Here is a 67,394-nt window from a genome sequence, read left to right on the forward strand (position 1 = left end):
AGTGCAGACAGCACAGACATGCAGCACCTGAGTCAGGGGCTGGGCAGGAGCCACACTAATTGGCACCTGCTGAGAATCAGGGGCCAGGGGCTCTGCAGATGAAAGGGCCCAAGAGCCCAGCTGGGCATGGGTGGGGCTGGCCTATGAAGGGAGACAAGATGGGACCACGCTAGGGGTCAATGTAGAGATCGGTCCTGCCTCTCTGGTCTCCGCACCTCTGAGTCATAGGACTGTAAACCCCCAGCATCAGGATCTGTCTGGCCAGGGCCCAGAGAGGGAGTAGCACTGGCTTGAGGACACAGCATATCAGGGACCCAGTCTGGCCTCTAGGTGCTGGACCCTGAGGCCCAGCTTCAGGCTGGGGAGCAGGACCCATGTGGAGATGGCTTCAGCTGTCCACGAGGTGAGGCACCAGGATAGTGCTGATCTAGAAGGCATGCCCCCGTCCCCTCCAGTGTGGCTCCAGGGTGCAGAGGCAGAACCGACCAGAAAAGGGCCAGGATGGGGCACCCAGGCCTTGGGGCCACAGGACAGGCCCTGAGGGCCTGGAGAAGTGCCTGTGTGAGTAAAGGACAGGAAACCCTCAACTGTCTGCTGGCCTGGAGAAAGCCCCACCCCTCTTGGGTCTCAGTTTCCCTCCAGTGCAAGAAGAAAAGGGATGAGGGGGTGTCTCCCCAAGGGCCTCTCTTCTCCTGCCTTTTGTTGATGTTGGATGTTCATGTGGAGCCACCAGTGGAGCCCAGCTGGCTACCCTCTCACATGCCAAGATCTACCTACAAGTCCCCATGAACCCCCGCCCAGCCCCCAGCCTGCTCCTTAACCCCCACACAAAGGGTGGGAGCCAGCAGCCTGGTGGCCTCTGTAACTGCTTCTCCAGGGAGTTTATAGCGGGTGCTGCCCGCCCTGGGAGGGAGGAAATGGACCTGTTCACAGGTAGTTGAGACAGGGAAGGAATAACCATATTAAAGGCCCCGGAGGTGGTTGGCCCCTACCCAGCTCCAGGCCCCCTCTGGCCCCACCCCTGCAAATCTCACACTCCCCAAGCAGCAGCTTTGAAGTCCCACAGGGGTGTGGTGAGGCCCTCCTCTGGCCTCCACTGTCTTGGTCCTGGAACCTTGGTTTCTTCCCTTCAGGGACTCTCTGAGCAACCCCCTCCTCCTCCCCAGGGCTGGGAACCAGGGGCAGCAGGCAGAGGACTAAGGACCCTACCTCAGTCCCCACCCAAATGTTGAAGGCCCCTGCCCCCCATTATCCAAGGAGAGCCTGGTTGGATGGGTGGATGTCAAGACCCCACTGGACTAAACTTTGCCCCTGCTCTGGGGTCTGTCTGGTCTGGGGGACATGGCCCTGCCCTGAGGTCTGGGGGACACAGCCTGGCCCTGGGCTCTAGTCTGGGGGCACAGCCTCTCCTGAGGTCTGGCCTAATGGCCTGAGGTGGCTGCACTCCCTCAGCTCTCCCCTACAGTGGACTTCCTGGCCCAGGCCCCACATCCCTGCTCTCTGCCACCCATTTCCTGGTGGGAACCCCACCCTCTCCATGAAGCCAGGAGTCCAGCCTCAGTCTGGATAGCACACCACCTCCCAGGGAGACACCCAAATCTCTCAGGGGAACAGGATGGCACCCCTCCCCTTCCCTGGTTGGGGGCGCTGCCTGCCAGCCCTCCTGTTCATAGGTATGGAAGACAGGTAAACTGAAGCCTACTGGATGAGGCTGTTCTCCAGGGTATGAGTTCATGCATGTGAGGCCATCCCCATTTACTACCTCCCTGTCACCCCAAAAACTGGGGCAACGGGGAGCAGCTCACAAATGACACTCCCACCCTTCACTCCGCTCAGTGACCTTGGTCCTGGAAAGTTGGGCAATGGCCCCTTTGCCACCTACTGGGTCACCTGGAAGGGCTTCCAGAAGGAGATGAGCATGGAGCGCTATGTCTCTGGCTCCAACGCCCTCTGTCCGGCCCCCTTAGGCCTCCTATACTTTTGAGGCCCAGGCAGGGTGCCCAGGGCACCAGGGAAGCCCTGGGGAGGGCCCCAGCCTGGGAGTCGCCACCTCCCAGCCTGGCAGTTGAGACAGTAGCCAGTCAGAAGGTGCTAATTGATATTTAGCTCTAGGCTGGCTCCTTGCTCATGTCTCTCCCTCTCTCTCTTTTTTTAATTTGAGTCCTTGGAGCCTACAGTAAACAGTCATTTGGCACTTGGGCCCTGCAAATTGGTGTTTATGGTGTGAGGACCAGGACTCGTCCACCCAAACATGGCTGGCTGGGAGGGACAGCACCCTCTCCCACCCACGGAGGCCCAATTCTGAGGGGACCATCACTCCCTCTGAAGTAGGAGGCTGATCTCCTTCCTGCAGCCCAGTCTGAGGCCAGCGGCTGGCAGGCTCACTGGACTGGCATCAGCCAGAATCCTGCTGGCCAGGTGCTGGTGTGGGTTGGAGGTGGTACTGCAGTCAATCCAGAGGGCTTCTAGGGAGAGGTGAGGCTTCTGTGGCAGAGGGCCCTCCAAAGGGAGCTCAGAAAGCTCACCAGAGCCCTTGCCTGCTTCCTGGGGGTGCTCTGCATCCAACCACAGCTCCTGTCACCTCCCTCAATGAGCTCCAAGTTCTGGCAGAAGTCAGGACTCTCTGCACACGCCCCTCTGCACCCCAGCGGCCACCTGAAGAACTGAAAACAGGAATGCAAGAGGGTGAACGATGGAATTCCAGGCACAGGCACACAGCAATGGGGAGAAAGGGACTTCCCCCCCTGTATGCCTCTTGCTTGGCAAGGGCCGTGGTGGAGAGGCAGGCAGGCCTGTGCAGAACCCCAGCAGCCCCTCAAGTCCCCCTGTTGCCCACTGTGCACCAGGTTCATCTCCCTACCTCACCTGGCACAGCCCAGCCCACCAGCTCCCAGATCCCCGAGAGGCAAGGCCGGGAGCCCAGGGCAAGGCTATTTGGAAGGAGTCCTGCAGAGTACATGTGCTTCTTCCCACGTGTGCTTTCAGTATCCAGATCTGAGCCAGAACCTCAGGAACTAATGTAGGGAAGCCAGTGGGGCTCAAGCCCACCATTTACCTGCTCAGACAAGGAGGGCAATGTGGCCCCTACCTGGAAACAGCTCAACCTACCTGGGGACAACCTCCTCTCCAAGCAGCAAGGGCACAGCCTAGCCCCCAAAGAGCTATGACAGTAACAAATATGGTAGGGACTCAGGTGAGAAAACTGCAGGTGGTAACTCTGCAGGTGGAGACCACACAGGTGGGAACAACAGAGGTGGGAGCACTGTAGGTGGGGATAATGCAGATGAGAACGATGCAGGTGAATACATTGCAGGTGAGGACAATGCAGGCAGAGAAGACATAATGGGGATGGACAATGCAGGTGGGGACACACCATGCAGGAACCATATAGGCTGGAACAATACAGGGTGAGATGACACAGATGGGGAGCCTACAGGAAAGGTGGGGATGCAGCAGATGGAGACAATACAAGGGGGCATGCTACAGGTGGGGTCACACACCGTGCAGGTGGGAGGCCTCAGGCTGAGACACACTTACAGGTGGCTCAGACAAGCCCTCTGCCTCTCTGTCACAGGACCTGTCGTGCCATAGGCAGGGAGAAGAGATATGCTCCTGACCCTGGGTCTAACCCTTTCCCTGAGCTTATACTCAACAGTAAGCTAAGCCAGCCTAGTCCCACAGGATCCAGGGTCTGCATCCCAGCTAGGCTGACATGTGGTATGTGACAGGCCACCATCACTCTGATATGCTTCCTCGGCTAGAGAGGGGCACATCAACTTCCTGTGTTCCCTCCTGTGACGGCCTGGGGTCCCCAAGCAGGCCCCTGGGTTGAGGGGCATGAGGACACTCCTAGGCCCTGGAACAGAACCAGAGGACTCCTTGGGCTCCCCCCACAGCTCGTACCTAGCACACTGGGCAGGCAGTAACATAGCCAACACTCCACCCAACAAGCCCCCAGCACACGGTGGTATCCAGCTTGTCTATTTCACCGTTGGGTGTGTTCTTTTTAGATTTTTCATTAGCCTAGTTAAGGAGGGATACTTTCCAGAACAGAAGCAACTCAAGTGCTGGCTGCCCCAGCCTCCTCAGCAACCTGGCCACCTGCTTGGGCTCTGGCCCTGAGTCCAGCTCCCTCTCCCCTTGTCCCCTTGAGCCTCAGAACAGGTTCCTTTTTGTCATGCACTCGGCCCCTCTGGCTGAGTGTCCCTCTCTGTGGCCAGGCCCTGAACAGGAGGCCTTTGAAGGTTTGGCTGAAAGACCACAATGCCCTGGCTTCTCAGATGGTAGGCTGCATACCGCCTACCCTCTCCCTGCCGCCTGCCTTGAATGCACCTGGGTTACCAGGCACCCTGCCCACCCCTCACAAACAGTCCTAACAGGGGTGCTGGAGGTGACAACCTGCAAGGGGGAGGGAGAGGCTGGAGACTCCCCCTAAAAAAGGGCTCCCCAAGTTTGGGTACCCAGATGGGCAGGCAGGTGGAGGTGTGGGGTCTGGAGTTGAGATGGTACCTGCCCTGCCTGCCTCTGGTGGAGACAGTGAGCTCTGAATGACTTACCCTAGTAAAGAGTCCAGAGCTGGAGGTGGCCTACAGCACCTGGCACAGAGGACCCCTTGCCCAGGAGGAGGGACAGGCAAGAGGCCTCTTCTGGGACTTGGGTCAGGGTGCGTGCAGGCAAGCACTGGCGGCAGATACCAGGACACCACGATCCTTCACCAGGCTTTTTAATCAACCTCGAAGCTCTGAAGAGCTCCAGTTAGGTGGAGGGTGTGATGGCAGAGTGGGGTTGGGCAGGAGGTGGGTTTCTGTTAAAGTACAATGGCTCCCAGCCTGGTGGCTGTGGCCTGGACAGGAGCGCCCCCACCTGACCACCTCCACCCCAGTCTCCTTCGGACGGGCAGTGGTGCCTCATATGGCAACAGCAAGCCTGCCTGGCTTTACTGGCTATGTCACAGCCCAGAGGCCCCCAAGGGCCTGAGGCTGCCCATCCAGTCTGCGTGACCCGTGACTGGGCCTGCTGGCTGCCCCCTGAGACTCACCCAGCTCTCCATCCAGTCATCTGCCCTGGAATCACCCACAGGGCATAGTGAGTGATTGTGGTCCACTGCCAAGGCCCTGCTGGGCGGCAGGAGATAGACAGACACAATGAAACAAAGGACTTCATCGTGTGTCCTGTGGAATAGAGGAAGCAGGCGAAGGGCAGAGAGGGCCAGGAGGGCTGTTTTAGATGGGGGGCACCGGGGGTTGACAGGCCTGACAAGGGAGGGAGCTCACCTGGAGGGGCAGAGCTTAGAAGCTAGGGGCTGGTGTGCTTGTATCTGCCAACTGGAAAGAGAGGGACCTGTCAGCAGAGGTCTGTGGGCACACTGGAGAGGGGGCTTCTCACTGGGGAGAACAGGGGTGGTACCCAAGGGGCTTCTAACAGGACTACTTGCTAGGTTCCAGGAACAGCAGGGTGCCTGACTCCATGGCCTGGACTCCGATCTGCATGTTGTCCAGGTGACTGGGCCTGGTGCCACAGACAGTAAGCAAGACTCACATGGATCCTTGAGAGTCCATGTCCTAACTCCTGCTTCTGAGGACAGTTGCATCTGGCTTGGGCCACTGGGGAATGGTGGCAGCCCAGGAGCCCTGCCCCACAGCTGCCGTCTTTTCCCAGGTCAGCTTTGTAGCAACTGCCACTGCAGGGTCAACCTTCTCCACACCTGGCTTCCTCCAGACACAGGGCTTTGGGGACCCACAGAGGCAATGAGTGAAGGAAGTGGCATGATGAGTATCCTCCAGTATTAGCACCAGCTGCCTCAGGCCTTCCCCTAGTCCTGCTGGGGCTGTAGGGGTGTATGGCTGTGAAGGGTGATGGTCAGAGCCAGGGACATGCCCAGGGCCCACTTACAAGCCATCGACTTCCCTGAGGCCACTGAGTGCAGACAACACCCAGGCAGGCACAGAGGAGAGAGAAGGTTATGGTGGGTTGGGGGTCAACCTTTCAGCCCAGGCACCAGCCAAGTGAGTGCAGAAGCCTATGTGAGATCCCAGGGCAGCCATAGCAAAGGGCTACCGACATGAGGGCTTGAAACAACAGGTGTGTACTCTCTCCCAGGTCTGGGGGCCACATGTTGGAAAGGTGTTTCAGGGCTGCCCTCCCTCTGAAGGCTCCAAGGGAGGGTCCTTCCTGCCCCTTCCAGCTGCTGGTACCCCAAATATCTCTAAGCTTGTGGCCGCATCACCCCATCTCTACCACAGTCATCACATGGCCATCTCTCCATATCTGTGTCTCTAATCTCCCCTTCTTTTCTCTCTACAGACATGTCATTAGCCTTGGCAGGGTAGCTCAGTTGGTTAAAGCATCATCCCAGTACACCAAGGTTGTGGGTTTGATGCCTGGTCAGGGCACATACAAGAATCAATGAATGAGCCCTGGATGGTGTGGCTCAGTGAATTGAGTGCTGGCCTGCAAACCAAAGGGTCACCAGTTCGATTTCCAGTCAGGGCACATGCCTAGGTTGTGGGCCAGGTCCCCAGTAGGAGTTGTGCGAGAAGCAACCACACATTGATTTTTCTCTCCCTCTCTTTCTCCTTCCCTTCCCCTCTCTCTAAAAATAAATATGAAAAACTTTTAAAAAAGATTTTCTCTCTCAAATCAATAAATTAAAAAATTAAAAAAAAAGATATGTCATTGGGTTGAGGGCTGACCTAATCCAGGGTCATTTCATCTCCATCCTTACCTTGATTACATCAGCAAGGACCCCATTTCCACATAACATCACAGTCCGGGCAGACAGGACTTTTGGGAGACACAGCTTTACCCACTGCAAGGCCTGTGGTAGAGAGCCAGGCACTGCTGTGCTGCTGTTTAGATGCACCTCATGCGAGACCTCAGGCCAGCACACATTGCTCTGAAGCCTCAGGCCCTAACCCTGCAGAATCCATGAGGTAGCATACATAAGGTCTGTTGTTTTAAGCCACTGAGGTTTGCAGAACTTGTCACCAGGTCACAGAATCCAGAACGGGGACCAACTGTTCCCTCTCCTGGTGTTTTCATAACCCCATGTGTGTTCAATACCTCCCAGCCCAGGGAGAGTCCTGCTCTGTCTGTCTTCTGTCTGGGCTTGAAAGAGGAAGAGGCCCAAAGAAAGGGACAGACTCCAGCCCCCTCCTACCTGGGGGTGGGTCCCAAGAAGACAGCTCTGCCCAGGTGGAGCCTATGGCCATACCCCTCACATTCTGAGTCACCCCCTCACCCATGGGGGCCCAGCCCCTTCCTCTCTCCCCACCCCCATCTTGCTGTGTGCCACAGCTCCACACCCTGGTCAACTTTCTCTAGCAAGCCACATGTCTTCCAGGCCCTCCCTGGCCACACTTCAGGAACCACCAGGGCAAGCCCGCAGGTCACTGGGGCTCCTCCCGCCTATCAAGTTCCCAACTTCACTGGAATTGCTGCCCCCAGCATGCCCTCACCACATCCCTGTGTGGGCCCTCATCCAGAGAACCCTGCCCCTTTGCCTACACAACCCTTTCACCAAACAGGGCACACCCAGGCATTCTCCAAAGACAAAAGGAAGCCACCCCAGCAGTCCTCATCAATACATCTCTCCCATGTGACTTTTTCCCACACAAGAAATGGTGGAATCTGAGTTCTGGTTCACCTTGAACAAGCCTCACCTGATGCCAGGCCTAGTGTTGAAAGTCCAGCAATGGTAGCTCACCCACACTGTCTTCCCCACATGTGGAGCTGCTCCCTGCTCTGTGCTGGCCCCCACCGACCTAGCTGCACCCCCAGCCCCATTCCTGGAGAGCTCCTACTACAGTAGGCCTTGGGATGGAGCAGCTCCACTCCCTCAACCCTGTCCTCTTTTGCGGCAGCACACAGCAAAATTCCCGGGGAGCTCTGGGCTCAGACACAGGCCCTTCAGGTGGCCAGACAAACTGCAGCTGAGGGTCCACTTGGTTGTTTTGCAGTATTTGAGAGAGGGATTTCTCGATCTTCCTAAGAACATATCTGGCCTGCGAAGAGATGGAACAGGCTACTCTTCCCTTCCCCAGGGCCCCAAAAGAGGGCAGGCTCCAGGGCTAATGGCTTTACTGCAGGTGAAGAGAGCAGAGGGCAGAGGACAGACGGGGCCCAGGGGAGGGTTGAAACCATCCACCCCTGACAAGGTAATTAAGGGACATGAAGGGGTATTGCCCTGTGCTCCCCCGCTCCCTGAACCCCAGCCACCTTCCATGTTGAGCAGCAGAAGCAGAGCCCTGTGCAGGAGTTGCCAACATGGAAGCTGGGAAAATTGTTGTCTCTGGCCCAGGAAGAAGAGACCCACAGCCTGGCCCCACGTGCCAGCCACTGCACTCAAGGTGTCCCAGCTGTGAAATCGTGTCGCATGGAGCCAGCCTGGATGCCCTGCAGCTTGTTTATGCCTGCCCAAGTGTCCAGCCATGTCGTATAGCGACAGCATGGCACCACGAAGGTCTACGGGTGGAGGTGTTTTGTCTTTGCTGGGGCATGGGTTTTACTGGGGCTTACACAGATGTACTATTTCCAAAGCTCACTGAAGATGTGTGCAATTATGCCTCAGAGTGAAAAAGGAAAACCCGAAGAGGCCAGGCCGGCCCCAGCTGCCCCCTCACCATGGCGATCCCAGGGCCCTCACTGGATACCAGGGCAGCCTGTCCTGTCCTCAGGCCTCGATTTCCTCTTCTGTGGGAGGTGGAAGGGGTGGGTCCTAAGACTCTAGGACAGGCCTTCTATCCCTAGTAGAACAGGATCAAGGACTGGTCTCTCTTGGGATCTGGGCTTGTAGAGAGTAAGGCTGGAGGTATGGACCCCAAGCAATGGATGCCCACAGACCTGGGAAGGAGGGAAGTGACAAGGGCCCAGAACATGACCTCTCTCCACAGTGCAGTATGCCCTCCATCTCAGGGCTGGGTGAGACAGAGCCAGGCTTAGGTGCAGAAGGGAGTAGGGGTGCTCAGGGTCTCCTCCTAGAGCTCACTCTGCCCTTCTCTCCCAAGTGCAGACTCCTCAAAGCGCACCAGGGCTTGCATCCCAACCCACAAAGACACCATATGCATGGGCAGACATTTGCCAGCAGAGCCCCCCCACCCCCAATCCTAGGGCCTTGGGGCCAGAAGAGGCTAGCTGGCTGTCCATCCCCACCCCATGTCACCAAGGGTTCCCTGGGCTAGCAGCATCCGAATCAAAGGGAACCTGTTATAAATGCAGATTCACAGGCCTCGCCCAGCACTGCTGACATGGTTAGCTTATGTGTTACCTTGGCTGGGCTGATGGACGGCCAGGTGGGTAAAGCATCATTTCCAGATGTCTATGCGGGTGCCCCAGATGAGATTAACATTTGACTAGGTGGCCTGAGGGAAGAAGGTGGCCTTCACCAAAGCAGGTGGGCCTCATCCAACCAGCTGAAGGTCCACACAGAACAAAATGGTAGAGGACAGGCAAATTCGCTCTCCAGACATTCGTCTCAGGGACGTCTGTCTTGCCTGCCCTCAGACTTCAGAGCCCACCTCCTGACTGGGACTGCCTTACCTGTCCCCTCTCGTGTCTCCCGCATGCAAATGTCTGGTCGTGGGACTTCTCAGCCCTGTAACCACAGGAGCCAATTCCCATGATCAACATTGTCTCATGTCTCCATACACCCTATTGGTCTGTTTTCCTGGAGAACCCTAATACGAGGGGGGACACAAAAAACCCAGAATTTATTAGTTAAAAGTTGTATATTTATCCTTACATGTTTAAGCCTCTGTCACCTTCAAAGTACTCTCCATTTGATGCAATACACCTATTGAGACATTTTTTTCAAAATACTCAAAACACTTTTTGAACTCATCGATTTTGATGCCTTTTAGTGCTTCTGCCGTTTTTTGTTTCACCTCTTCCACATCAGCAAAAACGTTTCCCTTTGAGGACTTTTTTCAACTCAGGAAACAACAAGAGTCACTCGGGGCAAGATTGGATGAAAAGAGAGGGTGAGGCATGGGGGTTGTGCCATTTTTGGTCAAACACTGCTTAACACTCAGGACCATGTGGGCAGGTATGCTCATAAATCACCCGCGCCAGCTGGTTCACTGATACAGATGGGTTCCTTAGAACACTCACCTAGCAGGGGGAGCCTGTTCTACAAGGGGATCACCCTCCACAAGATAATTCTGGTTTTGTGGGGTTATTCTGGGTCCCCCCCCCGTTGTACATCCATGGACTAGGAAACAGGCAAAGGGACCAAAGGCTCAGAACCCTCCAGCTGAGATGAGCTGAGGGTTAGGATACACACAGCCTTAATGACAAAACCAGCTCCTCCTTCCCCATTGACATTCTCTCCCCAGAGACCAAACCCTAATCACTGTGAAGAGTGGGGCCAGCAGCAGGGGCCTCACTGGGCGCAGGCAGACTACTTGCCAAGGCCCCAGTGCTGCGGGGGCATCTGGATTCCGCTCCTGCCCCTGTGCTCCGGCTGTCCTTTCATCCATGCAGCCATCTTCCTTGGGAGACTACTATTCAGCATCCCTATATGTTGACCTTAACCTATCCCTATCCCTTAACCTTGGCCTAAGGACCCCCAGAGTGGAGGAGCTCAACCCAGCCCCCTTCCCCAACACGGTCAGACTAGAGTGAGGATCTGGGCGCTGGGGGCTTCCGCCTGACTGTGGAGGAACCCATGCTGGTGGCCCTTTAGCCAGCTCACCTTGCCCCTTCCTGGCCAAAGCTGGGCAGGTACCCCACTCACTGAATCCCCAGGGTGTCTATCCTACCAGCCTGGGAGGTCCTGGCTCCCAAGGTAACCAGGGCCTCAGTTTCCCCAGGTAACAGCTTAGCACTTCTTGGCTCCCTGACAGATCTTCTGCTACGGTCACAGCTGAGGTCCCCATACCTGCATGGCCTGAAGAAGGTAAATTCCTTAACCTGCCAGAAGGTACACAGGAAGCCATCTTGTTCTCTTTTTAAGCTGTGTATCTTTCACATGCTCTTTCCTGTCTATACTCTTCACAATTAAAAAAAAAAATTAAAGGATGCTTCTAAAGACACATGAGCCCCTGCAGACTGGTCATGGGCCAGTTCTCCAGGACTGGGAGCCAGCACCACCTGGAGCTCCTGTGCCCATCCCTGGAGGGACAGACCCCTGAGACTCTGCATGAGCAACCTTGGAGTGTTTACGGCGTTGGTATTGGGGGTCAGAGCTGAGATCCAGATCACACATAGGTGGCTAGGTGTGGTAGAGTCTGGGGCTGGTGAACAGAGCCAAAGGGTCTGGCTCCCAGGGCAGAGGGTCCTCATCGTCTCTGGAGAGGAGCTAGTGTTTGTGACAGGAGGGCTGACTGGGAGGATGGGCAGCCCCTAGAAGCTGGTGAGTTCTGGAGCCCCAGCCCAATGAGCAGGCCCTGCCCAAGGGAGGCAGGTGAGCAAGGTGGGCAGAGAGGGGGCAGGAAAGACATCTCCACCACCCCCATCCCCACCAGGCCAGGAACACACCTCAGGCCTTCCTCTGCCAGGCAGGCCACTGGGCCAGGGTCCAAGTGACAGTTCTGCTTTGCACCCTCCACAACATGCAGGGTATGGAGGCTGAAGAGTTCCCCAGCAATCTCCCTAAAGCCTCTTGTTTGGGGGGACCCCTCGCAGCGGCACGAGGATGGAGAGAAGGAGGTGCCCAGGTAGCAGAAGGGGGATACTAAGGCCGGCGGGATGCCAGAGTAAAGTCCCAAGTAGGGGCCCACAGCCAGGCCCAGAGCCTGGAGAACGCAGAGAGGGCCGCGATGGTCCTCACCTCCCTTCTGAGCAGCTCAAAGAGGATTCCCGGAGCAGGGGGGCTCCCTCTTCTTGTCACCTGGACCTCCTTGGGGGCACCACTGTTCCCCACTAGGCTCCTACTACTGACACCTTTTTATTTGATCTGTGGCCAGCTCCCCCGCAACAGCTCCTCCAGCAAGCTCTGTGCTACGTGGGTCGCAGCAGGTGTCTCCAGGGAGCTAGCGCCCCAGAAACTCCCTTCCCTCGGTGGCGGCCTGCACGTGGCAACGGTTTCCACAATACCGGAGAGATGGTATCCTCTCCGCGGGGAGCTGGTGGCCGGGGAGGGGGTCCGGCACCCTGGCGCTGCAGCTCCGGAACCCCAGTATCTGCTCGAGCCTCAGTTCCAGTATCCGCAAAAATACTGGAATGTTCGTAGGTTCCACAAACCGCCTTCCCGCTAGACCCGCAACGCAGGCGTAAATGGACTTCATCCCAGAGTGGTGCGCAGGCGCAGCAGTGGGGGGGGAGGGGGGGCGTTGCTTACACACCTTGCTCCGGTTCTCCAAATCTGCGCGTGCGTGCAGCGGTGGGGCCCCGGAGACACGCCCCATTACCCAGCGTTCCCCGCGGCAACAGGCACTGACGTGGCTGCCGTCAGAGCCGCCATCTTGTGGGAGCGAAACCAACGCCTGGCTCGGAGGAGCAGTAGTGCCGCGGACGCTGAGGGTGAGGCAGAGGCTGGGGCCGGCGGGACTGGGGTCGGGGGCCCGCCTGGGCCGCGCGAGACCCTGCCTACTGAGGCTGGAACAGCGGGGCGGGGAGGGTCGATGCCTGGCCTGGGGCCGCGGTGAGAGGCGAGGCGAGGCTGGGCCGGGAGCTGTGGTCAGGGCCGAGGCGAGGGCTAAATCTAAAGCGAAGCGAGATCGGAGTGAGGACCTAGGTGAAGCCGGGCTGGTGAGGGTTGAGGCCAGGCTGGGACCAAGGAGCGGTGGGGGGAGCGCGTAGGGCTGGACTGCATGTCTAGTTGAGGTTGGGTGGGGGTTGGGGCCGGGTCTTTCGCCCGCCGGGGGTGAAGTCGAGGTGGAGATTGGAACCGAGTTGAGATCAGTCCGGGTTGCGGGGTAAGTCTTTCGCTTCGACCCTCGCCACGGCCCGAGCGTCCCACAGCCGTAGGGGCGGGCGCCCGGAAGTCCGGCGAGGCCACGGGCTCCCCAGGAAGCCCCGTTTCCTGCTTCGTCTCCCGCTCCGGGGTTTCGAGGACTAAGAAACTGAGGCCTTTGGCCCGGGACGTGGCCAAGGTCACGCGACGACCCGGGTTTGAGCCCAGTTCCTGTCTCGGAGGACGGGATGGGCGGGGCGGGGTGGGGCCTTGCTTTGGGGTGAGGTCTTAGGGTCTGAATGGGAACGCCGGTGCAGGGTCTTTCTATCAGAGTGGACCGCGAAGCCAGGGTTGCTTCGTGGGCCCCGTTGGCAGAGATGAGAACACTCTTCCGAGCTGGTGAATCTTTAACCTACTTAACGACTGGTCCAGGTCAAGGCGTCCTCCCTAGCAGAATACCCTAACACTTTTTTGTTGCATAATCCAGTTAGTTATGGCGTGTAAAACTGTAGTTTTGTTAATAAGGCTTGCTAATTAATTACAGAGTACTTAAAATATTAGCTAATCAACTCAGACGACACTTTTGAGCTAGGTGGTACTCCTGTTTCCTAAAAACATGAAGTTTCTGTTTTAAATGAATTGAGCGGAATTGCGTAAGAAGTTACCGGCAGAGGAGGAGGGAATTCAGACGCTTTGGCGTGGTTTGAGAAGTAACTGTTGAGGGCTGTGTGGTTGATGTTCCAGTGGTCAGTTGTAGTTCTCGTTTCAGAACTAGTGGTCAGCACTTTTTTCTGCTAGCTGTTCGCAGGGTGGGTCTTGCATTTACTGTTGGGTGTGTCTGAAGCAGTGTGAGATGCTGGGGTGCGATGTGGCCCTCTGCTGGGTCAGTTCTTAGTATCTAACACAAGGGGGCTGCAAGTGTGTTGTCCTCAGAGTTTTGAGCGACGTCAGTGAGTAGCTAAAACTGTAAGAACTTGAATGCATGATGTTACTAACTGGCTGGGTCCAAAATTAAGAGCAGTTGATTGTGTATGTGTTAATCACAAACTTGACCACTTTGTTAGAGTGTACTATTTTCTTCTAAAAGTTTTCTCTATGTAGTGGTCAGAAAGAAGCTGTGCCTCCTCACAGATGTCATTGTCTTCAGAAATGTCCTGTTGAAAGAATCTGTAAGATTAGAAACATGCTACATCCTATGAGGGCTTTCTTCAGATACAGGTATTCAGAATTGCTACTTCAAAAAGACCTAAAATAGTTCGTTTGGCTAATAGCTCACTCACATGCTCTCTGTTCACTACTAAGATAAAGTTAGTAGAAGACGAAGATTGGTCTGTGTTTCTCGCAGTTCTGGTTTATGTGACACTGATAGTTCTGGTTATTAAATTGTGTGGCCTAGCTATTTGCTTTGCATCTTATACAATATGAAGAGAGGACATTCAAACCTGTTAAGCCGACTCTAACAAAGACCAGATGGGTCTGAAGGTATAGGAATGTACATTTTGATTTATCTGTAGATGGCCCTGAAATTTGGTGTGGACCATCAGCCACAGGGGTGATACACAGAGTCAAATGGGCACAGGAATAAACCTAACCAAGGGAAAAACCTTGTGCAAGTTCATCATTAGTATGGTAACTTGGTTTGAGAGAGCTAAGTCAGTTTTCTTCAGATTTTCCAAATTGAATGTTGCTTTGACATCTGCATTTAAATGCTGCCTTGATCATGTAAGGTCAGCCTTCCTAGGGGTGGTTATCCTTTACTAAGCAGGTGTTAGACTTCAGATATCCTGGGCTTACCCTTCGATTCATGATTGTCTCTGTGCACATTGTCCCATTGAAATTCATCCCATTGACCTTCCAATCTTTGTAGAGTTAGGAGAACCAAAGGAAATAAAATGCACATCTGTTAGAGGTGGGTAGGAGAGAAACATGAATGAAAATTTCCTTTCATTTGGGATCTTAAAATTAGTAAGAACTTACCTCTTGCGCTTTGTCTGTACCTCACTGGGGTGGATGCTGTTAGAGCTGTCCTTCCAGCACCATCTGAAGTGGTCTTTTTGGAAAAGATTTTGACCTATTAGTGTACAGGTGGCAAACACAAGGCCTGCAGGCTGAATCTGGCCCTCCATCTTGTTTTATCTGGCCTGGCACCTTGTTTCTACCCGGCAGCAGCGCGAGCTCTCGCTTAGTAACGTTTATACAGTCCTAAAATTACATTCAGCCCTTTGAAGGCAACCGTGAGGCTGATGTGCGGCCCCCCCCCCGTGAAAATGAGTTTGACACCCCTGTATTAGTGGGTTGGGTGTAGCCCTTCCTACTGGCAAGTGAAGGACAACTTGGGAATGTGTGAGTATGTTGAGGGGGGTGGTGGAGGCTTGATCTCAGGTAACATCTCAGCTCATTTCCTTCATCCTTAGGTTCTATCCTCTGTGTTTGTTGGAAACCATTTAAAATATAGTTGCACTGCACTGGTTATGATTACAGCTGTATCACTGTTCTGGAAGATAATTCAAAATTCTTAGATGGATCACATGACCTAATTCACTGTGGGAAAATGTGCAAAATTTAACACAAAAACATCACAGCTTCTTATTCCTAGGCAAGTCTCTTAGGTGCTCACCCAGAGTACTATCACCCTAGCTTCCTTATATGAGTTGGAAGGAGTGGTCAGTCTGAGGCAGAAACCTAACCTCCTTGTCCCTAACATACCCTTGTTTCCTGGGGATTTTTTGTTTTTTGGTTTTTTTGGGGGGGGGGGGTTGCACACAGTAGCAATAAGAGCTTGGCAACCTGTCATGCGCAAATAGAGAAAGAAGAGACCAGGGGAAAAGCAGACTTTACACACATAGCAATTGGAAGTGATTTGTTTAGGAGGCAAGCATTTTTACACACTCTGATGCCACTGGTGACTTAGTATAGGGCATAAATTAATGGGAGGCCAGGTATGATCCATGCGCATTTTCAGAAGTTGTGTGGTGTGTTTTAGAAACATTAATTAGTGTTTAATTAGAGTTTAATAAGTAATCTTCCTTAAAGAGATGCCAGCAAGTCATAATGTAAAATAGCTAGCATCTTTCAGTTTGTATTTTCCCCTGTCATTTTGACTTAGGTACAAATGGCCAAGAAAACAATTTTAAAGACTTTCTAGACCCGTTCACAAAGACTAGGAATGACGGCAAAGTTAGACGTGCCAACATTTTCAATTAAGGTCTCAGAACAAAGGATGTCTTTTTGTTGTTAATGGTGTGTTTTTCCTGTGAAGTTTCCTTTCCTCTGTAGGAGAGCAGGCAGTTCCTAATCAACTGATTGGATCAATTAATCTATGTTTAAAATACTACATCTTTTGTCAATTTGGCTGGTGAGTCTTTGCTTAAAATAATTATAGCTTTTAGTATTTCTCTCCTGTCAAAGTGTCATAGGATATTGCCAATTCCTGGGGAGATCAGTGAAGATGTATTCTGAGTCACCAGTTGCAGGGATCCGAGGGCGGGTGTAGGAAGCAGATTGTGTACACATCCCTCCTGTGTACTGGACGTTGCTGATATGCTCCCTTTTGCCCTGAGTAGTCACAGGGTCTCCACAGCCCTGGTCTCCTCACTGGAACATCAAAGGAATGTTCAGACTGCACCAATCATGTATAATTTTAGACCAGCATGAAATTCATTGTTGACTTGATAGGTTTTTCCTGACAAACTAATTTTTAGGGAAAGCATATTTGTAGGCATGTATGATTAGTATTTTTGCTCTTTAACCCCTAAGTGCCTGATAAGTGCTCTCTGCAGTTCTTTTTTCTTTCTGATTGTGAGTCGTTTGGGTGCCCAGGGAAGCACCCAATGGGGGAAGGTGGTAGAGGTGTGGGAAGGATGGTGAGCTCTGGGCAGAGGAGGCCCCACTGGCAGAGTGAGGTCGGGTAGACATGTATGGGTCCTGCCCTTGAACAGAAGGGGAAGACAGCCAGCATGGCACAGGAAAGGGGCGGGTGCTGAGTTTGGCTTATCAAGAGGATAGGGAATGGTGAGCTTGGATGACAACATGTGTGAAGGAGCAGGGTCCTGTGGATCAGAGGGAGAGATAGGAAGCTTATCCTAGGCAGGGAAATGGGGAGTGCAGAGGCCCTCAGGTGGTGTTGGAGACCTGCCAGGAGCCAAGTGCGTGAGCAGTAGAGGGAAGTATGCTGGTGTGCACCAGTGGGCCTTGAAGAGGCTAGCTTCCCAGAAGGGGATTTTGGAGAATTTGTGAAAGCAGTAAGAATGCATCTTCTGTAACTTTCATATCTTAGCCCTAATTCTGTTTTATGTACAGAGACACCACCTTGGTTCTTGTTTTGTTGGTCTTATTGCATGGATTTTTAATAGATGTTACGAATTTTTCAGGAAAGCAACTATCTTGTAAATCGGGTTGTGGGGGCTATATTTTGTTCTTTGCAGAACCTTACCACAAGTTGCTCTCTTTCTGCTTCATGTGCACAACAGTCTCGCTAGTGCCTGAGCTGCTGGTGCAGGCTCTGTCGGCGTGCCTGCAGCAGGCTCCTGAGGGGCCTCTTCAGTAGCCTCTCTGAGCTGGTAGTGTGGTCGTGCCCGGTACTGAACTGTGTGTTTTATTCTGAGTCACTGCCCTTCATTTCCTCGTTGCATTACAGTTGGGCTATGTAATGGGTGTTTTACAGTCATTGTGGATGTTGTGTTTTTTGCTAGCTCTCATTGGGGATGGTAAGGGAGCACTGTGAAGCGCACATTCTGACCCGTGTAAGGCCCCTGAATTAGCATGTGGGGTTCAATTGTCTGACTTATCCTACAGGTCTTTCTAGCTGGCATTGAGAACACCTCGTGGAGTGGAAGCTGCATGCTGTTAGGGTGTTAGAGGGGAGATGAAGTGGCTACAGTATAGGGGCCACACTGTCCTGGGAGTAAATGGCCCAGTGGGGCAGTGTTGAGGTGTGGTCACGCCAGACACAAAGTGTGGTGGGCGGCAGTGGGGGTCTGAGAAGTGTTAAGGAGAGGATGGCATGAGCAGGTGTGTGAGTGAGGTTTCCCTGATGACCAGGGCTTCCACGTGAAGTGACCAGAGATTGGAAGAGGCCTGTTGAGAAGTTGCTGTGGCCTCTTGGGTAAGAGCATCTTCTTGGAGGATGGGGCAAAGGGCATCCTGAGCCCCTGTGCCTCTTGAGTGCCACTGAGCCAGCCCTGGCTGTCACCCTGACAAGAGTCACAAGGAGAGGTAGCAGGTCTGGTAGGGGACTTGTCCCAAAGGTGGGGGTTATCCAACAGAGGCTCTCAACCCCTGCTACACTTTCCTTTTCTGTATCCTCTGGAAGCCCGTACCTTAGAAAAAGAGGTGAGGCTGCAAATTTTTTAGTTCTGTTTTGAAAATGAAAGTTCCCTGAAGGCCAAAACCAAGTTTTGGGAATTAGCTTAACCCATCACCAAAGCCACTGTGCTGAGAAGGCCTCAGGGTCCACCTGCTATTTTGAGGTTGGGGAGTGGTCTTGGAGGGCTCCTTGTTCACTTTTTCTTCATGCACATAGAAAGGGTCTTGGAGCCCCAACCTAGTGCTGGTAGAGGGCCTGTGTCCACACATTGGGTCTGGGCGTCCGCTTCGAGAAGGCACCAGAACAGAGACTGCAAAGGCCTCTGCGTGTTTGCGATGACCCCATGATAAGAGGTATAGAGTGACAAAAACAAAGGAATGTGATTTATTCCACAGGAGAAATCAGAATCCTGGATTGTTTTCATGGTCTCCCTACTAGAACTGAAACCCGGTGCACCCACCTTTCTCTCTTGCTGAGGGTGGGGGGTATGCATGTCTGGTGCGGAAGCTGCTAGCTGCATTGAAAGGGCACCAGTGTCCCTCACAAGCAGCCTTTGACATTGCTTGACACAGACAGAGCCTCTAAGAATTAGTTTACCTGTCATTGCTGCACCCTCCTTTGCCACCTGTCAGTTGGATTTACTCAGTACTGTTGGCCTCTGTGCCCAGTGGTGTGTCGGGGGTACCCTGAGAAGAACAGAGGGAAGGACCTTCCTGTGGAAAGTGGTGGCATCTGAGCTTGGCTACAGAGGTTGAGCAAAGAGCTTGGTGGGCACAGCATGGAGAAATGGGTATGGCAAGGGCAGTGGGACCATGACTTGGCACATAACACACCCAAGCAACTTGCTGAGGCACTTCAAACCAATCCCAAACTGCTGGTCCTCTGGTCCCCACTAGGTTGGATTTAAAGAATTTAATTGATTTCCAAAGGGCCATTAATAACTTGTAAAATTAGTAAGGGATTGATGGTAGGACACTGACACTCTTCGGGGTGTCTGGGTGCTTTAAAGTTATTCATGGTTTCTTAAATCCTGCTTTGCATTTTTTAATTAATTGAGGTGATTTATTTATTCATTTATTTAATCCTCATTTTTCATTGCTCAGAGAGAGGGGTGCATTAGTTTCTTGCCTTCTTATATGGACGCCGACCAGGGATTGAGCCCGTATCTTGGCTATGTATCCTAACCAGGAATTGAACCCATGACCTTTTTGGTCCATGGCATGATGCTCCAACCAACTGAGCCAGCCGGCCAGGGCTCTGCTTTGCATTTTAGTCATAAATTACTTTGGTTTCCTCCATTTTCAGTTTAATTTGTTGTGGGCTAACATGAAATTGTATTTTTGGTCTTTGATTTTTTTTTTTTTTTTTCCTAGTAACAAGTCCTTCAGACTAAACTGTAATTGGGGTCAGACAGAGGGCACCTGTGCCCTTATTGCCAGAGTAGAAGTGCTTGTTATGGTCCAGGGTGCTGGTGGCTTCTCAGTAGGCGGCCAGGTGCCCACCCCCCAAGCCTGTGGGACCTGGAAGCTGCTCCATTCCACAGGCCAGAATACTCAGACAGGCCTGAATGGCTGCAGGGGGCCAGGAGTGTGGGCTATTCTGGAAGACCTTCTGCCCAGGGACAAATCAGGAAGAGAAAATACAGAGAAGCAGGTGTCTGCCATCAGGACAAGTGCACAGAGTCATTTCCATCACAGCTGCAAGGCATGACATGTGGGTCTCCTCCATCCTGGTTTTGCTACAGTGGAGGTCCTGTGGCATTTGGAGTCAGCGGTCCATGTGGATATTGTTTTCATTTGGGCCAGTCCATCTGATTATCCCCCCCATCTATAGATTTCAGAAGGACATTAAATGTATTTGGTAAATTGCTTCGAGTTATGGTTTTGTTAAATAATAGGTAAAACTTTAAGACTTAAATAAAGGGGAACAACAAAAGATAAATGGTTTGGTTTAAATGGTTTGGTTTTTGTACTTAGTGGTGAATAGGATTAATTGCAGTTAAGCTGTTCCTGTATGTGCCTTGTGGTTGCTGGGTGCCTGTTGAGTTAGACAGTGGGTGTTCATGTTACTGTGGACCAAGAGTCACTTACGTGAATGAAACTCATTTCTGACTGTCATTTTAAGGATTCGGCCTTCCATCTTAAGCTGGCAAAGAGTGATCTAAACTGAATTTCACTGGTTGCACCTCTCAAGAATCAGACCTAACAGGTAATACCCTCTTTCAGGTGTGGGGGCTCTGTGCAAAGGATGTGTTACCCTCAAGGGCCCTCCAGTCAACTCCATTGTAAGAATGCTGGCCTTCCTCAGGTGTGGGGCCATGTGCAGAATCCTACATAAAGGCCAACCCTTGTTCCTGCAAGACATCCTGAAGATCTCCTTCCGAAAAACAATGTCTCATTGAAACTCACCTTTAGATTCAGACCAGAGTGCTACAGTTCTAAAATACTGTTGCATGTTGTTTGGTTTATTGAAAGTTCAAGGTGCGAAAATGGATGGGGGAGGGGTCAAAAAGTACAACCTTCCAGTCTTAAATATTGTGTGGGTCAGTGGCTATAGTTAACAGTACTGTATCATTACATCTGAAGGTAGTTCAGAGAGTAGATCCTAAAAGTTCTCATCAGAAGAAAAATATTTTAACTGTGTGAAGTGCTGGATGTTAACTAGATTTTTTTGTGGTGATCATTTCACAATATATACACATATCAAATCATGTTGTAGACCTGAAACCAAGACTGTGTGTGTGTCAATTGTATCTGAAGGAGAAAAAGAGAAAATTCTGTCAACTTAATTAGATCCATCGAATGTCTGGCTGAATGTTCTGAGCCTGTTGCTGATGTGTATCTTTGTTGTGGTTGTGTTAGGCCTGTGAGGTATACCTGCTTATCACTGCTAGTAATGGCACATTAAATTTTCCTCCTACACTAATTTTTATAAAACAGTGACAAAATGTAATACGCTACTCAATGGCAGGGAAACATCAGCGCTACAGGAATTGAGTGTTGGACTGACAGACAGAGTTTAATGGTTTGAGGCTTTATTTTGCTGGTGTGCTGGAGTCCCAAGGTGATACACAAAAGCAGTTTGCAGCAGTAATAAATAACTAGTGACCATACTGCCTATGAACGTAGAGGGTCCGCCTTTCTTTTTTTTTTTTTTTTTCTTTTTTTTTTAAATATATTTATTGATTATGCTATTACAGTTGTCCCATTCCCCCCCCACTCCACTACATCCTGCCCACCCCCCTCCCTCCCACATTCCCCCCCATAGTTCATGTCCATGGGTCATACTTATAAGTTCTTTGGCTTCTACATTTCCTACACTATTTTTACCCTCCCCCTGTCTATTTTCCACCTATCATCTATGCTAATTATTCTCTGTACCTTTCCCCCTCTCTCCCCCTCCCACTCCTTTAATGACAACCCTCATGTTCTAGTTGTTTGCCTAGTTTGCTCTCGTTTTTGTTTTAGGTGTGGTTGTTAATAACTGTGAGTTTGCTGTCATTTTTACTGTTCCAATTTTTGATCTTCTTTTTCTTAGGTAACTCCCTTTAACATTTCATATAATAAGGGCTTGGTGATGATGAGCTTCTTTAACTTGACCTTATCTGAGAAGCACTTTATCTTCCCTTCCATTCTAAGTGATAGCTTTGCTGGATACAGTAATCTTGGATGTAGGTCCTTGCGTTTAATCTTGGGTAATGTAATTATGATGTGCCTTGGTGTGTTCCTCCTTGGGTCCAGCTTCTTTGGGACTCTCTGAGCTTCCTGGACTTCCCGGAAGTCTATTTCCTTTGCCAGATTAGGGAAGTTCTCCTTCATTATTTGTTCAAATAAGTTTTCAATTTTTTGTTCTTCCTCTTCTCCTTCTGGCACCCCTATAATTCGGATGTGGGAACGTTTCAAGGCGTCTGGGAGGTTCCTAAGCCTCTCCTCATTTTTCCGAGTTCTTGTTTCTTCATTCTTTTCTGTTTGGATGTTTGTTTCTTTCTTCTGGTCCACACCATTGATTTGAGTCCCAGTTTCCTTCTCATCACTATTGGTTCCCTGTACATTTTCCTTTGTTTCTCTTAGCATAGGCTTCATTTTTTCATCTGTTTTTCGAATAGATTCAACCAAGTCTGTGAGCATATTGATAACCAGTGCTTTGAACTGTGCATCCGATAGGTTGGCTATCTCTTCGTCGCTTACTTGTATTTTTTCTGGAGCTTTGAAGTGTTCTGTCATTTGGGCCTTTTTTTTTTTTTTTTTTTTTGTCTTGGCGCGTCTGTTACTTTAAGGGGCGGAGCCTTAGGTGTTCACCAGGGCGGGGTAACGCTGGTTGCTGCGCTGTGACCCTGTACGAGGGGGAGGGGCCGAGTGGGAGCAATGGCGCCTGCCTCACTCTCCTCCGGATTTCAGCCACTCCCTCCACTACCCACAATCAAACTGGGCCACTCTGGTGCTGGTTCCCGAGTAAGTGGGCCTGTACACACTCTAGGCCCCTGTGGGTCTCTCCAACAACCTCTTCTGTGAGGCTGGGAGTCTCTCCTGCTGCCGCCCCAGGGGTGCTTTCAATCAGAGGTTTGAGGCTTTATTTCCCGGAGCTGGAGCCCTGGGTTGCACGGTCTGCTTCGTTGCCTGCCGTTCGTCAGGTTTATCTGTGGGTGAATTTGGTGCTGCAGGGTGCTACCCGCTGCTCTGCCTGCCCCACTCTCCGCCACTCTGAGTCCGGCCCTCTCGGTTTATCTGCGCATATGTGGGGCTGCAGGGTCTGCTAGTGCTCGGACTGCCTGCGCCATTTGTCCCACACTCCGCCAGTCTCAGTCCCGCCACAGCCACGCGAGTCCTCTCCACCCCGGTGCCCGTCTCTGCCCCTCCTACCAGTCTGGATGAATGGTTATTTTCTATTTTCTTGGTGTTGGTCCCCCTTGCTGTTCGATTCTCTGTCAGTTCTGGTTGTGCGAGGAGGCGCAGTGTGTCTACCTACGCCGCCATCTTGGTTCTCTTCGAGGGTCCGCCTTTAAATTTAAATCCTGTGTGTCAGGGATGAATTGAGCTTTCAAATGACGAATAATCTAAGTACATATATGACTGCCAAAGGTGGTTGCCCATTCATGAAACTCTTAGAGAAAATAAGAGTTTCTGACTTCTAACAAGGCAGAAAGGAAAATAAATCTGCCACCCAGCTTTTCATTCGAGTAGGGAATTTATCTCTCTGAACGCCCATTTACAGAGGAGAACCAGTGCGGCCCATCTTGCCTTCCTGGGTCACACTTTTCTTCCCCAAGCTACTCTCCACGTTGGTAATGTGTTCTTCCTAGTGATGCTAGATGTTCAGGTCATCTAGGTGGTCCCTGTTACAGAGATTCTATTACACAGACCAGCTCTGATGGTTGTAGAACACCTGGCAGACTTTCCTTCTGCAGAGACAAGTTGCACAACTCTGTCCCTGCTTCTCCTGCAACCTCTGGGGCTTGGTGAAGGTGCAGAGGGTACAGGTAGAGGTCACGGATGCCCTTTTTTCTCTTTAGCAGTTAAAGCAGTCACTTATTGAAGTGGGATGGGTGTTCTCCTCAGGGACACCCCATCATTGGCCTTCTTGGCCTGTGTAGATCTCTGCATGTGGGAGTTATATTCTCTTCTTGGCTTTAAAGTGGGTATGCCACCCTAGAGGCTGTGTCTGGTCTCACAAGCACCCTTGTTAATCTTGCATCTTCTAGATAGCTTAGGTGCAGACTCACAGGTGGGAAAGGAGGGGTTCTACTGAAAAAGTCCTTGTCTTCTCTGCTCACTGAAATTGTTAACCTGAAAAACAGGTTTTGACTTGAATGTGCAGGATTCTGGTGAAGGCAAAGGTGAAAGAGCACCTGGGCTGGGCATCCTACAAGTTGGAACCTGTGCCAAGAGACCATTGCAGAACTCTGGTGGCCAGTGTTGAACTTTTATGTTATGATCTATTGTGTTAGGTCTGGACCTCTCACAAAGCAGTAAACAGTGCTGAGGGGACAGGCCAGGAAGCCACCAGGTGCAGGGTAGGTACAGATGCTTGTAGTGGGGAGACACCAAATGTTGGATATTCATAGTTTTTTGTTTTATGTTTTTTTAGATTTTATTTATTTATTTATTTATTTTTAGGCAGGGGAAAAGAGGGAGAAAGGGAAACATCAATGTGTGGTTGCCTCTCGTATACCCCTCATTGGGGACCTGGCTGCAACCCAGGCGTGTGCCCTAATTGGGAATTGAACTGGCAACCCTTTGGTTCACAGGCTGGCGCTAAATCCACTGAGCAACACCAGCCAGGGCTGGATAGTCGTAGTTTCTTAAATCTGAGACTTGGTTCTGATCCCCATTCTAGTTCTGCCACCACGTGTGACTCCTTCCCCTTATGGGGCTCCATGACTTTGATCTATTTAAAAACCAAGTGGGGAGGGCAGGAACCAGGTTGGTAATCAGGGCTCACTGACACAGGCCAGTGGGGAGAGGTAGAGACTTTGCATGCAGAAGCCACACCCAGGCATGGGGTTCTACCTGGAGGTGTTCCCTCCGCCCTCAGTACAAACAACATTTTTTGAGAGAGAGAAACATTGATGTGACAGAGAAACATGGTCACTTGCCTCTGGCAGGGGCCCTGGAAACCTAGGCATGTGCCCTGACCAGGAATCGAACAGCTGATCAGGGCAGTGCAGATAACCTTTTAACCCCTTGGTGCCTTGGTTTTTGTGAAGGGAATGCTTAAACAGTAAAACAGGCATAAAGAGCAACTCGCTGTCCTGCTTCCCAGGGACAGCCTTTGGTACAGCCAGGGATGTCCCTTCCCAGGGACATCATTTGGCTGTACCTGTGTACTTCTGAGCGAGTGCATCCATTCTGGATGGTAACAGTTTCATGACGGAGTAAATGTTCACGGAAGACCCAAGCAGTGACTGTCTCATGTTTTTCCACAGGAAATCCTAAAATGGCCTCCTTTAATCCTTGGGTTTTTTCCCCATTTACCTGTCTTCATTAGCTTTTTCCAATTCCCCTGGAATTGCCAAGCCGCATGTTTAAACCATGTAAGTAGTAATGTGTGGGCTGGCTGCTGCTCGGGCCTGCCTGTGTGTCTCCCCAGTCCCCTGAGGGCTCCCCTTGCCTGGGGCTGCCTGGCATTTTTCACCTAATATTTACTCAGCCCTTATACTTAATCCATACATTGGCCGGTGTAGGGTTTACAGGTTAACAGTACTGCTTCTGTCTGATCTTTTTGAACACTAAGTTTAAAGTTCTTTGACCCTTGGTATTCTGGAATTTAGTCTGCTTTGAGTGAATCTGATTCCATCTTAGATATTGATTTTTTAAAAAATATTTTTTAATAGTTTTTTGTGGGGAGCAGTTTTAGGTTCACAGCAAAATTGAGGGGAAGGTACAGAGATTCCCCATAACATACATCGTAATGGGAAATCCCTACTATCAGCACCCCCCACCAGAGTGGTGCATTAGTTATAACCGATGAACCTCCATGGACACATCATCATCCAGAGTCCATAGTTTACACTGGGTTCACTCTTGGTGGTTTGGACAAACGGATGACACTAGCCACCATTGCAGTATCCTACAGAGTAGCTTCACTGCCCTGAAAATTGTCTGTGCTCTGCCAGTTCATCCCTCCCCTCCCCGCAACCCTGGCAGCCACTGATCTTTTTACTGCCTCCTTAGTTTTTGCCTTTTCCAGAATGTCAGATGATTGGATTGTGCAGTTGGTGGCCACCTCCAGTTGGTTCCTTCCACTTTTCAGTGCACATTTCAGTTCCTCCATGTCTTTTCATGGCTTGATAGCTGACTTCTTTTAGTGCTGGGTAATATTTTGTCATATGGTTGTAGCACAGTTACTTATCCATTCACCTACTGAGGTTTTGGCAATTATGAATAAAGCTGCTGTAAACATGCATGTGCAGGTTTTTTTATGGACATAGGTTTTCACCTCCTTTGAGTTAATATCAAGGAGTGCAGCTGCTTGTAAGAGTATGTTTAGTTTTGTAAGAAACCGCCAACTGTCTTCCAAAGTGGCTGCACCATTCTGCATTCCCACCAGCTCCTGTTGCCTCTGCATCCTCACCCATATTTGATGATGTCGGTGTTCCTGGTGTAGGCCATTCTCGTGTGTAGTGGTAGCTTGTTACTTTTGATTTGCATTTCCCAGAGGACATGTGATGTGGAGCATCTTTTCATGGCTCATTTATGTTCCGTGTACATCTTCTTTGCTGAGGTGTCTGTTAAGGTCTTTGTGTCTTTGGCCCATTATTTTAATGAGGTTTTTGTTTCTTTATTGTTGGGTTTTAACTGATCTTTGTGTGGTTTTGGATCAAAGTCCTTTATTAGATGTGTCTTTGGCAAATACTTTCTCCTTGACAGCGTCTTTTCCTAGAGTAGAAGCTTGCAATTTTATTTTATTTTGTTTATTTTTAGAGAGATGGGAGCAGAGGGAGAGAAACATCAATGTGTGGTAGATATATCAACTGGTTGCTTCTCATATGCCCCCAACAGGGGACCTGCCCCACAACCCAGACATTTGCCCTGACTGGGAATTGAACCTGCAACCCTTAGGTTCACAGGCCAGAGCTCAATCCAGTGAGCCACACCAGCCAGGGCAGAAGCTTGCAATTTTAACAAAGTCCAGCTTATCACTTCTTTCTTTCCTGGATTGTATCTTTGGTTTTGTATCAAAGAAGTCATCTCCATGCCCAAGGTAGATGTTGATTTTTCAAATTCTCCTTGTTTTCCCTTAATTATCCGTACTTTTGTGGATTTTTCACTGTGTCAGCTCTGTGCTGTCACTTTCTGTGTTCCAGCACCCTGTTGTTATTTTTCAGGCCCCACATCCCCACCTTATTGACACTGGGGCTGTGTGTGAGGGAAGGTTTTTGTTTTCTTTTTAAATAGTCTTGGTCTTCTGTCTTGCTCCGTAAAAATTCCTTGCTTGTTTTGGTCTCTTCCATGGCAGCTTCTTAAAGGGAGATAGGGCATGGGTTTTTGGGGTCCTCTATAGGTCCACGCTTTGAGTCCTCTGGGTGTCCTGTGTCTCCCCATAGAGTGCACCACATCCCTCTCTTTCCAGTAGAGCATAAGCCCTCACTCCCCTCTGCCTGGAGAGCCGAGTCAGATCCCTGTGCTCTCTGCTGTGAGACTGAAAACAAGGGTGAGCATGCAGTCAGACCCTGCCGCACTGCACTGTCTACATCCCTTTTCTTTTTGTCCCAGGTGGGTCAGGCATTGTTTTGTGTATCAGTGGTGATTTCAGGAATGAAATGTGTGTTTAGTCTGTCTTCCATAATTTTTCACCCTCTGTATTTAGGAAAACTTGGCTGTTTGCAGAAAAGGAAATGTTATAGTAAAGATCCGCTTAAATTTTAAAATTCAATTTTTTGAATAGGTGATACTGTCCAAAACAAAAAACAAGAAGTGTCAAGCACGTTGAAGCTAGTTTGGAAGGGGTACTATTAAAGCATCATACTCACAATGGGGCAGCTGGTTCTGACCCGTTGAGTGAAAGAAGAATGTGTAAGTTCACACCCATGTGGATACCTGGAGCTGGAAAGGTGGTTTCTTACAGCAGAGTGCTAACAGAAAGGAATGGCTAGGTAGAAAAGCACCAGGTAGGTTTGACAGGCAATGTCAGGGCTCTACAACCAGAGAGGGTGTGTGTTTAATGAGCTGGATGTGCACATTGTCATTCAGTGCTCAGGTGGAGAGAACTGGAGTGGAGAGACCTACTGACTCCACCTGAGCCTGTCATAGGGTGTCAGGGGTCATCAGGGTGTCAGGGGTGGGTGGGGATGTAGACACACCCCCTAGTGGGTGTAGTGGGGTTGTGCCTGCACTAGGCCCATAGAATATCCTTCACTGGCCTCTGACACAGTAGTATCTGTTCATAGTCTAAAGACTGAAGCTCTTGGTTACTTCTGGGGGCAGGTTCATCAGCATTTGAGAAAGTGACCGTTTTTTCTTCTTTGGAATAAAAGCTGAAGAGTAAAAGTGCTACAGCTTGGAGAGGCAAGGCCTGAGCAGGTGTCGTGCCCTGGAGGCCTTCTTGGACAGAGAGCCTGCTCTTGCCAGCCAGTGACCTCCTGTCCCTGCTTGCCTGCTCTCTAACCTTGGGAAGCAGTTGGCTGGATGATGTCCTAGTGATTTTACTCTGCTGAGTGAGGGGATCCTGGGGTGAGACTGTGGCCTGGACATGGCACAGATATTCTCACACGAGCATGTTGACAAACCACACGGGCCCCCTCCTCCTCCGCTGGTGGGAAGGAGCTGCCCTGGGGCCGTTGCTGTGTCTTGAATTCAGTGCCCAGGTGTTGTCTGTCCTAGTGTCCTGTCTGTGGGGTTTGTTGAAAAAGGTTAGTTTCTGGTTTGTCAGGGGCTGGGAGACTAGCTCCCCATGCATTTGTTGTCATCTTGAGCATGGGCTGTGTTTCACTGGGACTTGGTGAGGCGATTGAAAGACACTGGGGGTCCTTAGTTTGGTTGTTTTCAGCCCCCTTGAAAAGTTCTGTTAGATTAGAAGAGAATCTGGCCTTCCTTGAAAGCCATGAATATCAGATGGTAAATGTTAGCCCTGGTCCTGAGATTCCCAGGCTGTCCCTTCTAAGGAGTATCTGGGGGAGGTGGATTGAGAGGCCCAGCAAGCAGGACTGTTTCTGTAGCTTGGGAACTAAAATTTCTTTAGCTTCTGTCCTGTGAGTTTTCAGGAGAAAGTAGGGTGTTTGTGTCTTTGTCCATGGTAGGAGGGTGGGTAGTCTCTGAGCTGCGCCTGTGCTGCTAACCCTGGGTAGCACAGAAAGAGACCTGGGACCCCTTCCTTGTCTCTGCAGGTTTCTCTGGCCAGTGTGTCCCCCTCCGGTCTACAGCATGGGGAATATCTTTGCAAACCTCTTCAAGGGCCTTTTTGGCAAAAAAGAAATGCGCATTCTGATGGTGGGCCTGGATGCTGCAGGGAAGACCACCATCTTGTACAAACTGAAGTTGGGTGAGATTGTGACCACCATCCCCACCATAGGTGAGGAGGCCAGGCCACTGGGGGCTGTGGGAGGATGTGGTGGCTGCTGGGGCGCTTGGTTCACACTGGGCCATACTCCTTCAGGTTTCAACGTGGAAACTGTGGAGTACAAGAACATCAGTTTCACTGTGTGGGACGTGGGCGGTCAGGACAAGATCCGGCCTCTGTGGCGCCACTACTTCCAGAACACACAAGGTGAGGGAGGGGGGCCGTTGCTTGTGGGAGAGGTTGAGTCCTTGGCACCTTCACTGACGCCTGCTCCTCGGCAGGTCTCATCTTTGTGGTTGACAGCAACGACCGAGAGCGTGTCAACGAGGCTCGAGAGGAGCTCATGCGGATGCTGGCAGAGGACGAGCTCAGGGACGCTGTCCTGCTCGTGTTTGCAAACAAGCAGGTACGCACTGTGTGTGACCAAGCCACCCCAAGGGGCTGGAGGTCTGAAGGGATCACAGGTCAGGTGTGGGGAGGGTCCCCAGTCTTCCTGATGATTCATGGCAGCCATGCCACCTTGCCCCTCCCACCAGGACCTCCCCAATGCCATGAATGCAGCCGAAATCACAGACAAGCTGGGCCTGCACTCTCTGCGCCACAGGAACTGGTACATTCAGGCGACCTGTGCCACCAGTGGGGACGGGCTCTATGAGGGACTGGACTGGCTGTCCAATCAGCTCCGGAACCAGAAGTGAGCCGCACTCTTCTCTTCCCCCTCACTCCCTCCTTCACCCTCGCTTTTCCTCTCATGTGGCAGCCGTACCCCTGTGGTGTGAGTGCCAGAAGCTGTCTCCATGGTCGGTCCCAGTGTGCTTCACCATGCTGTACATGTGCAGATGCAGCCTGCAACCGGGTTTTTATTTAATGTAAATAGTTCTTGTTTCCAATGAGGCAGTTTCTGGTACTCCTATGCAATATGACTCAGCTTTTTTTATTGTAAAATGAGAATCAATCCACTGTCTAGTACTGAGAAGGGATTTTAGGCACTGGGGCCTCTAGGAGTAGCTGTCAGATCAGTCCAATGCTCCTCCTCTGGGCTTTAGATCTGTGTTGAGATCCATTTTGATGGTTGATTTTTAACCCAAACTCAGTGCATTTTTTAAAATAGTTATAAATACAAGATAAAGAGACACTTGAACACAGAGAATGGGGAAATGTGCCTAGTGTAGGTTCTGCAGTAATGGCTTGAGTCCAGTCTACCCATCGTCTCTCTCCCGTCTGGAGCATGAGGTGGGCAGAACCAGCCACAAAACATTCTGCATGGTCACTTACGGTCCCTGAATGGCTGTCTCGCTGGGTCTTCCGCATTCCATAGCGTTTGCTTGTACCTGTGCTTACACCATGGCTCCGGGGAAGGGCTGGGGCTGTGGCCACCACTGACGGACCCCTTGGAGGGACCTCATCCTTCCCTTGGGTTGGTGTAAGTGCTTTATCAGGATCACTCTGGCAGAGCAGGAGCCCCTCTATGGTCCCCATGCACACTCACTTGCTCCAGGTTGTCTGGGTCTCACCAGTAGGAGCATGGACATGTGACCGGTCATCTTAGAGCCTAGCTCCTCAGAGCCCCTGTCCACATGTGCTTTCACTCCCTCAGCCTGCAGGGGTCAAGTTTGACATCAAAATCTACAACCTCTACTTTTTTCTTTTGTATTTTGATAAACACTGAAGAAGCTGGAGCTGTTAAACTTTATCTTGAGGGAAAACCTCAGAACTGGTTTATCTGGTGTTGTGGAACCTCTTACTGCTTTCAATACACAATTAGTAATCAACTGTTTTTGTATACTTGTTTTCAGTTTTCATTTCGACAAAACAAGCACTGTAATTATTAGCTATTAGAATAAAATCTCTTAACTATTTCATGGCTTTCCAGTGCATGGGTGCCGCTGACCAAGGGTGTGGGCAGGAATGGCTTAGGGAGTGTGGCACCTCTGGTGAGCTCCCCACCTCTGCGGCAGATGTGGCTGAGGGAGGCACTGCTGGGGGACTTCCTCATTGGTCTCTCTCCACTAGTGATCTGGTCCTGGTCCAGGTCCAGTCTTGGTGATGACAGGCTGAGAGAGGACCAGCAAGAACCCTGTGTGGGGTGTTCCAGATGGGCCGCGCCTGGGATCACCTGTGGAGGCATCCCTAGGAGAGACAGGAACCTTTGGTCTAATTCTATATCTTTGCCTCGGGAGGCTTTGCCATGGTGCATGCCTGTGCCCATTTGGGTGCTGTGGGCCCCCCACCAGTTCCTTGGGGGCTGTCCCTCTGACCTTAGAGCCCTTTTGGGCTGGGCACACCTGCCACCTGGCCAAGCTAAGGTCCAGGTAGTCATCCAACCCTTGTGTGGCCAACCCTCTGCCATATCCAGCCTGAGGTAATAGTCTTGACAGGTTGAGAAACAGGGCTCTGAAGACAAAATAATCAATCCCTTTACTTTTTATGTCTTTAAAAAGTAGAGGCAAATTGAATATATTTCATAACAATCCAGCTTGGGTTTTGTCTTTACTCCAATGCAATTATAAGTTTTCATGTCTTCTGGGGACAAGGTGGTGAATGGCTGCAGGCATACTTCCCAGCAGAGGAGCTGGAGTGGGGAGGGGAGGTGCACCTGGAGTTCTGCCCTGCCTGGAAGGAGCAGAGCAGACTCGGCAGGCAAATAAATAGGGAGGCATGGAACAGGGGGCAGGAGGTACCTGTGTGGCTGAGGAATAAGAGTGTCTCTAGGTACAAGGCCACCTCCACCACACACCTACCAGTTAAAAGCACCCCCCACCCCAGGCCACCTTTCCCCCCTGCACTCATATACCTCAGCAAAGCCCTGCAGCTGAGCCATTTGTGGTTTCTCTACCCTTTCTGCTGGCCACCAGGAGTCCCCCTCCCAGTGGGGTCTCAGGTCTGGCTGGAACTCAAGGCATTTACCTCATTTTCACACATCAGTTTGTATTGGAACACTGTGACCTTCAGTTTAAAATACACGAAGTTGTGGCTCAGTGGATGAGTGCCAGCCTGAGAACAGAGGGGTCACCGGTTTGATTCTCAGTCAGGGCACATGCCTGGGTTCCAGACCCAGTCCCCAGTTGGGGGTGTGCAAGAGGCAACTACACATTGATGTTCTCTTCCTCCCTTCCCCTCCAAAATAAATTGTTTTTTTTTTAAGTTTTTAAGTACAAAGGTAAGTCAACACAAAGAAAAGCAGAAGTAGCAGTATTTGAAGCCTAAGGCGGGTGGACCTCCTGGGCAGATGTCTCCCCGGTGGGCCTAGGGTCATCTGGGGGTGAGGCGACACCTTGCCTGCTTACACAGGGGCCTGGTAGGGACCCATAAGCCTGCCCTCCAGTTCCCTGGCAGGGCACAAGCTCCAAGGCTTCACTGAGAACAGGGCCTGCCTGAGGTGGGCAGGGTCCTGGTGGGCTGAGACCCAAAGAATGCCCAATGTGAGGGGCCACTTAACCACTTGGCCTAGCCCCATGGGGAAATTGCTGCACTGAAATGGCAGGAGCCAGGAACAGCAAGGAAGCTGCCCAGGTCCTGTGCTCCTTTTCTTTTCTTTCTTGTGCTTATTTTTCCTGCTCTTGTGACTCGGGTCTGTGAGTTGGGGATACACAAGAGTGGCAGGGTTTAACCACAATAGCCACTGACCACACACATCTGTTTCACGGAGTGAATTTCCTCGGTACCACACATGGCCAGCTGCTGGCATAGTAGGTGTAGAAGGTAGCTCAAATAGGGGCCTACCCATCTAGGCAGAAGAATTAGTGGGACCTTCTCAAGGCCCCTTCCAGCATCTCCTGCCCACCTCATTTTGCCTCTAGAGTGGCTACTACTCCAGAGGGCCCTAGAGCAGTAGAGGGGAGGGCGCCTCACATTTGTGGCCCCTTGCACCTGTCAACTCACACCAGGGGGCTGCCTGACTTCTGGGCTCACAACATAGGGAGGCTCCCGAGAAGAAGAAGGGATCTCAGGCCAGGAACATAACTGAGCCAAGAGGGGAAGACAGCAGACTTGCTGAGAGCCCTGAGTCCTGTAAACCCGGGGTCCAGGGCCCTCAGCCAGCCCATACCCAGACTCCCTTTTTGCTTCTGGCCTGGGCGCGAAGGCACCTGGCCGACTGTTCTCACACAGTGCTGTCGAGGGAGCCACTCTTGGGGGACTGCACGGTATCCCCAACTGCGGAGAACCAGCTCCAAGTTCCTGGGCCAGGAAGCTGGGAGAGCCTCCAAGGGGAGATGGCCCCTTCCGCGTCCTCAACGCGAAGACGAACCCAGGCCGCCTCCTCCCCCATGAGACCCCGGGACATTCTCCCTCTACTCGCTGGTCTGCACGTCGCCCAGCTGAACTGGTCCTGTCCCCCCACCGCACGCCACCTAGGCTAGAGCCAAACGTGGAGTGGGAGCGCCAGGTGCCCCGGTCTTATCGCTTCCTTGTGGCGCACTGCGACATCATGCCTGCGCCAATCCCGTGTTGCCATGCGCGCCTGTGCACCGCTCCTTCCACGTCCCGGTCCCGCTAGGCTCTGGTTTTAGCCCCGTGCCGGAGCACTTCCCTAAGCCACCCCGGAAAGGGCGGAAGCTGGACCTGAGTGCCTGGCCAACACAACCACCATTATTGTCACATTGTGTGATGACGCCAGGACCCAGAACCGGTGCCCTAAAGTCACCATCCCCCATGCGCTGTTTGCGACAACCTGCAGACAGGCACTCCCAAGGATGAGCTGGTGAGGAGTCTCCTGCAGCACCGAGGTTCCCGCTGTCACATGGGAATTGGGGGCAGCAACAGCACTGGGACCATTGTGGTCACGTGGCATGAGGGGCATAGACGCACACGGCACTGAGCTTGGTCCAGTGGTCCACGGCAATGCCGGAAAGAACGTCTGCCCACGTGCTGGCCGAGGCTCTGCACAGGCAAGTGGCACTCACTGCTGATGGCTTGGCATACCTGTCATCGGACAAGTGCTCCCTCCCTGTCAAAGACCGGACTCAGTGACAGTGGTCCAATGAATGCAGGATCCACTCTGTAGGGTGGCTGCAAATCTAGGCCTTGCAACAGGGTGTCCCCCATGTTGTCATTTGTGTGTTCTTTTACAGGATGCTGCTGTAGCACATACCTCACGTATGTGGCCTGTAGGTACTCAGTGGTAAGGGCAACGAAGAGGCCTCTACCTGCTCTCCTGATTCACCTCTGCTAACTCCCTCACTAGCCCTTTTGGGGGCTTCCACAGTGGGAGTGAACAGTGGGGGCTTCCATGGTGGTTCGAGCCTCAACCACCATGTCAAGTTTGAGCCTTGGTTCCCCCACATGGGAGCTTCAGATGTGCTCCTGCACCTGCTCAGGGGCCTCCAGTGTGTGGACAAGTCCAAAGCCACAGGCCTGCTTCTCTGCAGGGTCCCAGCTTTGGTAGAGGGAAGCATGTCCTTGTAGGATGCATGGGTCCAGAGGAGCATGAAGGAAGCACTGGAGAGCAGCAGGGTCAGCTCAGCCTGCTCCCCCAAACCCCTACCACCACCTGGGAAAGCCCAACTATAGTCTGGATACTGGGGTTAATCAGTGTTAATGGCATTTTAGGGCAAAGTGACTGGGGAAAAGGGGGTACAGAAGCATAGGAGGGGGCAATAAGAAGGGCCCCCACCTTTATGGAATGCAGATAGGAGTCTGCTTGACCACTCTCAGGCTGCCCAGATCTCTCCAACTAGACCTTGGGCCTCTATGTCCATCTCTATGCCATCGGTTCTAGCAAACCCCACCCTCCATATCTACTTGGGCTCCTCATGCCCAAAAGTTTGATTGCCTGCCTGCCTTCAGCAGCAATCACATCAGGTGGATTTAGCCAGACACCTCCACTCCTCAGTCAGTACTATTTCCCATTACTGACCCCACCCTGCTCCTAGCACAAATCCCCACTTTTCTGTGCAATACTCAGCCTCTTCCTCCCAGTGCACCCACCTCCACAACCCTACCTTGAGTAAGGTTTTCCTTGCTATCTTCAACAGGTGTCATGAGTAACTTGGCCATGAACAGTGAGTAGTCACACAGTGTCCATGGAGATGAGTGGTAAGCAGTGAAGTGGGGCAGCAGCTGGAGGGATGAGGGATCCAGGGACTTGGCCCAGGTGGGAATGTCCCTGAGCAGGCCAGAAGGCTGGCAGACCCTGGAGGGCAGTTGCCAAAGTAGCTGCACATGGCCAGCTGCATGCTCAGCAGACCAAGGAGGATGACTGCAAGCTAGGAGTCCATGGTGGGTGCTCAGTCCGGCATTCCTCCCTGTGAGCCGCTGTTAGAGGCAGCGTCATGTCCCACAGGCTTCTGCCTCTCTAGTCATGCCTGGAACGCCCTCCACACAACTTGTATGTATGGCAATGTTCTACCACAGACCCTCAGGTTTATGAGAAAGAGCCCAAGAGCCAGGTCCCAGGATCAACCTACAGACCTGGACAAGATGCAGCCCCAGGCCTGGGCCAGGTCAGCTGCTTGTGTAAAGGTTCACGATTGCTCCCTCAGGTCTTGTAGAATGCCCATCCTGTCCATGTAAGACCTACCACTTGGCCAGAAGGTGGCAGCCTATTGTAGCATGTAGCTAAGACCTGAAGAGTTAGCAATGGGGCTGCTCCCCTTATTCCATGTCAGGAAGCACCTTCTCACTGCCTATGGGCAGGGCTAGGGGACCCCCAGAGAGGGGCCGAGCAGGCCAGCTTCAGGATAGGTGCCAACATCCTTGGATCCTACCTACTCCCCATGCTTTATGCAGGCAGTGGGGGCTTGAGCCCAGAGTGGCTGTGCAGCAGTAGGCGCCTCCTGCAGTGACAGCTCATGTGCCCTCTTGAGCCTCCTCCTAAAACCACAGCTTGACCCAATTCTAAGTCCTCCACTGGGCTCAGTCTTAGGGAGCCCCCTCCAGTACATGTTTGATAAAGACAGACAAGATGGATTTACAATCTGGATGCTCAATTTAAAGATGAATGCCCCTCCCCCTCTGCAGCATCCTGAGCCAGGCCAGCTTGTGGGCATGGTCACTTTTTGGTCCAAAACTGCTTGTACCGCTCCAAGTCAAAGTCATCGATGAGCTCTGGCTCCTTCTCCTTCCCTTGGAGCTGGGCCTCACGTTTGCGGAAACGTGCCCGCCTCTCCTCTGGGGACAGGGCATCCAGGTCCATGGGCATCTGTGGAGGGAGGGTGTGTACTTGATCATCAAAAGGGACAAGGATGTCCTCCCAGCTCCACCTCTCCCCCTTTTTATAGAAATTTCTTGTTTACCCAGGACATTTTGTTTGTTTGTTTCCACACAGCCCACTGCTGCTGTCTGATCTTGGTGCATGAAGTTTCATGCCTTGTCCACCCTCCCCTCCCCTCCCCCACCTAGCCCAGACCCACACTCCAGGGAGGAGAGCTTACCACCAGCATTCGTCTGGGCTCTGGATAGCGGATGTGGATGGTGGAGCCATCCTGCTTGACCAAGAGCACAGGGTAGAGGCGTGCATAGGCCTGTCTGTGCACACGCGTGAGCGAGGCTCTGCTGCTGTCAGCCTGATGGGAGGACATGTGCAGGCAGCGGCCCAGAGGGGCAGCCCCCAACACCACCTGCTGCCGCAGCAATCTGCAGATGCACATGCTAGTTAGCGGCAGGTGCTGAGACCAGGCTGACCAGCTCCGGTGGGTGCCCACAGCAACCCCCTAGGTCTGGGATGTGGTCACAGTAGCTTGTATGCCATGTCTGGAAAGAGGCTGAGGGGGGTGAGAATACAAGGCTTCCAGACTGCTAAGGACAGATGGTTTAGGATAGCACCCTCTAGGAGTCTGGAGTCCTGAACATGAGCCCTAGAGCAGGAAGCAGCCTCTTAAAAGAGGAACATAGACCTGATGCTGTGCACTGAGTATGTCCCCAAATTCACATGTTGAAGCACTAACCCCCAATAAAATGGTATTAAGAGCAGGGCCTTTGGGAGGTGATCAGGGTTACATGAGATCATGAAGGTGGAGCCCCTGTATTGGGAATGGTGCCTTATAAGAAGAGACGGGAACTTGCTCTCTCTCTGCCCTGTGAGGATGTGGAGAAGGTGGCCATCTATGAACCAGGAAGAGGAAAGTTTCCAGGATCACGGGGAACAAGGTACCCAGGCTGTGGCATTCTGTTGGGGCATCCTGAGCACACACGACCTGTGGAGCCCACTCGGTTCCGGACATGGCAGACACTCAAGACCTCCTACACAGGGCATAGCACATGCTCCAAGGTGACAGGGAACTGCAAGTCCCTGCCTGCCCCACCCCTGTCTCTCACCCACTTGGGGCCTTGCCTTGTGACCCCCAAATTCCCTCCAGCCTGGCTCTCATGCAGCTTCGGATTCAGACCCACCCCATGTACTTTGCAGCTGACACCTAGGGTTGTGGGCCCATCTCCTCTGCTAGGCTCTGATGGCCTGGTCACAAGAACCGCAGCTTATTTACTGTTAGGCCCAAGACCACCAGCTGAGCCAGTCCCTGACTTCTGAAGTGAAGGACAGGAGAAAGGAGATGGTGGGCAGCTCCAGCATCAGAGAAGCCTGCGGTCAGCGTCAGGAGGCCATGGCACAGCCACTTGTGAGAACCTGACATCAGTGGGTTGAGGAAGCTTCTGGATGGGGATAGAGCCAACCCTTGAAGAGAACATGGATACTCTCCCACTGGGAACAGCATCAGTTCCCACATGAACCTCTCCCAGGATGATGGCCCTCCAGGGAACGCTGCAGCCAAGGTCCCTTTCCCGTGTTCACACCAACTCAGACTTCAAGTGCCACCTCCATCTCCCCACACTCCACAGAACAAGAAACCTGCCCTCATTTCCTCCTCTGGCAACACTAACCACACTGTGCTTCCCATTTGGGGGAGGCAGTGGGGCAAAGGGAATAGGCAGATGGAGAGGCAGTTCCAGTGGGAACAGCAGGAAGGCCATGGCATTCTCCAGGGCTAGGCTGCAGGCTCTGAATAGGGAGCAACTGCCACCACTACCTGTTTGGTGCTAAGTAGCCAACGTTGCTCCTATTCCCCCTCAATACCCTGTCAAAGTCTTTGTACACGTGTACTTGTGTGTATTATCCAAGTAAACACACTGGCTGGGGGGCATGCCTAAGAGCACAGCCTGAGGCTCCAGAGTTGACCTTCCTTTGGGTGGCCCTGTGACGGCAACCCTAAGGGGCCTGGAAGCTGGTGCTTACCCAAGCATGCTGCCTGCAACTGCCATTCCTCCTGAGCACCACTGTGGCATGTGCAGGCCGAGGGTCAATTACTGGCCCGGTGTGTCACCTGCTGAGCAAGAAAAGTCTTTTTAACAGGCTGGCTTTCCACATAACTGGTCCTTGCCTAGCCCTAGCCAAAAAGCAAGCCACAGACCCAGTCACATCTCCAAGCAGGCATCTTATTCCTAGATCAATGGCAGTCTCTCCCAGTAAGCTATCAAGCTCTCAGCCCTGACCTGACATCAGAACCACCTGCCGAAGGTCTGTGAACGGCAGATGCCCAGGTCCTGTTCCCCAAAATCCTGACTTGGTCAGTATGGGCAGGATCTAAACCGGTTCGGGGGAGTTACAGGAAGCTGCTCTGAACGCGGAAGGCAACAAGAATAGAGGCTGCTTCACACCATGTTGGCCACGATCATTTAGTTCTCACAGAGTCCAGCGAGGTAAGGGTCCCTGTGGCACGTGGAGGCAGCTGAGGCCCAGGGTCAGTCTTAGTAAGCCCGGACTGGCAGGGAAGTGTCTGTGACTGTGCTGTGACAAACCGGAAGTTTCAAAGCCAAATGCCTGAGGTCTCAGCATTCCAACCCCCCAGAAACAGAAACGAGCACTCGGGGGCCGATAGAGGCAGGTTTGCCTCGCTGTCCCCTGCCTGTCAGGGCAGGGCATCTGCAGGACTCCCTCCGCCTTAGGAGACCACCCGGCCGCAGAGGGAAACGCTGTGTGGTTCCTAGCGGGTGCCCGCGGAGCCAGAACCCTCCCTCCCTTGGGGAAGCACGCCCGGCCCGCACGACGCGGCTCCAACCTGCCACGCTCACTGACCTCGGGACAGCCACGGTCTGGCGGCGTGGGAGTGGCGGTGCAGCGATCCGTGCCCTCGTGGCCGACCACCGGCGGCGCGGACCCAAGTCCTCCACGAGCGCTCCCTCGCGCGGCGCTTACGCAAGTCGTCAGGGGCGGGGCGGGACAGGGACGGTGCTGACGTCGGCCCCGCGGGCGGAAGTGGGCTGGTGCGGCACCGCTACGTACTTTTCCGAGGGTGCTGGCTGTGGTCGCGTATGTTGCGGCGCCCGCTGGCGGGGCTGGCGGCGGCCGCCCTGGGCCGCGCCCCGTCGGACGGTGAGTGGCACTGGGTGTGCACGCTCCCGAGGGCCTTCCTGGGCGCCGCCGCGACCCTGCGTGTCCGAGCTGTTCGCGTTCAGCTCTCCCCATGCGCCGGGGATACCGCTCTTGCGGGGTCCTCGTGGGCCGCCCCCGCAGTCCTCAGGGGTTTCCAGGGCTGGCTTGCCGCAGAGGCCCAGCGAGCAGAGCCGGGGACGCCAGGATTGGGTAATGCGGCTTTCCATGGAGGTGCATTGACACCACTTACAGGGTCTCTCTCGTTCTGAGGTTGTGTCCTCTCCGTGTCTATGGATGTTGAAGTGGTTTTTTCGGTGGCCACTTTTCTTACTCGGGCACATTAAAAGTCAATTTCTCTGCGAGTTCTCAAAACGTAGGTGGGAATTCTGGCACGGAAGGCGCCAGCTTCTGAAACCCCTGCAGCCTGAGGACTCACGCTGGAGGCGGAGGGGAAGCAGCCTGACCCCCTCCCTGAGGTGGGCCGCGCCGCAGAGGTGAAAACCCTGCGTGCCGAAGGCCGCGACGGCCGCCCGAGCGGGATTCCCCACAGCCCGTGCCCGGTCGTGGGCCCAGGACTCCTGGACTTCCGCTACCGGGCCCTGAAGCAGATGCTTGAGACAGGCTCTCCTGATTTGGGGGTGTGGTGATTTGATGTTCAGCTTCTCTCGGGCCCAGAGCCGTCAAGTCTAGGTTAATGGGGCCGCCCCTCTCCTATTCTTAGACATTCTTTCGGGAACAGAGAGGGAACGAGCCTAGATCATCCAAGGGCTGGTTTGGGGAGGAGCAGTGAGGCGTGGCACCTCACCTGTTGTCACTGTTGTCTTTCACTGGGGAGGAGAGGCACTGTAAGCAGTGGTGCCAGCCAGCCAGTGTGGGGTGGGGCCCACAGGGACAGGAAGAGGGGAACCGAGACTTGCCTCTCCTGGTCAGCCTCTTGTGAGTTTCCTAGGCAGCATGCATGTCCAAATGTGGGCTTTTCTGGAGTTTTCTATCATTCTTAGACCTTCCAGACCATGACTTGCTGTGACAGATGCAGGAAAACCTTCCTCTGGGCCCCCAGGAGGTATCAGGGACAGGTGGGGTTTCCTGTGTTGCCCCTGAGGAGCTTAATTTTCTGCCAGGTGAGTCCCCACTCTATTCCTGCTCATCGAATGCCACACGACTGCCTGCAACACCCAGTTCACTTATACCTGGGTTGGGGTCACACCTGTGACGGGTACAGTGTGCCTGGGTTTTGTTTAGATACTGGGTTTAGACCTGGACCTTGATCTTTGGCTGGGATGGGTGATATCAGCAATTTCCTTGAGTGGAAGATTCCGGGAGTTACAATGGTACACTCGCTACTTTTTCTGTTCTGCCACACCAGAATTGGTTTTTGCTTTGTTTTGTTTTGTTTTACTCCTAAACCGTAAACCTCTGTCTTTTGAGGCATATTCCACATTGCTGGAAAAACACATTCAGTTGATCTGAGGAGGAGCAGAAACAAAAGGGGTATGTGGTAATGTGGTTGGGGGTGGAAAGAGGTGGCTCCAGTGCACCTGGAGGGTGGGTAAGTAATGCAAGCAAGGCACTGGGAGCACTGGAATGGAAGCAGGCACTTCTGTAGTCGTCTCCAAGTCCCTGCTGACCCTTTGTGGGCTGAGCCTCAGTCTCCCCAGCTACCTGCTGACTCTGCAGGAAGACTTAGTCTTCCTGGTTTTGTCTCCCCTGGTACCTGTTGACTTTGCATTTGTGGGTCTTGGTTTCCTGTCTGTGAGGGTGAGGCTGATTCTCTGTAGGGCCTGTGCCCTTCCTGCTTCGTAGCTTGCTTGCCAGGGACCCTTCCCCTCTTGTGCTTCCTCTGCTCTCTGCCCATGGTGCAGAATTGGGATTTGGTGCAGCCTGAATCCAGGCCTTCTCTTGTATGGAAAGAGATCTAGACACACTATGCAGCACCGAGACAGGCCTGGGGTCCTGCACGGTATGGCTCTTGCTAGTGCTTTTGAGGGGCTAGCCTGTTCTCATGGAAGGAATAGTCCTCGCCCATTGTGAGGAGAAGTGAGAAGGAAATGGCTAGCTGCTTTGTGGCTGTCCCAGTTCAAGCCAGTTTCCCAAAGGCTAAGTGGGTTTGTCAAGACTACCTGGCCAGGACGTGTCACCAAGTCCTGCCCCACAGGGTCTGTTTGGGAGGGGTGGGGCATCACCTGCTGTCCTGAGCCAGATTTCTTCCCATCTTGTGGTTTACAAGATGGCTGGCAGGACTTGACCTTTCCTCTCCGTGTTTTCCAATCTCAGAGGTCACACCTTATCTTGGGTGTCTTGTGGAGGAGTGGGAGGGAGGTGGGGTGGTACGGGATGAAAGTGGAAAGAGGAGGTTCCTTCTTGTGGTCTGCAAAAAGACTGCCTGGCTGCATTGGGTGCTCCTTGGGCAGGGTTCCAGCGGAGAGCACTCTGGGATGCATGGGCTTGCATCCCAAGTTTTTATTGCGGTACTGTGCACTTTCCCATTTCTTGCCAGGCTGCTAAGGTTCAGGATTGTGGGATAGTCAAGGACTGGAGAACACAGATGCCCTCAGTTGGTCCTGCAGGCACTAGGGCCAAAGTCAGTCTCCGAGTACTTGATTGTTGAGGCCTTGAGGCCAAAGTGCCATCCCACTACAGGTGTGCTGTGGAAGGTGGCTTCAGTAAGTGCTCTGTTGTATAGTGACTGGACAGAACCCTGTCTCCCACGACTCCCCAGGCACTTCTGCAGGGCCAGGCCATTCCTATGTGGCCCTTGTGCTCTGGGAGCCAGCCTTCAGGCAGGATTCAGCTCTGTGGGCAGCAGAGGGTAAGACTTGGCCAGGCTGAGCAGACTGGACCTCTCTGTCGTGAGCGTGCAGAGTGGGGCAGGTGATGGCTGCACTGGGGTGCCTGGAGTTTGAGTTTGATGTAGGGGCAGGCTCATCAGGAGGATGCCCTGTGTAGCGGGGCAGGGAATGAGCTTAACAGCTGCCAGCTAATTCTGTGCAGGCGCAGCCCCTGCTCACCACTGGCCCAGTGCAGGCAGGTAGTGGGCCTGGGGTAGGAGCTCCCCCTGGGCTGGGGTTGTGGCTTGGTGGGACAGGCTCCCCTGCCACCGTCCCAGCACAGCATGGAGGGCCCCGTATAGAAACCAGCATTTGGATGTAAGGTGACAAGTAGGACCTGTGCCACATGCCCCATGAGGGTGTCAGTTCTGGGATTTGGTGTGTGGTATTTGGTCCTGACTGAAGACTAGTCCCTGCAGGGTGGCCCACTCCAGGTGTCAGAGCTCAGGGCTAGAAGGTGTGGCCTGAAAGGAGGTGTGGCCTGACGGGAAGGCGTGTTGGAGAAGGAGCACTGGGTCCTGCTGGGCAGGTTATAGCAGCTCCTGCTGGAGGCTGGGGGGTGCCCACGGGGCTGTGGAGGTACGAGGGCAGGGTGCCCGCCTATGGCAGGCACATGATAGACAGCAGAGCATCCCTGAAGGGATTCTGTACAAGCAGGCAGGTGGGCTGTTCTCCCTTCTCGGTGCCTCGAGCACCCTGGAGGGCAACTCCCAATATCCCTGACAAGGTGGTAGAGGAGCCTTTGGGTTCCTCTACCCAAGTTGGGTGCTGGGCCTGAGTGCCCACTGGGTTGAGGGTTTGCCACCATGATCAAGGCTTGGGCAGGCCTCCTGGGCCATCAGTGTGGCCATCGTACAGTGTGTCTTTTGGGGGCTACTCCTGCTCTGGAGGAACGCACGTACCTGTGGTGCCTAACACTCCATCAGGTCCAGGAGAAAGAGACCAGTGCGTGGCCACAGCTGCCCGGCCCCAGAGGCAGAAACTCAGCACTGACCAGAGGCCAGGCAGTGATGAGACTGGACCCTGGACTCCTCAGCCTCTCTTGGGACCTGGTGGCCCCCAGCCTCTCCTCTGCCCTGCTGGGTCCTTCCCTCCACTGCCTTTCCTGGTCACCTATTGCCTAGGAAATGAGGACACACCCAGAGGAGTAGGCTGGACTGCCCCTGGGACATCCTTCCTGCAGGGGATGGGGCTTTGTGAAGGGTGCCAGTGAGGGAGAGACAGGACCTCTTGTGTCCAGGCCTCTGGGGAGGGACAGGGTTGCACTCTGCTAGTGGGCAGTTGCCTTGGGCTCAGAACCATGTGTATGCATGTGTATGTGGAATGCGGGTGTGTATGTGGCACATGTATTTGGGTGGGAAACTGGGATGCCAGAGAGGAGTTGGGAGTCCATCCACTGAGATGATCTCTACATAGAAACAAGGCATTTTTGTAATGGAAATTCGCAGGAGTCCCAGGAGCTAAGAGTTGGTCACTCAGAGATGACACTTGAGTGTTGGTGGGTTCCCGTGGATCCCTCCTCCTTTGTGTTTCCCAGCTTCTTCTACAGGGAGCACGTGGGTACTATGGTAGGCCCAGAATAGCAGTGCTTTAGTGAGATTACCCAGTTAGCCTACATTGTAGATTAGGAAAGCAGTGTCCGCTGGGGGCCCTGTTGGAGATGGGCAGCAGGGCGTCCCTGAGCCAAGCGGCCTGTCCTTCCTGGGCCTCACTGCCAGTGTGCTAGTCACTGAACTGCACCTTGGGGGCCTCCACACCTTATCAGGGGGTCCCCAGATGGCTTACAGAGCCAGGCCTGCATAGGGAGCTGCTCGAACTCCTCCACGCCCATCAGGGGTTTCCCTTGGAGGCAGGGAGCACTTGCACCTGGCCTTCCTGCCATCAGGAAGGTGGCTGGGCACGCAGGCTACTTCTGAGGGGCCAGGGACAGCCTTCTCTTCCCCAAGGCCCCAAGTGGGCGGGACTGACTGCCCTGGGAGGAGTTTAGTGCTTAGAGACCTGAGCAGACTGGGATTACACACCCCTCCCAGCTCATCCTGAATAGCCCTGGCTGACTGAGGGGGATGAACCCCACCCAGGAGGTAGGTCCTGTCCTGGGGAGGGGGTTGGGGGTGTCAGGCGGGCACAGAGCTGGCTGGGGTGATGGCTGTCCAAACCCCCCTGCCTCAGCTGCTCTCATCTATGGCAGTTGTCTGAGCCCTGTGCCTTGGGCTGGGAGGCTGCCCTCCTGCTGGCTTCCCAGCATGTATGGGAGTGTGGTCAGGAAGCTGTGGTCCCTCTCTAAGTCCCTCACTTCCTAATGGAAGTTCCCAGAGCAGGGATTGGGTTCCATTGACCTTGACCTCGGCCACCTCTGGAGCATGGTGCCAGGAGATGCAGGAGTGGGGACCCAGATGTGCCCCTCCCAGGAGCAGAAGCCCAGCCTCCATGGGTGGGGTGGGAGTGCACAGCTGGGGAGGCCATGTGTCTGGTGCCAGGGAGTCCACAGCTCAGGGAGGTGTGGCTGGGCTTTGGTATGGCCCTCAGCTCTGTTCAATTCCTGTGAGAGTTTGGGGGGTGTGCAACTGCAGCCACCCCACCCACGGGGGTCCCACAGGACTGCTGATCTCTGTTCCCACTTACCCATAGGGATGTCAGGACCAAGGCCTGTTGTCCTGAGTGGACCTTCTGGGGCAGGGAAGAGCACCCTGCTGAAGAGACTTCTACAGGAGCACGACAGCATCTTCGGGTTCAGCGTGTCCCGTGAGGTCCTAGGGGTTTGGGGGGCCCCGGTGACCCCCTGGAGCCCCACACCCCTACATACATAGGGACATGCCCATGCTGCTAAATCCCCCAGGAACCCTCCCTCACACATGGGACATGCCCATACTGCTGACCCCCCTACCCTGCCACAGGCTGAGCTGGGTTCTTCGGGAAGGCCCTGGGGATGGGATATGTGGGCTCTGGATGGCCCAGATGGGTCCCAGTCGGCTCTGGATGGGTCACAGGTGCTTGTTCCTAGACACCACAAGGGACCCGAGGCCCGGAGAAGAGAATGGCAAAGGTGAGCTGGCCCTGCACTGGCCCTGCACTGGCCCTCCAGTACAAGTCTGGAGTCACCTCCCACCCCCCAACTGTCATGGTGATGCATGAGGCCTCAGTCTCCCCATCTGATGGGGGCTGTCCTCCAGGGTGGGTGGAAGAGCAGGCCTAGTTAGGTAACGGGCATCAGATCTTCTGCAGACGCCACATATCCACGTGGGAGGCTGGCGGGGGCCAGGCAGCCGTGGGGCCGTGCTCCAAGCATGTGCGCTGCACTGTGTGGCCATGCAGCTGAGGGCAGAGCCGTGCACATGACTTAGGGCTCTCTGGTATCACAAGCATCTTTTGTAACCTTAGGGTGTTTGTAGTTCCTGAGGCAGAGCATTGAAGTCCCCCCAGCCTCCCCACTGAAGCTGGCGGTCTCCAGGCCCCCTTCAGTGAGGATAGTGTGAGAAGTGGTGTCTGTCCCCTCGTCAGACATCTCCCTGCCCAGGGCTGGAACAGCTCTGTGGATTGACAGATGGGCAGACAGGCACAGGACAGAAGCTGGTTCTGCCCATGTAGGATTGCCCGGGCCCTCATGACCTGGCTGCGGACAGCTTCAACAGCTCCTGCCCTTTGCAGATTACTACTTTGTGTCCAGGGAGGTGATGCAGCGGGACATTGCCGCCGGAGACTTCATTGAGCACGCTGAGTTTTCGGGGAACCTTTATGGGACTAGGTGGGACGCATTCCCTTCCTCTAAACCCCCAGGGACCTAGAGTGGGCAGCCCACGCAAGGGCTTCTCTCTCCTGGCTGTCAGGGTGAGGGACCCAGCCCTTCCAGGGGTCAAGAGTCTGGGCTTTCCAGGCTGTTTCCTCCTGGCCCCATCTGAGCTCACCTGGCCAGGTAGCTGTGGGCACTGGGGGCCACGTGCTGGGCCAGTATTCAGTGAAGAGTCAGAGGGCCTGGGTCTCAGAGGTCTGCAGGCTGTACTTCCTCCCTACCCCTTCCCTCCAACTAGTAAGGCAGCCTGGAAGGGTCCCAGGCCAGCAATAGCTGCCCACCCCCACCCCTTACACCCCCAGAGCAGTGTCATTGCACAGGTGGACCCATGCTTGCTCTGTGCAGCCTGTACCTCAGCCACCATGGGACCCTTGTGCTCTACCCCAGGTGCAGCTGGCAAGGGCATTGAGCCCTGGAAGGGGTTGCTGGGGCTGCTGTTACCCTTAGATGGTTGGGTACCCAGGAGCCCTGAGCCCAGTGGTGACAGCTGGGACCGTGTTCTTCCCCTCCCAGCTGCCTCCCCCAGCCTAGCAGAGGGCCCAGCATGCAAGGGCTACTGAGGGAGTGCTTCCAGAAAAGGGGAGCAGATGCTGCAGTCAGAGTGGGCCCCTGCAGGCTCCTGCCTCTCCTGCCCAGGCCCAGAGCAGGGACCCCAGCAGATGTCAGTGGAGGTGGTGGGGGTACTAGGGCTCAGGGAGCCCTAGCTGAGTGCTGTCCTCCCTCCCCGCCTCCGTAGCAAAGCAGCCGTGCGAGTGGTACAGGCCATGAACCGAATCTGTGTGCTAGATGTGGACCTCCAGGGTGTTCGGAACATAAAGAAGACTGACCTGAAGCCTATCTACATCTTTGTGCAACCACCCTCGCTGGAAGTCCTGGTGGGGGCGGGGATCCAGGCAAGGGAGGGGTGGAGGAGGTGCCAGGGCTTCCCTGCAGGCTCTGATCCTCTTTGGGCACCTCAGGAACAGAGGTTGCGGCAACGGAACACGGAGACAGAAGAGAGCCTGGCCAAGCGGCTGGCTGCTGCCCGGGCAGACATGGAAAGCAGTGAGTGTGTGGGTTTGGCTGGTGTCCCTGACCCTCCCCTATAGCAGCTGACTCACCTGCCAGAGGTGGGAGGGCAGAGGCAGGAGCTGTCATCTACAGCTTCCCAACCCTCACTGAGCCTCCACTGGCCTTGCGGGGATCCCCCCTCCCCACCCCAGGCAAGGAGCCCGGCCTGTTTGACCTGATCATTGTCAACGACAGCCTGGACAAGGCCTACTGGGCCCTGAAGGAAGCACTCTCAGAGGTGGGCTCCGACAGGGGGCAGGGCTGGATCTCTGTGCAGGAAAGGGCGTGGGACAGGGGATGGGGTTCAGGGCAAACCCTTCTTCCTCTTTCCTGCAGGAAATCAAGAAGATCCAAGGGACTGGCTGCTCTTGAGGATGCCATCAGCTGTGTCCCCCCTGGACTGGACCCTGCACCCACTCTGGTGGCCAGGGTGTCCCTGGCAAGATGGCTCTGCCTGCCTCTCTCACCTTGCTCCCCATGCCCATTTCTGGGTGCCCCTGATCAGTCCCACTCTCCTGTGGGAGTTGGGCTGGCATCCTAATAAAGAGCTGCTGGTGAGAGTGGCCTTGAGCCCATGGATTGCTGCCCTGTCCCTGTGTTCTTTATGCTGTGCTGCCACTCCTGGTGGCCGCCTCCTAAATCACCAGTCCCAAAAGGGCTGCAGGCTCCAGGTCCCCCCATGTCTGCTACTCTGGGCTGTTGGCCAGTGGGGCTGCTCCCCAACAGCACACAACTACCCAGGCTCCTTGTGTGCCCAGGAGCCACAGCCCAGAGACCAGCAGGGATGCCCTCCCACCTTTGTGTCTAGGAGATGAACAGGAGATGAACCCTCAGAGTGGGGGTTCCCCAGAGGCTGGGCTGCTTCCTGCCCTGAGGCGCAGGTGGGAGCAGGGGGGTGGGGCTGCCAGGAGCATACACCTCTACCACTAGTTCCTCAAGATTCCTTGAGGCTGGCCGAAGAAGGCCTTGGGGCCTCATCCTGCTCCAGCCACCCCTCCTCCTGGTCTCCGAGCCAGGCGAGGGGTGGCAAGGGACAGACACTGTTGACTTGCAAAGGGGGTGCTGAGACTGTAGGAGCTGGACCCTGGTGTCTGGGAGGCCTGCATGTGCCATACACTCCCTTGGCCTTACCCACAGCCCACTAAGCCCAGCTGGCCAACTGGTCTGGGTGAGGTCAGTTCTGGAGACCTGGGGGATTCTGTTGGGGCTCCATGCTCCCTTGAGTCTGAGAAGACACCTCCCTTGCCACTAGTTTCAGGTCAGAGCAGCTGTGGTGCCCTGGGATATGGTGGTTTGTGCCTAGGCCACGCTCTTGGGGTGAGACCAAGACAGTGGACACAGGCTCAAGAGGAGGAAGGGAGCCCAGGCAGATGTAGTTGGGGAGGCTGGCGTCCATATGCCCAGGTGTACAGAGGAGGCCTGGTGGGAGTTAGGCCTGGGCACAGGACAGTGGGCAGAGGGGCACTGGGCAGGCCCCAGGGCAGGTAAGGCAAAGCCGACTGCCTCCCAACCCACTGTGCAGCCTGGGGGAGGCCCTTCCTTCTCTTGGCCCCGTACAGCTCCAGGGACAATCGGGGATTCAGACCCTGGGCCTTGAGGGGAACAATGGGGCCCTTGAAGGCCCTCCCCCTGCATTGTGCTTGGTGGTGAGAGGTGGCCCTGGGTCGGGTATGGGACTGCCGGGTGCACACCCTTGGAAGCCAGTGTCTGACCAGCCAGCAGGTGGAAGGGCTCACAGAGACTTACATTTTCTGGCCTGAAAAAGGTAGGATGCTATCAAGGGGACCAGGTGCGGGGTGCCCTATGGGTCTGATCAGTGTCACTCTCCCCTCTGGGCTTGGTCTCAGGCCAGGTCTGGCCTCTCCAGAAATGGCTGTCCCTGGGAGATGACAGGTGCTCAGCCTGGCCAGGTGTCTCATTCTAGAGCTCTGTCTCAAGCCCACTTCTCATCAATAGATCCTGACCAGTAGATTCTTCTGGGATCACAAGACCCAAGGGTGGGAGGAGGCAGAGCTGTGGGAGCTGCTCAGGCCAGCTGATGAGTGGGAGGGAAGGGATGTGTGCCCAGCACCTCCACAGCAGCTGGGGCCCCTTGGGCTGTGCAGGACTGGCCAGCCCACACTAGCCACGCAGCTGCCATGTGCCCAGAGGCTGGGGCCTCAGGCTGTTCAGGCCTGGGGGGAATCTGGGAGCCCCACCCCATACAAGGGCAGTCAAGCCAGAGAGGTACACTTCTCTGCCTTCCACACTGCTCCTGACCCAGCTTCAACAAGCCTGTGCTTGTCCTGGGAATTCCTTTAGTCTTCATGGGTCCCAGATCTTCAGGTCTGGGCCCCACAGGTCAGCAGAGAACAGAACAGACCCAGGAGGGACCCCCAGTGTACCCCAGACACGGTGAGTGAGTTGACTGGGTTGCCAGGGGAAGGAAGGTGGGCAGGAGTGGGCAGAGGTTTTTGCAAGGAGCAGTGGCTGGTCCAGGAGTGGTCGGGGCTGCTGCATGGGGCAGGGCACCTCCCTTACCCATCTGCCTGGGACCTGTGGTGTGCTGGGCTGTGGTGGAGCAAGTGGATGTGGTGGGGTGTGGGGTGCAGAGAGAAAGGGGTGAGCATGCTCCATTCTGCTGAGAAAGGTGGCAGCGTGCTGGCTGCAGTGGCTTCACCTAGAGCAGTTTGGGAGGAGGTATGGAGAGCATGGGCACCCAGAAGGGTTGGGTGGTGGGCTCTGCACCCTACCCTGAGCCAGCAGTGCCTGGGAAGATCCAGAGAGTCCACAGGCCCAGCAACTGGAGCTGTCAGGGCTGTACAACCTCGACTCTCCCCAGGCCCACCCCTACCCCTTCAGGAGGAACTCCCCTCACTTCCTGATCCCAGCTGCAGTGGAGAGGGGCCCCAGAGTCCTCAATAAGTTCTCTGCCCCTTTGGGGTCCCTTGCATCCCTGGGAGGGAGCAGGCACTCAAGGCCTTAGTTGTACCCATCCTCCTCCCAGCTCAGGTGTCCCTTCACCCCTCTGCATCTACTGAGCACATGGTGGGGGCACCTCCCCGTCCTAGTGTGGAAGGAACTTCCCAGAAGGGAGTGTGAGTGTGTGTGAGTCCAGGCACCGAGGAGGCCGGCCCTGTGGGCCTTGTGAGGATGAGGGCTTTGATGGAGAGCCCAGGCTCCCTGGGGCCCAATCTGAGGGCCTACAACCCTCCTTGGGCTGCTGGGGGGTGGGGTGGTGGCTGTTTTGCACATGGGAGCTGCAGTGCCTTTGTGGTAGACAGTCCCTAGGCCTGGGATTTGGGTCTTGGGTGACCAGGGAGCCTAGTCAAAATACAACAGAGACCTCCAGGACAGGAGTCAAGTGTCCCAGGGAGGTACCTGGCAAGACAGAACCCCATGGAGTCACTGCAGAGCTGAGGGGAGACCTGGGACAAGTGCTGAGGTCCAGTTGGGAGGTGGGCAGGCAGTACCAGGCCTGCTGAGGCCTGTGCCCCCCAGGGCCCCTCAGCAGGTGTGTGGGTGGGGGCAGGATCTGGGCTCCTGCTAAGGCCTCAGCCTCGAAGGATGGACCCACTTTGAGTCACTCATGGCTGCTCACCTGTGGGTGAGGGTTGTCAGTGCCAGGTGCATGCAGGATCTCTGTGTCCTCAGGGAGGAGGAAAGCTGCCTGAGACGCCTCTTTCCAGGCCCTGGAGGCTCCCAGCACAGGGGCCCTGCTGCATGGAGAGCACTGGGGCCCTGCCTGCAGTGCCCCCCTCTGCAAAGAAAGTCCCACCCGCCCTGGCCCTCGGGGACTGGGAGGAAGTCTGGCCAGAGATGGGAAGGAGACTGCTGGCCAGGCTGTGGCCTGATGCACTGTAGGATGGCGCTGGGCCATCCTTGGCTCCCAGCCCTGCAGGACCTTTGCTCAGACTTGGGGGTGGGGGCACTTGAGGCAGGAGAGCCCAGCTGCCACCCTGGAGAGACCACTACCCTGGGTCTGCACTGGAGTGGCAGGCCAGCTCTCCCCAGGACAGGCCATCCTGACACCCACTGAAGCCGTTGGGCATCTTCCTCCAGGCTCTTGGTGGAGATGGCTGACTGTCATGAGGAGCCCGTTTGTGCCCACACTGGCCCAACAGTCACCTCTCCCTCTCAACACCCTTGCTGACCTTCCAAGGCCTGCCGCCTCCCAGACCCCGAGCCTCAGGGGCACCCAGGTCCCTCTCCCAAACCTCATCCAGGATCCCTGGCCAGCCCTTACCTACACTTGTTCTAACATTTTGCTGTGGATGGGGTTCCCTGTGGATGAAGGCCCCTGCAAATCCCCAGGGCCTGGATCCCTGAAAGGCCAGCAACCCATTTCCACCACCAGGCCTGCTGAGCCCTGGTGGTGTCACCACCCAGCAGCCCCAACGGCCCCTGCAGCTCAGCACAGGCCACCAGCCAGTCCCTACTCCAACCTTGCAGCTTCCACAGAGACACACATGTGCTGGGGGTGGGGGGAAATGGGGCAGGGGCTCAAAGTGCTCAGGCGGGGACTATTGCAATTGAGGCTCTTATTTTACAACACTGGCTTACAGAGAAGTTGTAGAGACTGGGAGGAGTTCCCATGTAATCACCAACCCCCCTCCACATTCCCTATGGCATGCTCGTCAGTCAACACTGCCAGCTCCACAGCCCACACTTCCCTCTGATGCTTGAGTTTCCCTGTGACCTTTGCTGCCTCAGGTTCCCCCGTGAGGCACGTGGTCCTCACTTCCCCCCAGAGTCCCACCCCCGAGTCCCCCAGTGGCATGCATATCTTGGGTCGCTAGGACCCTTGGAGCCCTGTGTGAGATGCCCTTGGGTGTCCTGGTGGCTGGGTGTGTTATTGGAGCCCCTTCTGGGACTTGTGTTCTGGTGGCCTGGACTGAGGTCTAGGGGATCATGGCAGCAGGGGCAGGGCCCTTCTCCTCAAATCACAGCCAAGCCCTTGCTCTCAGCCTGGCATACCTGAGGGGGCCCACACAGGTTCCACTCTCCCCTCCTGGTGGGTGCCCTGGGCAGCCCCCTCTGAGGAATGGTGAGTTGGACTCCCCTCCTGGAACACGGGCTGCAAAAACTATTCAGAATGTCCTCATTTAGTTATTTAGTCAATCATTTGTATCAGTGGGGCTCATTTATTTCCTTGGTAATAATCTACTATAACCTCATCTATATGCTACCTGACTCACTTCGTCACTCTATCGCCCAAACTGACCCAGCTTCAGACACACATGGGAGCTCCTTCCTTGAGCTCCTGCCCCGGCAATGTGGGGGGAAGGGGCTCATGCTAGCACTTCCTTTTCTCCAGCACCACCGGTTGCTCCAGGTGCATTTCCTGAGGTGCTGGGACTGGTCCTCTGGATCGGTGTGTCAGGTCAGCAGGCAGCACCAGCTGAAAGTATAGTTGTGAGGTCCCCTGTGTGTGTCATTGGGACCAGGGCAGGAGTCTCACAGGGCAGGAGTCTCCCAGGCCAGAGCAGAGCAGTGCCAGCCCCTGACTGGGATGACTGCACCTTGACTTGCATGTGTGACACAGGCCCTGCACACACATGGATTAGCACATGGAAGTGCACTTGGTCCGAAGAGCCAGAGCCTCTGCCCCTGCCTGAAGGCTGCCTTGAGCTCCTCCATGGGGCTGAGGGGACAGAGACAGGAGGGTCACCCCCCCCTCCTGCTGCCCAGGATGGCTCCTCAGATGACCACTCTAGCCTACCAGTCTGCTGGTTTCTCCTCTTATCTGGTCTCTGTGGCCCTGAGTTGACCTGCATAAGCCCCCCAAGACAGAGCACCCTCCCTGACCCCCAGGGTAGGGTCTGATCATGCCAAGCTAGAGCTGGTCTCAGGACCCCCCCATCACATCTCACAGGTGTCGGGCGGGCATTGCCACCACAGGAGTTACTGAGCATGGCACAAAAGCTCTCCCCAGAGAACCAGTTAATACACCTGAAACACAAGTCAGGTCTGCCTGCACCCTGACTGAGCCACCTATGTCTTGGGAGAGAGAGGAGTGGGGGCTACTCTGCCAGACCCTTTCCGGGTTCCTGCAGGGGTGGTGGGGGCCTCAGCCTCCTGCGATATGTCAGGTCCTGGAGGAGAGTGGGGTTGGCACCAGAGGGAGAGCAGCGGGCCTCAGGCCTGAGGGGTCCTCCGTGAACCTTGCCTGAGGCTGAGTGAGGGAGAAGGTGGTCCCAAGGGCGGACCTGAGCTAGTCTGTACCTGTGTGTGCATGCATATGAGTGCATGTGCACATGTGAGTGTGCATGTCTCTGTACATATCAGTGTGTGCACATGCCTATAAGTGTGCGTACACTTGTATACGTGTCTAAGTTCTTTGTACACTTGTATGCACACGTCTGAGTGCATGTGTGTGAGGTAACTGCATGTGAATGCGTGTATTTGTGTGCACAAGAGTGTGCACGTATATCTGTGAGTGGGTGTACACCTGTAAATATGTGAGTGAATGTGAGTGTGCATCTGTTTGTATTGCATGAGTAGTTCTGAGATGGGCTGTGCACTCAGATGTGAGGAAGTGGGGTCACTTCCCCAGGAACCCTGGATACCCTCTCTTCCTCCCCACCTACAGCCTAGGGGAGAGGCCCAGCTGCATAAATAGGGCCCGTAGCCCTGCCTGTCTCTGCTTCTCCATCCCACACCTGCCCACACTGCCTCCTAGGCCTGTTCCAGGAGGGAAGGAGCCAGACACACCAGGCACCCAAGGATCTCCTTTCCCAAACCATCCAAGAGGAGGTACTGGCCTTGGCTACGGAGTAGGGAAGGTGGGTGTTGGGAGATGCTGCCCTGGAAACCTGGGGCCAGGGTTGTTTGGCTCTGCCCAAAGAGCTCCTTCTCTTGGGCACACGCCCACTCAGGTCAGCTGGTCTGGGATGTGGTGAGTAGCCCATGACTGTCTCTGAGTGTCACAGGTGTGCCTCACTGGACACATTTCCACCCTGGACAGATGCCTGGCCTCACCCACCCCCCAGCTGGGACTGCAAAGGACTGGAGGGAACCCATGAGAGGAAGGGCATGAAGGGGTGTGCAGGGTGTGGAGTGGGGGTCTGGGCTTGGTGAAGCACTGGGGGCTGGGCAAGCTGGAGCCCCTCCCCCCATGCTTCCTGGGGGCTGCGTGGTGTGGGGGCTGAGGGTACATGGGGCTGGCCTCTAATTTCCTGTTGGCCCCACAAAGTAGGATCACCCAGTTGACTCCCTGTGCCTCTCAGGGCCTAGGGTGGGGTCTCCAGAAGTGGAGGATGGGCAAGGCTTGGGAGCTAAGGGAGTATAGAAGGGGCTGGCTCTGCTCCAGGCCACGAGGACCTGGAGTCAGGTCTGAGGGCTGCAGGGATGAGAGAGAGTCAGCTGGAGCAAGGCAGCTGTTGTCTGTGTGGGCTCTGTCCTTTGCCCACCCAGGCCCCACTATCCATGTATGCACCCCACTGCTGGGTTAGGACTCATGCCCTAGTGTTCCTCCTGCCTCTGGGTGGAGCTCTATTCCTGTATTGTCATACATCCCTCCCTCCCCATCCTCCTGCTCCTCCTTGTCCCCTACCCAGGGTTGAACTTTGCTTTTTGTCCTCAGGTCCCACCAACCCCCACTCCCACATCCCCTCCCGCCCTCCTCCTCCCCACCTAGGTTGAGCTCTACTGTGGCCCACAGGTTCCCACCCCCCGCCCCTATGACCAACATGAGCTGGAGCTTCCTGACGCGGTTGCTGGAGGAGATCCACCACCACTCCACGTTTGTGGGCAAGGTGTGGCTCACGGTGCTGGTGGTCTTCCGTATCGTGCTCACTGCTGTGGGAGGCGAGTCCATCTACTCAGACGAGCAGACCAAGTTCACATGTAACACCAGGCAGCCAGGCTGCGACAACGTCTGCTACGATGCCTTTGCGCCCCTGTCCCACGTGCGTTTCTGGGTCTTCCAGATTGTGGTCATCTCCACGCCCTCAGTCATGTACCTCGGATATGCTGTGCACCGCCTAGCCCGCGCTGCGCAGCAGGAGCGCCGCCGCGCCCCTGGCCGCAGCCCCGGGTCCCGTGTGCCCCCCACGCCCCTGCCACTACCCCCGCCATCCCACCCGAGCTGGCCCCAGCCCATCGACCTGGGCGAGGAAGAGCCCATGCTGCGCTTGGGGGAGGAAGATGAGGAGCCGGGGGCAGCAGAGGGCCAGGGCGAGGAGAACGAGGTGGAGGATGAGAGCGTGGCCAAGGGTGCAGGCGGGGACGCCAAGGCGGCAGGGACCCCGGGCACCAACGGGCCACACGATGGGCGGCGGCGCATCCAGCGTGAGGGCCTGATGCGTGTGTACGTGGCCCAGCTGGTGGTGCGGGCCGCCTTCGAGGTGGCCTTCCTGGTGGGCCAGTACCTTCTGTATGGCTTTGAGGTGCCGCCCTTCTTCCCATGCAGCCGCCGGCCCTGCCCGCACGTGGTCGATTGCTTCGTGTCGCGGCCCACAGAGAAAACGGTCTTCCTGCTGGTCATGTACGTGGTCAGCTGCCTCTGCCTGCTGCTCAACCTCTGCGAGATGGCGCACCTGGGTCTGGGCAGTGCGCAAGACGCTGTAAGAGCCCGTCGCCCCCCGGCCGCTGCTCCCAGCCCGGTGCAACACCTGCCGCCCTGCCCACTCCTCGCTGCGCCCGCTGGCCTGGCCTGCCCGCCCGACTACAGCTTTGTGGTGCGCGCGGCAGAGCGCGCACACGCCCGCAACCCAGATCTGGCCAGCCTGGCGCAGCGGGCCCTGCAGGACCGGCATACGCTCGGGGACGGTAACCGCCCACCCTGCTCCAGCCTCCCAGCGCCCGTCCAGGGGCCCCCGAGGACCAGTGTGTCCGCATCCGGATCAGGCAGTGCTACGTCGGTGGGCACGGGAGGGGGCCAGGGCCGGCCGGGGACCAAACCCAAGGTGGACTCGGAGAAGGGCAGTGCTAGCAGCAGGGAGGGGAAGACCACTGTGTGGATATGAGGCCCCTCCCCCAATGCTTTCAGTTCTCCCTCCAGCCAGTCACCAGTGGGGACTTGGGGATAAGGTTGGGGACTGGACTCAGTGGAAGCAGAGAACCTCCTCCTCCTCCGCCCCGTCTCCCTCCCCCTTCCCCTCCCCCCTCCCCCTCGTCCTCCTTCTCCTCCTGGGCTGGCAGTCCTCCTCCTCGCAAGAGGTGGGAAGGGGAAGGGCACCATCTGCTCGGTATCACTGCCTCTTCCCACCCAAGCCTCCTCTGTGTCCTGGATAAGAGGGGAGAATGGGCCTGGCAACCAGGAAGGGTCTCCAGCTCTGATCCTAAAGCCCCCACGGGTGGGCTGGACTGTGGCTAGGGTACTGCCCCACCCCCTACCCCATCCAGAGGCACCTTGAACTGCTCTGGACTGGGTGCCCAGTCCTTCCCTCGGAGCCTCCCTGGAACGGGGCCAGAGCCTCAGGACAAGGGCTCTGGACAGAGTGCCGGGCTTCCTCTTTGCTCCCCTGCAGCAGCCCAGGTGTGATGTCCAGGGATGCCTGGTCTGGGCATTGGGGGTACAGTTGCTGTCCCTACTCCCTGTCCCTTTACCAGTACCCTGGCCCCCAGCCTATGTGCTGCTTCCTGCAGAGCCAGAAGCGATTCTGAGTCTTCTTCCTACATAGGGGAAACTGAGGCAGCCCTGGGCTATGCCTCCTCCTGCCTGGGTCCTCTAGGCCCCAGTGAATGAGCTGCTTGTTCTTCTCCTCAGAGAGAATGTGGGTCAGGCCTGCATCCTGCTTGGGGTCCCTGCCCAGACATCTGGGCTGAGGCCCTGGAAGGCTGGGGTGGACGTGGCCACACCCTTTGAACTTTGCAGCTGCCTGGCACGGGTCCTTCCTCTGGGACAGACTTAAAAGTTTTGCAAAGATGTCAGTCTACCTTGCTGCTGGGACCAACAGGGTGGTGGCCAGAGGGTGCAGCTTTGGTGCTGCTGGGGGAAGGGGCTCTGGGGCTCCTAATTCAAACACAGCCTCCCCAACAAAGAGTGTAAAATAAAAAACTAACTTTTGTTTACAACCATTGTGTGTGTGGTGCACATGTTTATATATGTGCATGTGACACATGTGCACACATGCTATGTTCAAGGAAATGTATGTATTTGTGTGGTGTGGCATCACCGGTCTCTAGGTACACAGCAAAGTTCCAGGCTCGCCCAGAGAGCAGCTCCTCAAAGATGCTTGGGTGCAGCTCCATGCCAGGCAGCAGGCTGAGCGGGCGCCTCCAAGCTTGCAGACAGTAAGAACAAAGAGCAGGCCAGGCCCTAATAGTCAGAGCCAAGGTCAGCCTGAGGCCCAGGAAACAGAGGGGCACTGCTGTCTCAGGCCCAGCATCGTCTGGGTGGCAGCCAGAGCCATCAGTGGTGGCTTTGGTGAGGGGCAAATGTGGGCAAGAGTGCCAGAGAGGAGGGAACAGGGGGTAGGAGAGGGAGGGGCTTAGACTTTGGGGACCCCAGCTGCCTCAAAGCCTCCCTCAGGTCTAGGGCAAGTCCTGACAACCTCTCCTGGCTGCAAACCCTCTCTTTGCTGTCCCATGGCCAAGCCCCAAGTCAGGGCTGAACCCCAGCCCTGGCCTCAGCCTGCCTCTGGTCAGATGTCAGTGGTAAGCTAAGTTCCTCTTCTGTCTGGGATCAGACTGGCTGAGCCCCTAGGTGAGCCCCTCCTTAGCAAGCCCTGTCCCCAGGGGAGCCCCACCCCTAGGAAAGCTGCACTTCCTGGGGAGACCTGCCCCACAGGAGCCCCACTCCCAGGATAGCCATGCCTCAGGAAGTTCCTGGATGGCAATGCCAATCGGGATCCAGAGCAGGGGCATACAGCTCACCTCTCCAAAAGAGGAAGGTCCACAAAACCAGCAGTCCTGGACTTGGGGCTGTGCTGCTAGCCATACCTGACCCCCACGGGTGTGGATGGGCACAGCAAGTGGCAGAGCTGGTAGTGATGGACACCTGCAAAGAATGAACTTTGTCCAAGGCCCCTCCATGCCCCAAGGTCAGCCTTCTGCAGCAGCCTCAGGACCTCAGGGAGATGGGTGGGCATCTGGGCGGGGAACAGTGGGACTTGGAGTACATAACAGCCATAGTAGCTGGAGAGGGCCAGCAAGAAAGGCAGGCATCCACTGCCAGCAGGGCCAGGAGACTGGCTTGTACCCTGAAGGTCAGTTTCCCACATCTGATGGTGAAAGGGTCCACAAGGAGTGGGAGGGGTGGGAGGTGGGGCATGGGCCCCTCAGCATGCATCTGAAAATGAGCTATGAAGTCCAGCAGATGAGAGAGGTGCTGGGCAGATTTGTGCTTGTGGAGAACATTCTGGAGTCAAACAGTCAAAGAGACATTGGTCTTTTCACAACTGCATGAGCCAATTCCTAGTAATAAATCTTTCTCTATGTATAACAAGTTGGTTTTGTTTCTCTGGAGAGCCTTATCAGCCAGAGTTGGTTAAAGGGCATCCCAGCTGAGAGGGAAGCTGCAAATGGAAGCTCTGTTCTGGAAGGTGTCTCTGTCAGCTCAGGCTGCATAACAGATACCACAGGCTGGGGGCTTAAACAGACATTTATTTCTCCCCATCCTTGAGGCTAAAAGTCCAGGACCCAGGTTGGGGCAGGGCTGGTTCTCCTGCGGCCTCTCTCCTTGGTGTGTGGACAGCTGTCTCCTCCCTGTGTCCTCACGTGAGGTCCCAGGCTGCGTGGGGCCTGCCCAGGTCCAAGCGGGGGCTAGGGCCAGCCCAGGGAGTGGCTGGGGCAGGATCACACATATGTTCTTCTCATCTCATTCTCATCTGTTTCCATGGCCCGAGCCAGCTCCCCGGTGGCTCAGGGAGACCGCAGAGGGCTGCAGGGAGGGGGTGCTCTGACACCCCCAGAACAGGACAACTTCCTTATCCTGCCTTTGGGAAGGGAGGAGGCCATGAGGAGAGAATAACAGGAAACCACCCCTGGCCCAGCAGTCTCTGGGAAGCAGGGTCTGATGCCCACACCCACCATTTTCCAGCTCTCAGCTCCCCACCCCTCCTGACGACTCCAGTCTGTGGTCTCAGAGGGAGGAGAGTGCACATTTGTGTCCAGCTGTTCCCTGGGAACCTCCCAAGGCCAGGCCCCAGCTTCCCCCAGAGCTGTGGCATGAGGAGCAGCAGTGAGGACTGAGAAGGGGCAGCAGTTGCATGGTGCTTACATGTCAGGGTCCCTAGTGTCAGGCTGGCCAGGCTGTTGTAGAGACCCAGGAAGGCTTCCTGGAGGAGGGGCCCTGGAGCAGTGCTGGCTGGCAGACTCCTGGATGATAGGAGGTGCTGTGTGTTCCATTCACTGAGGCAACCACTAGCCGCATGTGTCTCTGGGCACAAAAGCGTTGTTATGTGGGGAGGAACAGGAATGTTCATTTGACATCCTCTGAGTTGATTTGCATTTAAACAGCTTGGGAAGTGAAGCAGGCTGGGCTTTAGCTGGATTGGGAAGGTTCCAGGTGGCTCCAGGTTGCCTGCTGTCCATTCCTGTGGCAGGGCCAGCAGGAAGCTGGTTTCTCTGCTGGCTGGGGTACAGGCTGACGTGAGGTTGAAGGAATGTGCCCCCCACCATGTTGTCCTCAGGGGCTGGCAGGGAGGTGCTGGGTCACCTTTGGAATGCCCGGCCGGCTGACAGAGGAAGACCTCCTCCCAGAGGGCTGGCAGCCAGGGGAGTCACATACCAGGCCTGTCTGGTCACAGCCGGGAAGCTGTCTGGGTGGAGGACTGAGGGCCTGGGGGAACAAGGGACTTTGGAAGGCTGCTCCTGCCCCTCACCATGCAGTTGGTTCAGCTGGGAAATCAGGACTTGCGGGGTTTGGGGGAGCCGCATGAGCAGAGGACCAGCAAGAGGACAGACAGACATACAGGGCAAAATATTTACAATGAACAAATCTGTTGCCAGTGGAAATAGGGCCCTTTCATGAAGATGCAAGAAAAAAGCATTTCTGGGGAAGCACGCATAGGAAGTTGAGGTTTGGTGGTAAGATTTATCGGGGTCAAAGTAAACACAAAAGACTGTCCTGGGTTCAGCTCCATCTCGCTGAGGAAAGTCCAGCCTTGTCTTCATCAAGTCCGGAACAAAGGCCAGTGTCCAAAAGTTCTGTGCCATGCCAATGCTTAGTATAGTTAGCATAATCTGCGTTCCTGGCTGCACTCCGTTGCATTGTCATACCCAGGCTCACATTTGCAGCCTGCACTTGGACTCTATGCAGCTGCTAGACCCCATGGCTGCTACGGAGAGAGAACACAGAATGAATGGGGAGAGAACACAGAATGAATGGGGAGACTGCATGTTACCAAACGAGAGAGAGAGAGAGAGAGAGAGAGAGAGAGAGAGAGAGAGGAGAGCACGCGCAAGAGAGCAACTTGGATTATATTATCTCAGGCTGGGAAGAACCAGGTACCCTTTCAAAATAACCTGTCAACTTCCTAATCCTTCATGGGCTTCTGATGGGTCCTTTCCCTAACCAGTTCATTTCCTAGATCTTCCGGGGTTCTGCATCACTTATCCAATTTGATTTTTTTTTAAGATTTTATTTATTTATTTTTAGAGAGAGGGAAAGGGAGGGAGAGAAACAACAATGTGTGGTTGCCTCTTGCGTGCCCTCTACTGAGGATCTGGTCTGCAACCCAAGCATGTGCCCTGACTGGGAATAGAACCAGCAACACTTTGGTTTGTAGGGTGGCACTCAATCCACTGAGCCACACCAGAGAGGGCTCCAATTTGATTCTTTTTCCAGGCTATGCTCTGTTTCTTTTGGTCTTCATTTTAGTTCCTCCTGTGCAGTGCCTCAAACTGGAGGGACCTCCCCATGTGCCATCTTGACTTCTACTAGGCATGCGCCCAGCAGAGGAATTTCTCCCACTGTTTTATCCTTCCCTTGGTAATCCTGGCTGGTGACCTGTAATAATCCTTCCTACCTGCTTGGGGGATTAGGTCCTGAGGGCAGAGGATGCAGTAGTCCCCTGGGGAATATGTGAAGCTGTAGCTTCCTAATGAAGCAGGCTTATTGTCCAATTCAGCTCCCTAGCTGATTATGTGTAAAAAATGTCTGATTCCATTTGCTCTTTCTATTTATATCTAGCTACCAACACTAATAAACTAGGTGAAAGGTGGTACAGTTTATTTTATTACTCTTTCATAATTTCTGTAGGTTAAATATTTCAAATAGAAAGTTAGAGAAATACATCCATAGATGGTTAGAGCCACTTTGTTGGGAGTTGGCATCTAGGCCCAATTTTGAGATGGGGGCAAGTTGTGTGCTCTTGGGGGGTCTTCTGGGGGAGGACCAGGAGTGGGAGGACAGAGAGGGGATGGAGTAGACTTTGATGAGCCTGGAGGGGAGTGTGGGGCTGTGAGCTCTGTAGGGTAGAGTCCAGATGACAAGTGGGGACCTCATGGATGCAAGGGTGGGCTGTTGAGTGCTGGAATGGTGGGGGTCTAGGAAGATGTAGAGGTCAGGTTTCTACACACACTGTTTGAATATGAAACGTGCCAGGGAAGTGCCAAATGGGCTACAGGATCTGGAATTTGGGAGGAAGCGCCTGCACTGCAGGCACCACTTGGTGCCATTGTCTTGTGGACACCATGAAATCATGTAGCTGGATGAGGTGGTGAAGTTGAAGGGAGGTGGAGTGGCCCCCAAGGCTGCCCCTCATCTCACACTACAGGCGAGCACAGGGCCGCTTGAAGGGCTCTGACCAGTGGACTTGGATGGAAGTGACAGCGATTCATGGAGCCCAGGCAAGCCAGATGGTGGGGGAGGGTAGGAAGCAGATGGATACAGCACAGGAGGGGCTGCAGGCATTTGTGGCTGGTTTCCATCTGCAGTTTCCTTGTTGCAGTTTCCTGGGGAGACAGTGGGTTAAGGGACACCACACAGGCTCTCAGAGTTTCCCTGAGAGGGGAGCAAGCAACTGGGGATGAGAGGTTCAAACACTGTGTCAAAGACTGAATTGTGTACCCCATATCCACTTGTGGAATCCCTGAGCCCCAGCATGACTATATTTGGATATGGGCTTTTAGGAAGTGATTAAGGTTCAATGAGATGGTGTGGGTGGGGCCCTGATCCCATAGGACTGGTGTCCTTAAGAGAAAAAGTACCATCAGGAGTGAGAGAGGACTGTCTGCACACTTTGAAGACAGCCCCCATTAGAAACCTGCCTTGACTGCACCCTGGTCTTGCATGTCCAGCCTCCCTCCAGGGCTGTGAGAGAATGAATACTGTTGTTTGAGCTGCCCAGCTCATGGTGATTGTTATGCAGCCTGACCTGACTGAGACACTTAGGAAAACAGTATGATGATTTCCAGAAAAATTAAACATGGAATTACCATATAACCCAGCAATTCCACTTCAGGTATATACCTGTGATACTGTGATTTATAATAATATGTATTTGGTTTTGTACTGTTCCTGGTACAGAGCTCCTAAAATCCTTGGAATTTCTTGTAATGAGAACCTTAAAGGTGTCTTTTGTTATATTAATGGAGTGACTTTTGGGGCTGGTTGCCAAGAAAACCAACCAGTGATAAGAGGGTTGAAACTTTCAGTTCCACCTTCCGACCTCAGAGGGGAGAAGGGCTGGAGGTTGAATCTATCACTGACGGCCAGTGATTTAATCATTTGTGCTTGTGTGATGAAGTCACCACTAACACACCAAAAAGAGTGGGGTTTGGAGAGATTCTGGGTGGAGGTGCAGGGACAGGTGCAGGGTCAGAGAGCAGGGAAGCCCCTTTTCCTTTTCCCATGCCTGGCCCTGTGCATCTCTTCCATCTGGCTGTTCCTGAGTTATATTCTTTATAATAAGTCAGTGACCTAGTGAGTAAATGTTTTTCTGCACTCTGTGAGCCGCTCTAGCAAATTTATGGAACGTGAAGATAGGGTTGTGGGAACCTCCAGTCAGAAGCACAGGTCCTTCACCTGTGGGATCTATGTTATCTCTGGCTAGATAGGGTCACAATTGACTTAAATTGTAGGATACCTGGCCTGTGTCACAGAATTGCTTGATGTGTGCACCCCCGCCACCCCCACACTGGGTGATTAGAAGTGTAGTAAGTGAAAAGAGTATGAGAGTAAACTACACACAGGAGTGGGTTTCCTTACACAATGCCAAAAGCAGGCATTGAAGAGATATCCGCACACCGTGTCTATAGCAGCACATTCACAAAAGCCAAGGGGTGGAAGCAACCCAAGTGTCCATCAACGAGTGAGCAAATAAACAAAATGTAAGGGGATGTTATTCAGCCTAAAAAAGGAAGGAAATACCGACACGACATACCGTGGATGAGCCTAGAGGGCATCGTTGGCAGGGAATCAGCAATCACAAAAGGATAACACCGCGTTATTCCTCTCACATGAGTCCCCAGAGGAGTCAGGTTCACAGACACAAAGTGGAGTGGGGGTGTGTGTGCCAGGGGCTGAGGAGAGGATGGGGTTCCAGATTGATGGGTAGGATTTGGGAAGTTGATAAAGTGCTGGATGGTGGGGATGGCTGCACGACAGTGGGGTACGCATAAAGCCCCTGATCTGTGCACTTGACAAGCACTAAGACCACAGTAAGCAAGCAGAAACTCTGCTGTGAATACCCACTGGTAGGCCAGGGCAGGTGCGCCCAAAACCTGGCACAGGAACCAGCCCTGAGAATTGGCCGGGCGAGGGGCAGACCAAACCAGAGGCACCGCCCCTTCCACGCCCTCGCGCAGGTTACTCCCGCCACCAGGGGCCGCTACGGCGCGCGTCCGCGGCACTCACCCATCCTTCCCCCCGCCCCAGGCCGCTCTTTCCCGTCGCCTCACTTGTGCCCAAGATGGCAGCTGCGGCGCTGTTCCGGGGCGCGGCGCTGGGGTGTAGCAGCCCTGCCTGGCGGCTGCGCGCGCTCTCAAAGCACCTCCTGGCCTACAGCTCGGGCGGTCACGGAAGCGACCCCGCTAGCGGCGCGGCCTGGGCCTGCTTCCCGTTGGGCGAGCGCGCCCTAGTACGCGTGCGCGGGCCGGACTCGGCCCCCTTCCTTCTCGGGCTGCTAACCAATGACCTGCCGCTTCCGGGTCCTGAGGCCCGTGCGGCCTGTTCCCGGCGCGTGCGGGCTACGCCCACTTCCTCAGTGTCCAGGGACGAACGCTGTATGACGTCATTCTCTACGGGTGAGAGCGGACTGTCAGAGAAGGCGACCCAGGGGAGGGGGCACCTATGGGGAAGGTGGGGAATCAGCGGGAGCGGGGCACCAAGGGAGGAGTGGGGTCCTGGAAGGAGGAGGTACCCAGGGGTAGGGCCTTCCGGGGGAGGGCACCCTAGGATGGGGTGGAGCACTTGGGCACGGCTTCCGTAGGCGGGCCGGAGGGGCAGTCAGGTACCCTCCAGCGAAGCGCGTCGGTGGTGGTGGGGACGGGATGGGGGGCAGCTGGTGCGCGCCGCTGCACCTGGCCTTGGTTCCCGTTCATTCTTGCCCTGGTCGGCCTGTCTTCACTGCACGGAGAAGGGAGCAACGACTGCAGGGAGCGGCTTCTGCGTGACCAGCTTGGGCTACGACTTCCTGATTTCTGCGGTTTTCCCCGCACTTCCCTGCCAAATCTCTCTGTGTCCAGTGATATCCGTGTTTGGCGTTGTACACCAGTCTGTGTTGACATTATCATGACTTACATGATGGTCACGGGGCCCGTCTCTAGTGCAATTCTGGGCCGTGTGTCGGAAGTCACGCGGGGTCTGTCCTCGCCCTGGGATCTCCCACGCCTCCTCCCGTGTGGAGGCGTCCACATCTTTCTCCCTGGACTCTCAAAGAGGAAGAGGAGCTCGCTCTTTAGTGGCTTGTTGAGAGGGGAATGCCTCAGGTGACTTGGACTCAACTCCACCTCTCCAAGTGGTATTATCTGATAGCTTGGTTGGAATAAAACTTCAGGTGGAAAGTTTCACTGAGAACTGTGAAGCCATGATCTGCCTCTCTTTGGTATTTCTGTTAAGAAGCCCCGTTCCTTTTTGTTTTGGAGCAATGAAAGCTCGTAGAGGCGCTTCATCTTATGATATTTTGGGTCTTCTTTCCTGTGGTGTTGCCGGAAGCTTGGTGGGTGCTGTGGCAGTGAAACGCTAAGGTATGGCCTTCAGGCAGTCACCGCCTGTTTTCCTATTTTAATGGACGCCGCCTCGCGGCCTTGTTTGGGTACTGCCTGGGGCTGCTGTGTCCTCCCGTCCTAGGGCAGATCGGTGACTAGATACCCGTGGCCCAGGCCCAAATTGTCTACTATCTGGCCCTCTACAGAAAACATTTGCAATCTCTGCTATGTTTCAGAGATGCTAAGGTCAGGAGCAGGTGGGTATAAAGGGGACTAAATAGTAATGGAAAAAATAACAATAAAAATTAAGTTTAAAAAAAAAAGCCAAAAAACCCAAAGAGATGCCATGATCTTTGTCACACATATCTTATTACATTCCTTTAGTTTCTTTCATTTCTTTATCTTAGAGCCTGCATTCTTTGATTATCTTGAGCCCTCTGTCAGTAATTTTTAGTAGCATCTCTTTTGGTCATTGCTGCTTTTAATTTACTGGTGTTGTAATGGTGGTGTTTTGATAGCCGAATTTCCTTGCCATGTCTGCAGTCTGCCTTTACATCTTTTTGCCTTTGTGTTCTTGTTACGAGTTTTTATTCTTATAAGTCGCCCTACAGTGTAAAGTAGTTTCTTAGTTTTTCTCTCTTCGTACTTGCCCTCTGGAAAGTCATTGCCTAGCTGCTGTGCCGGTAGGTCCTGTACTAGTGCATGCACTTGGCATCTCTTTCCAGACATTGCTTGTGCCCTGGTTTGACCTGGAGAAAAATTGGTTTTTCTCTCAGCTAATTCCTGAGAATGGGGTATCGTGCCACTTGCTGTTCAGTGTGTTAAGGAAATTGGGGGCCACTGTGATGTTGCCCCCGACCCTAGTTTCCTTTCTGAGATTCCAACACAAAAGTTCTGTGTGGGGAGGGGTTCCATCAGAGACACTGCAGAGATAGTGGCCTTGCTTCTCCTCAGCAGTGAGGAGAGGGAAGGGGTGAGAACACAACCTGCGCCCTCCCTACCCCTTGGATGGCTGCTCCCAGGCCTGGGTGGTTGCTGGGCGATGTCCACATTCATCTCCCAGTTCTCTTTTGTGGTGTGAGGCATTGGGGGCAGAGTCTACTGTCCTGACCTGCCTGACACTTCTTTTGTGGCCTAACCTTTCTGGTTAGTTCATGGAGTTAATTCACGGGTTCCTTCCCCACATCGTTGCTGTCTGCGGTTTACCTGTGTCTGATTTCTCTGGGGTTTCCTCTCTGGGAAGAGGGCAGCACTGGGTCTGATCGCCACCCTGAAGGCCAGCGTGCCTTCCTGCTTTCTCTGCATTAGCTCCCTGCCTGCTGTTTTCTCTGCATCCTCTCTGTGGAATTTTTCATTTCAGCCCTCATGCTTCTGATTCCCCATCCTTGAGTCATTTCTCAGAGTACTCTGTTCTTGTGTCCTGGATGCAGCACCTTCTCTTGGGTGCAGCTTTTTCCTTGTAAAGTAGACTTATGTCAGCCTTACAAACAAATAGCTAGTTATTTTACCAGCAAATGAACTTATCAGGGAATGTCAGAGGAATTGCAACTGGGAATGTTAAAGATTTTATTTTATTTTGTAGAGAAAGGTAAAGTGAGGGAGAAATAGAGGGTGAGAAACATTAGTCAGTTGCCTTCTGCATGCCCCCAACTGGGGACCTGGCTTGTAACCCAGGCACGTGCCCTGACTGGAAATTGAACCTATGACTTCTTGGCTCACTGGCTGGCACTCAGTCCACTGAGCTACACCAGCCAGGGCAGGAGGGCTTGTTTTGAGCAGAGATTCATTGGAGGAGAGTGGGAGTTCAGGGTTGGTGGCAGGTAGCTTCTCATTTGCAGGGTTGTTGCTGGGCAGAGAGAAAAATCTTTTTTCCTTCTAGAAGTAAGTTTCTTCCTGCTGGAGTTTGCAAGGGTAGTAAGCAAAGTGTGTGAGAGCTCCACCTTCAGGGCTTCCCAACCCGATTTTAACGAGGCTTTTCTTTATTCACTTTCACACTTTTAGAGCAGTTTCCTCAAAATTGAGGGGAAGGTACAGAGATTTCCCATAACATACATCGTAATGGGAAATCCCTACTATCAGCACCCCCCACCAGAGTGGTGCATTAGTTACAACCGATGAACCTCCATGGACACATCATCATCCAGAGTCCATAGTTTACACTGGGTTCACTCTTGGTGGTTTGGACAAACGGATGACACTAGCCACCATTGCAGTATCCTACAGAGTAGCTTCACTGCCCTGAAAATTGTCTGTGCTCTGCCAGTTCATCCCTC

At 54.3% G+C, this 67,394-nt stretch overlaps 5 protein-coding genes and 1 long non-coding RNA gene across 16 annotated transcripts in view; 4 read left to right on the forward strand and 2 right to left on the reverse strand.

Annotated features, from left to right (window-relative positions):
• Positions 1 to 895: 895 nt before the first annotated feature.
• On the reverse strand, positions 896 to 12,221 carry LOC123479745 (uncharacterized). Of its 2 annotated transcripts, none has more exons than XR_008427589.1 (3): positions 11,768 to 12,221; positions 9,538 to 9,674; positions 896 to 2,663 (listed from the first exon to the last, which is right to left on the reverse strand). It is a non-coding gene; the product is annotated as an uncharacterized lncRNA (long non-coding RNA). The 2 variants fall into 2 exon arrangements; XR_006655470.2 differs by having other exon boundaries at positions 11,476 to 12,221.
• A 100-nt stretch (positions 12,222 to 12,321) lies between these two features.
• Positions 12,322 to 30,991, forward strand: LOC128781574 (ADP-ribosylation factor 1). 2 transcript variants are annotated; one of them, XM_053930573.2, is made up of 6 exons: positions 12,367 to 12,459; positions 20,262 to 20,345; positions 28,960 to 29,144; positions 29,229 to 29,339; positions 29,414 to 29,538; positions 29,669 to 30,991. In XM_053930573.2, exons 3-6 carry the CDS (start codon positions 28,997 to 28,999, stop codon positions 29,828 to 29,830), a joined length of 546 nt encoding a protein of 181 aa, XP_053786548.1. In that variant the 5' UTR covers positions 12,367 to 12,459; positions 20,262 to 20,345; positions 28,960 to 28,996; the 3' UTR covers positions 29,831 to 30,991. The 2 variants fall into 2 exon arrangements, with proteins under 2 accessions (XP_053786549.1, XP_053786548.1); XM_053930574.1 differs by lacking the exon at positions 20,262 to 20,345 and having other exon boundaries at positions 12,322 to 12,459.
• Positions 30,992 to 36,041: 5,050 nt separating this feature from the next.
• LOC128781575 (large ribosomal subunit protein mL55-like) lies at positions 36,042 to 39,277 on the reverse strand. 2 transcript variants are annotated; one of them, XM_053930575.1, is made up of 4 exons: positions 39,142 to 39,277; positions 38,302 to 38,389; positions 36,506 to 36,707; positions 36,042 to 36,273 (listed from the first exon to the last, which is right to left on the reverse strand). In XM_053930575.1, exons 2-4 carry the CDS (start codon positions 38,349 to 38,351, stop codon positions 36,124 to 36,126), a joined length of 402 nt encoding a protein of 133 aa, XP_053786550.1. In that variant the 5' UTR covers positions 38,352 to 38,389; positions 39,142 to 39,277; the 3' UTR covers positions 36,042 to 36,123. The 2 variants fall into 2 exon arrangements, with proteins under 2 accessions (XP_053786550.1, XP_053786551.1); XM_053930576.1 differs by having other exon boundaries at positions 38,302 to 38,392.
• Positions 39,278 to 39,282: 5 nt separating this feature from the next.
• On the forward strand, positions 39,283 to 47,680 carry LOC128779143 (guanylate kinase). 8 transcript variants are annotated; one of them, XM_053930567.1, is made up of 8 exons: positions 39,283 to 39,438; positions 44,895 to 45,008; positions 45,268 to 45,309; positions 45,912 to 46,008; positions 46,790 to 46,928; positions 47,013 to 47,097; positions 47,256 to 47,341; positions 47,440 to 47,680. In XM_053930567.1, the coding sequence occupies exons 1-8, from the start codon at positions 39,378 to 39,380 to the stop codon at positions 47,473 to 47,475; spliced, it is 660 nt and encodes a 219-aa protein (XP_053786542.1). In that variant the 5' UTR covers positions 39,283 to 39,377; the 3' UTR covers positions 47,476 to 47,680. The 8 variants fall into 8 exon arrangements, with proteins under 8 accessions (XP_053786542.1, XP_053786543.1, XP_053786540.1 ...); XM_053930565.2 differs by lacking the exon at positions 39,283 to 39,438 and adding an exon at positions 39,459 to 39,648 and having other exon boundaries at positions 45,161 to 45,309; XM_053930566.1 differs by lacking the exon at positions 39,283 to 39,438 and adding an exon at positions 39,460 to 39,648 and having other exon boundaries at positions 45,931 to 46,008.
• Positions 47,681 to 48,828: 1,148 nt separating this feature from the next.
• On the forward strand, positions 48,829 to 57,063 carry GJC2 (gap junction protein gamma 2). The gene is made up of 3 exons (XM_053930484.2): positions 48,829 to 48,868; positions 53,765 to 53,838; positions 54,746 to 57,063. Exon 3 carries the CDS (start codon positions 54,765 to 54,767, stop codon positions 56,049 to 56,051), a length of 1,287 nt encoding a protein of 428 aa, XP_053786459.1. The 5' UTR covers positions 48,829 to 48,868; positions 53,765 to 53,838; positions 54,746 to 54,764; the 3' UTR covers positions 56,052 to 57,063.
• Positions 57,064 to 63,824: 6,761 nt separating this feature from the next.
• The window catches only part of IBA57 (iron-sulfur cluster assembly factor IBA57), an 8,212-nt gene continuing 4,642 nt past the window's right edge, over positions 63,825 to 67,394 (forward strand). Inside the window, 2 exon segments of the mRNA XM_053910981.2 lie at positions 63,825 to 64,139; positions 64,142 to 64,218. Of these exon segments, the coding sequence (XP_053766956.1) occupies positions 63,885 to 64,139; positions 64,142 to 64,218 (332 nt within the window). The 5' untranslated portion in view covers positions 63,825 to 63,884.

The sequence above is a fragment of the Desmodus rotundus genome, chromosome 9 (genome assembly GCF_022682495.2).
Source record: "Desmodus rotundus isolate HL8 chromosome 9, HLdesRot8A.1, whole genome shotgun sequence".
Taxonomy (NCBI): Eukaryota; Metazoa; Chordata; class Mammalia; order Chiroptera; family Phyllostomidae; genus Desmodus; species Desmodus rotundus.

Coding starts and splice junctions, on each gene's coding strand:
- LOC128781574 (XM_053930574.1), top strand. CDS start 28,997: ATGGGGAATATCTTTGCAAACCTCTTCAAGGGCCTTTTTGGCAAAAAA. Junction 29,340..29,413: donor CTACTTCCAGAACACACAAG/GTGAGGGAGGGG, acceptor GCTCCTCGGCAG/GTCTCATCTTTGTGGTTGAC. Junction 29,539..29,668: donor TCGTGTTTGCAAACAAGCAG/GTACGCACTGTG, acceptor CCCTCCCACCAG/GACCTCCCCAATGCCATGAA.
- LOC128781575 (XM_053930575.1), bottom strand. CDS start 38,351: ATGCCACAGTGGTGCTCAGGAGGAATGGCAGTTGCAGGCAGCATGCTT. Junction 36,708..38,301: donor GTTGCAGGCAGCATGCTTGG/GTAAGCACCAGC, acceptor GTGCATCTGCAG/ATTGCTGCGGCAGCAGGTGG. Junction 36,274..36,505: donor AGCCCAGACGAATGCTGGTG/GTAAGCTCTCCT, acceptor CTCCCTCCACAG/ATGCCCATGGACCTGGATGC.
- LOC128779143 (XM_053930565.2), top strand. CDS start 39,530: ATGCGCCGGGGATACCGCTCTTGCGGGGTCCTCGTGGGCCGCCCCCGC. Junction 45,009..45,160: donor CTTCGGGTTCAGCGTGTCCC/GTGAGGTCCTAG, acceptor ACCCTGCCACAG/GCTGAGCTGGGTTCTTCGGG. Junction 46,929..47,012: donor CACCCTCGCTGGAAGTCCTG/GTGGGGGCGGGG, acceptor TGGGCACCTCAG/GAACAGAGGTTGCGGCAACG.
- GJC2 (XM_053930484.2), top strand. CDS start 54,765: ATGACCAACATGAGCTGGAGCTTCCTGACGCGGTTGCTGGAGGAGATC.